The 72,089-nt window shown below is 39.3% G+C and overlaps 2 protein-coding genes across 3 annotated transcripts; one reads left to right on the top strand and one right to left on the bottom strand.

Annotated features, from left to right (window-relative positions):
• Positions 1 to 20,520: 20,520 nt before the first annotated feature.
• Positions 20,521 to 47,962, top strand: ptpn2b (protein tyrosine phosphatase non-receptor type 2b). 2 transcript variants are annotated; one of them, XM_056254596.1, is made up of 10 exons: positions 20,521 to 20,692; positions 21,789 to 21,879; positions 21,995 to 22,095; positions 39,399 to 39,497; positions 40,731 to 40,868; positions 41,031 to 41,240; positions 41,760 to 41,921; positions 42,023 to 42,219; positions 43,506 to 43,607; positions 47,295 to 47,962. In XM_056254596.1, the coding sequence occupies exons 1-10, from the start codon at positions 20,636 to 20,638 to the stop codon at positions 47,317 to 47,319; spliced, it is 1,182 nt and encodes a 393-aa protein (XP_056110571.1). In that variant the 5' UTR covers positions 20,521 to 20,635; the 3' UTR covers positions 47,320 to 47,962. The 2 variants fall into 2 exon arrangements, with proteins under 2 accessions (XP_056110571.1, XP_056110572.1); XM_056254597.1 differs by lacking the exon at positions 47,295 to 47,962 and adding an exon at positions 44,735 to 44,874.
• A 3,899-nt stretch (positions 47,963 to 51,861) lies between these two features.
• psmg2 (proteasome (prosome, macropain) assembly chaperone 2) lies at positions 51,862 to 59,801 on the bottom strand. The gene is made up of 7 exons (XM_056254598.1): positions 59,608 to 59,801; positions 59,308 to 59,479; positions 59,150 to 59,208; positions 55,634 to 55,752; positions 54,031 to 54,204; positions 53,834 to 53,954; positions 51,862 to 52,030 (listed from the first exon to the last, which is right to left on the bottom strand). Exons 1-7 carry the CDS (start codon positions 59,662 to 59,664, stop codon positions 51,950 to 51,952), a joined length of 783 nt encoding a protein of 260 aa, XP_056110573.1. The 5' UTR covers positions 59,665 to 59,801; the 3' UTR covers positions 51,862 to 51,949.
• Between the last annotated feature and the right edge of the window lie 12,288 nt (positions 59,802 to 72,089).

Raw genomic sequence — 72,089 nt, 5'->3', positions numbered from 1 at the left:
TTTACTATCTGACAATAACTATCCTGTTTGATTATAGTCCTATAGTTCTGTTTGATTGGATCAAACAGAACTAATTCTCTTCCAAATGTATAAATATTGTGTGGACATGAGGACAGGGGTTGAGTGTTTTTCAGGGTAAAAGGACCCCGAGTGCTATTAAGTGAGCAAGAAATTATCCGGAGATAATGTTTCAGGTTGTTGATTCCACAGGTCACACCAAAGGGGACGAGCTGCTAGACAAGCGGCCACTAACAAAATACTTAAGGTCTCCATTCACAGGTGACAGTTCACTCCAGTGGGGGTGCGGTCGTGATATAAGGGAAAACCTTATAAGGATCAGAAAATGGTTGGAGAGTGTGACACCTGGGTCCAAGCCTCTCACCTACACCAACAGGCCACAACCATCCCATAGTCCATGGGGCGAACGAGATAATCAACACGCCTGGAGGAGGATGTGAACCAACTAATGGTTTAAGAATGTGGTTTTGTGATTATTTTGAGGATTTTATTTGATTAAATCAAAATAGGGCTTAGTATTGATATACAGTAGATCAAAAGATTTGATTGGTTACTTATTCATTAGGAAATATTTAAGGAAAATGTTTTTGGGAAGAGAAGATCTATTAATTAATGTAAATTATAGGGATAATTGTTGAAGCTTATTAAGTAGAACCACAGCATGTTTGAATTAAAAGTTAAAGGTAAAAGAACACGGAACGTCCGTGGGGCGAACGAGATGATCAACACAACTGATGGTTTAAGTTTAACAGAAGAATCTGTTTTTGTGATGATTTTGTTTGATTGAATCAAACTAGGTAAATGTAGAAAATATATTGATTGTGTCCGTAATGGAAATATTAGAGTTAATATTGAACAACTGCATTGGTTAGAAGAATGGATAAAATTATAAGACTTCTCTGGTTAGATTTTGTTAAATATGGCATTAAATAGAGCTTACTAAATTGAATTAGAAGTGAACAAAATATGGTTAGGAAAACCGAGGTGAAATATGGAGATGGGCGTAGATTAATGGAAAAGGCTTAATGATAGGAGTTAGGATTGTTATTCTAATAATTTTGTTATTCATGGGTGAATATGATTATAGTGACAGGTGAAACATGCTGTCTGTTCAATTGGTGAAAATGACAGTCTATCCCAAGGATGAACAAAATTATGTGACGATACAGATAGCGGGAGCTACAGTGAGATATGTGTTAAATGTATGTTCTGTTTGTTTTTCTTCTATTTGTTTATTTTCTGAGAAAGATTAAGGGCAAAAGATTTAAAGAAGGTTACAAGCAGCGGTCATCCGTGTTACGAGATGGCGTACGAGGACAGGGGTTGAAACTGAGGGATTTTTTATTATACTTTTTCTGTTGGTTTCCTTATTGTGTTATAACTATTTACTCCTTACTGGTGTGACTGAGGGTCTGTTTACAGGAGCGCAGGAACAGGGATTTCTCGTTTAGCCCCGGGCCCAGTAAAAATGTTTACTTGCTTGCTAAAATATTACGGGGCCTTTTCCACACAAAAACAGCCTTATGCTTCTTCATTCTAAACTTTTCTTCACAGGTTCAAGGAGAGTGATCAGTTATGTGGAAACCAGAGATGAAGAGTAGTGTGATGATATGACTTAAAATTTGTCTTTTTGTGTATTATTGTGATTATGGGTAATCAGAATGATAAAAAGTGAGGAGTTGTGGTGTCAATTTTAATGATATTCATTGATCTTTAGTTAAATATAGATGATTCAAAGAATGTCACATGTGTGTCTCTCACTTGTAGTGAGAGAAGATTCTGTTTATGTACCTGGGGAGGCAGAAGAGGGAGACACTCCAGAGAACAGACGAACAAGGACCTCTGACCTAGATGTCAGAAGGCCATTTGGTGCAGGGGAGCTTAGTGGGCCAACTAGTGACGTCTATGGAAAACTACTGGGAGGAAGGCTCTGGGGGGAAGAAGGCCTTGAAACTAAGATAAAAGCTAGTTCAGTCTGTCTGGGGGTGTGTCACTCTTCTGCACAGGGTAACAACTGTGTATTAGACTGCTCCTATTCTTGCAAGAATAAATACTTCTATTTTATATAATTTGAATCTGAGTGTCTCTTACGCAGTGATGTTTGTTTGAGATGAATTTTTGCCACAACAGTCTCAAAGTAGGCTTTCAGGGGAGCCCAGGTCCTTTTCAGGGGAGCCGAGCTCCCCTTAGCTCCCCCGTAATTCGAACACTGCACATGAACATACCTCCAGTTTCAGACAGAGAGAGGAATGAACATAATTCACAGCTACCGCGTTCTCTTCTTCAGCGTTCTCTTCGGGGCTCTGACAGAGAGAGATGCACACACACATGGACGTACCTCCAGTTTCAGACAGAGAGAGGAATGAACAATTCACAGCTTCCGCGTTCTCTTCTTCAGCGTTCTCTTTGGGCTCAGACAGAGAGAGATGCACACACACATGGACGTACCTCCAGTTTCAGACAGAGAGAGGAATGAACATAATTCACAGCTTCCGCGTTCTCTTCTTCAGCGTTCTCTTCGGGGCTCAGACAGAGAGAGATGCACACACACATGAACATACCTCCCCAGTTTCAGACAGAGAGAGGAATGAACATAATTCACAGCTACCGCGTTCTCTTCTTCAGCGTTCTCTTCGGGGCTCTGACAGAGAGAGATGCACACACACATGGACGTACCTCCAGTTTCAGACAGAGAGAGGAATGAACATAATTCACAGCTACCGCGTTCTCTTCTTCAGCGTTCTCTTCGGGGCTCAGACAGAGAGAGATGCACACACACACATGGACGTACCTCCAGTTTCAGACAGAGAGAGGAATGAACATAATTCACAGCTTCCGCGTTCTCTTCTTCAGCGTTCTCTTCGGGGCTCAGACAGAGAGAGATGTAAACATGCTGGGACTGCGAGGAACAGCAGCAACACCATTCCCACACTCGCATATTCACCAATACACTGCAAGACAGGGACGTGCACAGGGGGGTTGCTTAGGTTGCCCGGGCAACTGCCCATATGCCCTTCTCGACTCACGTTGCCCTTCCGAGAAAAAAAAAAAAATCGCAAGGCCTCATTCACTTCCATTCGGGCACCGAAAGTGAAAGTCAGTAGGGGAAGGGCAAACTCTGTTTACGTGGCTGCGCGTTGCACGCGACCGATCCATACTACAAATCATGCGTAGTTGCCCAGTTACCATACGTACCATCAGAACGATCAGAACTGACCGACGAGCAAGAAGCACAACTGAATGTACGGGAAGCCAAAAGGTTAAAAAAGGATTGTATTTTTTCCCGAAATCTAAGCGTTGTTTTTTTTAGAAGCGAGTTTTCCCCATCTGTCAATTCAATCCAGATTATTTCTTTTCAAATTAAAATAAAAAAATAAATGATAATAAAAAATAAAAAACAATAATAATGAGGAACTCTTTTTCTCATGTGTATTTAGGTGACATTTAACATTACATTTTGTAGCCTATAGCCTACTGTTTACAAAGTTGTATATCATAAACCTGTCATCTCTGACGTTTTGCGATCTTTATAAATAATAAGACCATAATATGAGGCATTGAGTTTGGACATAAACACGGTCAGATAAGGCAATTTGTATGGGCAAAATTCAACTGAATATTCACACATAATACAAAAACTATGAACAAGTGCAAGATTAATTCAATTCACAGAAATATTACTGGAGTGTGAGAACCATTTTATTATGCTGCAGGGATTTTCATGACTCAAGTCATGTTTTTCTGTGTCATTATTAGTAGAAGTTAAGGTGATTGAGTGCTGTATTTCAGTTTTTACTTCTTTGTGTATATATATTTTAATAAAGACCCTGTTATTCTCAGTCCTTCATATAGCCCGTGAGGGTTTTTTTTGGGGGGTGGCCTTTTTTCAGGTCAGAGCAATTGCCCCTAAAAATTCCTGTGCACGTCCCTGCTGCAAGATTTTGACTCGTGCTCACGTAGAACTGCAATTCAACAGACTCACTGTAATCAGGGCTTACACCCGCAATCCAGCCGAAATCTCCTCTCTCTCGTTCTCTCTCACTCTCTCTCGTTCCCGCAGCCTCCCTCCGCTGTTTCGGCCGCGGCTGCGGCCTCAGCCTCTCGCCCACTGCGGGCACCCTCTAATCGGTGCACACTGTTCCTCCCCCTGTTTAATAACTTTTCTGGGCCGGCAAGTTTCAATCCCTTAGATGGAGGAGTGATCCAGCTCTCAGATTTAATCAAAAATATCTTAATTTGTGTTCCGAAGATGAACGAAAATCTTACGGGGCTGGAACAACATGAGGGTGAGTAATTACTGACAGAATTTTCATTTTGGGGTGAACTATCCCTTTAACATTTAAATAGCCTACAGTAGTTTTTATTTAACTTTTAAGTAGGCTACAATACATTTTCATTTAATCTTTGTTTAAGTACATTTTTTATTTCACTTTTAGGTGATATTTTATCAGAAATTAAACTGCCTCGTTTTTGAGCTGTACTAGCTATAGCTGAATAGTTAGGCCTATACACACCTGTATTTTAATATTGGTTGGTCATTATGGTGGTACTTGGAGAGCGATTTTCGAAATATACTTGGTGTAAAAAGTTTGAGAACCACTGCTCTACACAAAATTAATCCACCTCGTCTTAATATCATTGTTTTTAGGAGATTTAAAGAAGGAGAGCGAGCTGTTTTGTAAATTATCGCAACCAGGAAATATGCATTTACGTGATTTACGTTATGCATTTTACACTTCTTTAAAATGTTGACATGGAAGATTTGCAAGGCTTGGATCCTGGATGGGATCTCTATGTCACAGGACCCACCTTCCGCTTTATTTTATAGGGGCCCTGCCACCTAGCCAACAGTTTATGCTTACTTGTTAGTAACAACAAGACCTTCTCATCTGGTTTAAAAGTATGGGATCTGGCTGTTCGGTCATACCACTCTTTTTGGCGTGCTTGAGACTGCAGGAGGTTTACTCGTGCAAAGGCTGTTGTCTTCTGCAGATGCTCTTTCATCTTTAGCACATAGGAGATAATGTGTTTGTTGCCTGGTTTATCAGTGGCCTCACCAACTCTCCCTCAGTACATCCAGTACATGGAGAGCAGAGCATACAGCAGTTCAAATGGCAAGAACCTTGTAGCTACCTGAGGCCCCTCTCTATATGCAAACAGGAGGAATGGAAGCCACTTATCACAGTCCTTGGCTGGGTAACATACTTCCTCATCATGGTTTTCAAGGTCTGGTTGATGTGTGTGGATGCTGTTACTGGGAGGTGGAGAATGTAGATATTTCAGTGTCATATGAGAGCATTAGTAAGGGACGGGATAATGAGTGTAGATTTGGATATAATACTGAATCCTGGAGCTTGGACTGCTCTTCCTCCGGTTACTTATTCTGTCACAATAACAAACAGACTCAACTCCTTGTAGAGCATAGCTCCTCTAGAATAGGTGTGTATGTGGATCAAAGTATAGGAATTCTGTCCTCTTCATGTTTCTGACACAATAACCCTCCTCCACAGAGTACAGACTCAATCAGCCTCTCTGTCCAGGTGTTTAGGATTGGCTTTCCATTTATCTGTTCAGTCTACTTTGTAACAAGTTCAACAGTGAAACTGTTGAATAGATTATTCAGACATTCTGCAGGAAATAGCACAAGTGCAAGGTCCATGATAAATTCTTCATTTTTGAATTTCTTAAATACTATGGCTAATTTTGGTTGTTCAGCTTTTTCTGTAAGAGCAGTGAATAACTGGAATAATATGCCAACCACTATCAGACGGTGTCCTACTTTTGCACATTTTAAGTTACATTTGAAAATATGGTTAAAGATGAGTCAAACATGTAATCATTGAACATCTTATGTTTTAGTAATTGGTTATATAGAAGTATTGGTTTTTCTTTTTTTATCATTTATTTATTATATATAGGGTAATGTTTTTGAAAGTGTTTTTGTACTATATTATTTGGAATGTATTTTCATTTGTTAGGTGAGAATTTTGTTGTATATGTTATTGCTGATGATGAATGTTTTAGTTATGTCCTGCCCAGGGACTGCAGATGAAATTTAGCTCTGTAGCTAATTCTGGGGCTGTCATTGACTGTCCATTTGTCCCTGTTAAAGGGTTAGTTCACCCAAAAATGAAAATTATGTCATTAATGACTCTCATGTCGTCCCAAGCCCGTAAGACCTCCGTTCATCTTCGGAACACAGTTTAAGATATTTTAGATTTAGTCCGAGAGTTTTCTGTCCCTCCATTGAAAATGTATGTACGGTATACTGTCCTTGTCCAGAAAGGAAATAAAGACATCATCAAAGTAGTCCATGTGACATCAGTGGGTTAGTTAGAATTTTTTTAAGCATCGAAAATACATTTTGGTCCAAAAATAACAAAAACTACGACTTTATTCAGCATTGTATTCTCTTCCGGTTCTGTTGTCAATCCGCGTTCACGAGTCCGCAGTGACACTGATGACGTAAGACGCTGCTGACGTGTTCTGGTGCGCCCGAGCTTCGTTTACAGTCTGAGGGAGACGCACGCTGTAAACAAAACAATCTTCGCAAACATGTCTAAGGATTTCGACACAGAGGAAGACTTGCATTTTTTTGCCCAGCCATATTTATTTGAACCCGAATACACGGACGCACCAGATAACACGTCAGCAGCGTCTTACATCATCAGCGTCACTGCGGACTCGTGAACACGGCTTGACAACAGAAACGGAAGAGAATACAATGCTGAATAAAGTCGTAGTTTTTGTTATTTTTGGACCAAAATGTATTTTCGATGCTTCAAAAAATTCTAACTAACCCACTGATGTCACATGGACTACTTTGATGATGTCTTTAGGCAATCAGGGGGACGTGGAGGCATAAAGTCAAGAGAGAAGCCCATAGAGAGTCATAAAGTTGCTCCTGCTGTTACCTCATGGACAGCTCCTACTCACGCTCTCCGTCTCTGCAAGATTCGAAAGGGAATGATTCAGATTTCTCTTGGCACAGCTACTAGAAGACTTACAACTGTCAGATAGGTTTCACACGTCACATCTATGTCATCAAGCTCAGTTTGAGGCTGCGCAGTACGCTCAGCCATAAGTAAGTAAATGTGCTTCTAATTGACTTCACTTTTCTCCGTTGAAGTCTATGGGGTCGCTGTGTCCATTTCTTTTACTGTCTATGGAGAAAACCCAAGAATATACAGCAAACCCAGACGTAGTACTGAAGGAAAATGAAAATTGAGCGGAAGTACGTAGGAGGGTGGACCCAGGCTAGTGACTGACAGCCGCACATTCTCCTCAAAACATTGGATTCATCCACACTGTGCCGTGCAGAGGCACAACCAAGGGACTAATCCATCCGCCGGAAACTGAAGCTACCCTGGGGGCCGCCATTGGCTACCAAGCCTTCACCTGCTGTTAGCATTCCATTGACTCCCATTCATTTTGGCGTCACTTTGACAGCGAATAATTTTACATCTGAGGCGTTTAAGGACTCCATTTGTCCATTGTTTATTTCTAAAGAAACACGATAATGTAAAAAAGGCTCCATTACCTTGTGAGTGCTTCTAATTGACTGGAGTGCTGCTGTCCTGCAGAATTTAGCTCCAACCCTAATCAAACACACCTGAGCAAGCTAATCAATGTCTTCAGGATTACTAATGCTAAAGGCAGGCAAGTTTATATCAGGGTTGGAGCTAAACTCTGCAGGACAGCGGCACTCAAGGATCGACGTTGCCTATCCCTGGTCTATGGGCACAACCCACGTGAAATTGATAATTCCGCAGATTGCAGATTTCGAACAGAGATGGCGACAAAGAGGGAAAACTATAGACTGCAGCTTTAAATTGGGAATATCCGGGTAAACTTTTATAAAAGAAACACACACAAAAACAAATGCATGTCTCTTTGTAGTCTCGACGAAGCTGTTTTATCAGCAGCATCCACAACAACAACAAAAATTTTGAACTTGAAAAATGTTTTTGGCTCAAGTGCACTTGGTAAATGAAGGCGGATTGTATGAAATGGACCTATCAAAAAATGTTGTTTATTAACGAGCTGTAGTCACGCACTGACAGAAACGCAGTTCAAGTTAACGCCATGGGTCAATAAGGTGTAGCATACTACCTCATAGTATTGAGTATAAGATTATTGGTTGCACACCACTCTACCAGGTGCCGAACCTCTTCTCTGTAAGCATCTTCATTATTACCGCTGACCATGCCTACCACAGTGATATCATCTGCAAACTTTATTATGGAGTTTGAGACACTTTTTCAGATGGGAGAGAACCAGCCTCTCAAAACACTTAGCGATAATCGGCGTGAGGGCAACAGGACGAAAGTCATTAAGGGCCAATCCAGCTCCATGTTTTGGAACTGGCACAATAGTGGTTGTTTTGAAACAGGTCGGAACAATGGCCTGGGCCAGAGAGAGGTTAAAAATATTGGTGAAGACATCTGCCAGCTGTTCAGCGCATACCCTAAGCACTCGGCCTGGAATGCCATCAGGGCCAGACGCTTTATGTGCATTCACCCTGCCCAGGGCAGAGCACACATCATCGGTGGTAAGTGTGAGCGGCAGATGATCAGGTGGGAGCTCAGCTTTGATAGGAGATTCTGTGTTTTTCAAATCGAAGCGAGCATAAAAAACGTTCAGATCGTCTAGAAGAGTATAGGGGTGGGGGAAAAAATCGATTCTTAGATGCATCGCGATGCGGATGTGGACGATTCTGAATCAATTCACAATTGTCAAAAATCGAATTTCAAAAAAAAAAAAAAAAACTTAGATATATATTTATAATAACGTAATATAGACGGAACGCGAAAGATGGAACTCTGAAGCGCGGAAGTGCAGTGGCCGGACCGTCTGTGGCGTGCACATAACAGACGCGGACGCGATGGCTGAGCGCCAAATCCAAACACCCTCCTCGTTAAAAGCTGACGTGTGGAAATATTTTGGCTTCTGAAGTTGAAGGGGGAAAGGAGCTGGACAAGAGCCACACTAGTTGTAAGCTTTGTAGAGTAAAACTAAAATATTTCGGAAACAAGACACATATGAGAAGCCATATGACACGTTTCCAGCCAGAGGAGGAAAAACACTCGGCTGTAACGTTACCGGTCGTTGTTATATTATTAATTTACTACAAATATGCTGCTGCTAGTTCAGACACACATGTATTTTCCTGTTGGTTCTTTGCAATGTTAATAAAATATATTGTACGTTAATTCTTTATGGGTCATTACTTTGTACTTTTAAAGCAAAGTATTTATAGTCACACACACACAAAAAAAAGATTCTGATAATCGATTTAGCATCGAATCGCAGCCCTCTGAATCGTAATCGAATCGAATCGTGAGGTGCCTAGAGATTCCCACCCCTAGAAGAGTAGGCTTGCTGGTTGAATAGGTGCTGTTAGATGGTTTATAATCAGTGATAGCATGAATGCCTCTCCACATTCGACGAGGATCGTTGTTGTTAAACTTATCCTCGATCCGAAGTTTGTGATTATGTTTAGCTGCTTTGATACCCCTTTTCAGATTGGCTCTGGATACACTGTAGGCATCCCTGTCGCCAGTTTTAAAGGCAGCATCACGTGCCTTTAGCAGGAGTCGAACTTCCTTGTTCATCCAGGGTTTCTGATTTGGGAATACTTTAATAATTTTTTGGGTGGATACTTTGTCAACGCACCTGTTGATGTAATGCAGAACGGAACTTGTGTAGATATTAATGTCTGTGTGAGAGACCAGAGTAGCTTGACGAGCAAATATATTCCAGTCTGTATTCTGAAATTCTTGCTGTAATAAAGAGTCGGCTTCCTCTAGCCACACTTTTACAGTCTTCTCAGTAGGTTTCACACGTTTAATAACGGGGGTATATTTGGGCAGTAAGAGCAGAGATAAATGATCAGATTGTCCAACATGGGGCTGGGGGATAGCTTTGTAGGCATCAGAGATGTTTGTATAAACATTATCAAGAGCACCTCTTGAAGGGCATGAGACATTTTGATAAAATTTGGGCAGTACTGACCTCAAATTGGCATGATTAAAATCACCAGCAATGATAAAAGCACCATCTGGATGCACTGTCTGCAGCTTATTAACAGCAGAACAGAGATCTTTCATAGCTAGTTTAGCATTGGCATCCGGGGGTACATAAACTGCAGTAATTATGATAGATGAAAACTCACGGGGCAGGTAGAACGGTCTACACTTGATGAACATATATTCAATATCAGCCGAACAGTGGGATTTGGTAATAACAGCATCGGTGCACCACGCTCTGTTTACATAAATGCAAACACCCCCACCTTTGCTTTTACCGGAGTCTGCGACTGTTCTGTCAGCTCTGTAGATGTTACGTCCTTGTAGCTCAATCGCGCTGGCTGGGATGGTGTTATTGAGCCAAGTTTCCGTGAAAACCATAACATTGCAAAACCTTTTTTGCTGAGTGATCCGGAGCCGTAGTTCGTCTACCTTATTTGCCAAAGACCGTACGTTAGCAAGAAAGTGTCACAATCAAAAGGCGGAAGCAAAGATGCAAGTAACACTTTGTTTATTTTGAGGACAGACGACAGTTCAGAGATACGGGTGGGCTGGTGGCGCAGGGACTAGATGGTCAGGATGCGTGAAGTGGTGCGGTGAAGAGACGATGGTGAGACAAACGTAGAACTCGAATCCAGACGAAGAACAGGAACACAAGGCAGGAACTGGACACCGGAACACCAACACGAACCACATGAAACAACGATCTGACAAAGATGAGAGAATGACGGTGAGTATAAATAGTGTGGTGATGATCAACTGCAGCTGGTGATGTGATGATGAGCAGCTGGAGCGGATCAAGTGATGTCATACAGACACACCCCTCACACACGTGCATTCATACAACAACATAAACACGAGACTAGAAGGAAACAGAGAAAACGTCTACCGTGACAGTACCCCTCCTCCTCCTCCTGGCATTCTCAGACTCCCTTACCTGTCGATTGTAATCATCGATAAGAGAGTGATCCAGAATGTCTCTAGCAGGAACCCAACTTCTCTCCTCCGGACCGTAACCTTCCCAATCCACCAAGTACTGAAATCCGCGTCCCCTCCGTCTAGAATCCAGAATACGATTGACCGAATAGGACAGTTCCCCATCTACGAGTCGCGGCGGTGGGGGAACCGGGACTGGCGGATTAATGCGAGCATAAAACACGGGCTTGACTTTGGATACATGGAACACGGGATGAATTCTCCTGTACGCAGGAGGAAGTTTGAGGCGGACTGCCACCGGACTAACGATCTTGGTGACAGCAAATGGGCCAATAAATTTGGGAGCAAGTTTATTCGAGACGGATCGGAGAGGAATGTTCTTGGTAGAAAGCCACACTTTAGAACCGACGACGTATACGGGAGGTCTCCGCCGGTGGCGATCGGCTTTGACCTTGGTGCGTGCTCCCACTTGGAGTAGAGTCTCGCGGGCTCTAGTCCAAGTGCGATGACACATCTGGATGAAGGCGTGGGCGGAGGGGACCGCGACTTCGGACTCCAGACTAGGAAAAATTGGTGGTTGGTAACCTACACTACACTCAAACGGAGATAGGCCCGTAGATGACACTGGTAACGAATTGTGGGCGTACTCCACCATTGACAGTTGCTGACTCCATGAGGAAGGATTCTTGGAAACCAAACATCGCAACGTTCTTTCCAAATCCTGGTTGGCTCTCTCAGTTTGACCATTGCTCTGGGGATGAAACCCAGAGGACAGACTAACAGTCGCCCCCAGTAATCTACAAAATTCTCGCCAAAATTTGGACACAAATTGGGGACCCCTGTCGGAAACCACGTCTATCGGGAGGCCATGTAACCGAAAGACGTGATCTACGATCGTTGCCGCTGTCTCCTTAGCTGAAGGTAATTTGGGTAAGGGAATGAAATGTGCTGCCTTCGAGAATCGGTCCACCACAGTTAAAACCACTGTGTTACCCTGAGAGGGTGGGAGGGCGGTAATGAAATCTAGAGCGATATGGGACCAGGGTCTTGAAGGCACCGGCAGCGGCTGAAGTAACCCATCTGGAAGTTGATTGGAAGACTTACCAATGGCACAAACTGAGCAAGCCAAAACAAAATCGTGAATGTCGCGAGCCATACGTGGCCACCAAAATCGTTGCTTGACTGAAAACCCAGTGCGATTAACTCCTGGATGACAAGCTACGTTGGAACTGTGACCCCACTGGATGACGTCTGACCGTAATCCCTCCGGTACAAACAAACGGTTCGGTGGGCACCCGGGCGGAGGCGTTACCCCTTCTAAGGCTCTCTTGACCTTCGCTTCGATCTCCCATGTGAGTGTTGAAACAAATATGGTTTCAGGTAAAATACACTCGGGAGTAGACAGGCGTTCGGAAAAATCAAATATGCGAGATAATGAGTCGGGTTTGATGTTCTTGGAACCCGGACGGTAAGAGAGAGTAAAATCAAAACGACCGAAAAAAAGTGCCCACCGAGCCTGCCTGGAGTTCAATCTTTTAGCAGTTCTGATGTATTCGAGATTCTTATGATCAGTCCAGACAATAAAAGGTACCCCCGACCCTTCTAACCAGTGACGCCACTCCTCCAACGCCAACTTGACTGCCAACAACTCTCTGTTACCAATGTCATAATTACGTTCGGCTGGGGATAATCGATGTGAAAAAAACGCGCAAGGGTGCACCCTGTCGTCCACAGGTGAACGCTGGGATAACACTGCTCCTACTCCCACCTCTGACGCGTCGACCTCCACCACGAACTGACGTGATGAATCAGGGGCTATGAGAATCGGAGCTGAAACAAAGCGGCTTTTCAGTTTAGAGAACACAGCCTCGGCTGAGTCAGACCACCTGAACGCAGTTCGGGGGGAGGTCAAGGCAGTCAGAGGCGCGACTAGCTGGCTGAAATTGCGAATGAACCGCCGGTAAAAATTGGCGAACCCCAGAAACCTCAACAGGGCCTTGCGTGAATCTGGACTTGGCCAATCAACCACAGCCTTGATCTTCTCAGGGTCCATCCGCATTCCCTCGGACGACACGATGTACCCTAGAAAAGGAACAGACTGTGCATGAAAATTGCATTTCTCCGCCTTGACAAAAAGCCCATTCTCTAGCAACCTCTGAAGCACTCGTCGGACGTGTTGCACATGTTCCTGGAGAGATGAGGAAAAAATCAATATGTCATCCAGGTAAACATATATGAACTGATCGATCATATCTCGCAACACGTCATTGATCAGTGCCTGGAAAACTGCTGGGGAGTTGGACAGCCCGAACGGCATAACCAAATATTCAAAGTGCCCCCTAGGGGTGTTAAAAGCAGTTTTCCACTCATCACCCTCCCTAATGCGAACCAAATGATAAGCGTTACGTAAGTCCAATTTTGTGAAGATAGATGCTCCCTGCAACCTCTCGAAGGCTGAAGACATCAACGGCAAAGGATAAGTATTCTTCACCGTGATGTTATTCAACTCTCGGTAATCAATGCAAGGTCGCAACGATCCATCCTTCTTCCCCACTAAAAAGAACCCCGCCCCCGCTGGAGAAGAGGAAGGGCGAATGAACTTGGTTGCCAGAGAATCAGAAATATATTTCTCCATAGCCTCTCTTTCAGGAATCGAAAGTGAATATAACTTGCCCTTAGGCGGAGACTTACCTGGCAGTAAATCTATAGCACAGTCATAGGGACGATGCGGAGGGAGAGAAGCAGCGCGAGACTTACTGAACACTTCCTTCAGGTCCAGATACTCCACGGGCACGTTAGACAAATCCCCTGCTTCCTCCTGAAACACAGAAACAGGTACAGACGAACAAGCAGACACAAGACAAGACTTATGACATTCCTTGTTCCACTCCAGCACAGCTTTATTAATCCAGTCCACACGAGGGTTGTGTTTGATCAGCCAGGGATGTCCGAGAACAACGGGTGCCAGAGGTGAGTCCAAAATAAGAAAAGAAATAGTCTCGGTGTGGTTGCCAGAGGTAATAAGTGTGATGTCTTCAGTGGTGTGAGAAATGATGGGAAGCTCTTGACCATTTAATGCGTGAACTGAAATCTGGTGAGTGAGGGGTCGGAGGGGAATCTGGGATGAAAGTGCGAAATTATAGTCCATAAAATTACCTTCCGCCACGGAGTCCAACAGTGCAAGACAATCGTGCTGGTGGACTGACCATCTTAGTCTTACCGGGAGGAGCGTGGAGGTAGATGTAGTCGATGAGGTCTTCCTGGCGGAGATCCCACCCGATAGTAGCCTCAAGTTTACTATCGGGCTTGGCCTTTTACCGGGCAGTTGTAAGCATAATGTCCCGCTCCACCACAGTACAGGCAAAGGCCCTGGGATCTCCGCCTCTCCCTCTCCTCCCGGGAAAGCCGAGCTCGCCCGACCTGCATGGGCTCGTGATCGTAGACGGGGCTGACCGCGTCCCCGCCGCTGGCTCGCAGAGTCTCCACCGCTCCAGACACCCAAGCGGGTAATCTCCGACGCTCGACTCGGGAGAGTCGAGAATCCACACGGAGCGCCAATTCGATCAGTCCATTGAGAGTAGTAGGTAAGTCCATGGCGTAAATCTCTCGCTGGACGCGGTCAGCCAGCCCATGCAGGAACATGTCCCACTGCGCCTCCTCGTTCCACTGACACTCTGCCGCCAAGGTCCGGAACTCGATAGAGTAATCAGATACAGATCTTTCGTCTTGCTTGAGGTCTGCGAGAATCCGTGCCGCTTCTCTTCCCGCGACTGCGCGGTCAAACACTCTTCTCATCTCGGCGGAGAGTGTCAGGAACGAGGCACAGCATGGATCCTGGTTCTCCCACACCGCCGTCCCCCATAACGCTGCCCTCCCAGTCAGTAGCGTGAGCACGAACGCGACCTTGCTACGTTCGTTCGCAAAGGTCCTGGGCTGCAGAGAAAAGTGCATCGAACAACGTGTTAGGAATGCCCTGCAAAAGTTCGGCTCACCGTTGTAGCTCTCAGGCACTGGTAGGCGGGGCTCTGACTGGGAGACGTTCTTTGATGGTACCGGGGGAACAGGCGGCGTGGGTGGCGCAGTGGGAGCTCGCATAAGTTGGAATTGCTGGGTGAGCTCGGACACCTGCGCCACAAGAGCTTGAATAGCCCGACCCGACTCGTTCATGTTCCTCTCCTGGGAATCCATCCGTGAGATACTGGACTTGATGAAATCCTCCAGGGATGAGGCGGTTTCGCTTGCTGCTTCCATATCGGGTCAGATCGTTCTGTCACAATCAAAAGGCGGAAGCAAAGATGCAAGTAACACTTTGTTTATTTTGAGGACAGACGACAGTTCAGAGATACGGGTGGGCTGGTGGCGCAGGGACTAGATGGTCAGGATGCGTGAAGTGGTGCGGTGAAGAGACGATGGTGAGACAAACGTAGAACTCGAATCCAGACGAAGAACAGGAACACAAGGCAGGAACTGGACACCGGAACACCAACACGAACCACATGAAACAACGATCTGACAAAGATGAGAGAATGACGGTGAGTATAAATAGTGTGGTGATGATCAACTGCAGCTGGTGATGTGATGATGAGCAGCTGGAGCCGATCAAGTGATGTCATACAGACACACCCCTCACACACGTGCATTCATACAACAACATAAACACGAGACTAGAAGGAAACAGAGAAAACGTCTACCGTGACAGAAAGATGCTAGGTAGACTTTGGCGATGTGGGTTGAGCTTTAGCCTAGCCCGCAGGCCACTCCGCTTACCCCTTCGTTGTTTACGCTCACAGCGCCGGCGACGTGCACTTCCTGTCAGTCTGGCTGACTCACTCGAGTCCAGGGACCGGAATAGCTCCGGGGGTAACAGTTGGAGGTATGTTTCTGTATCCACTGCGATGTTTGTACAGCGAAGTTTGATGTCCAAAAGTGTATGACGGCTATATGAAGTTAATGCAGTTACGAATAACTGAGCTAAAAATAACTAGATATATAATACACAGTTTGCAAAAGCTGGAGAGACGCTGAGCCTCGCGGTTTGCACGCGCCGCCATCTCCAAGTGATGCTGCATGTCGAGCGCGAGGGAGAGACGCAGCAGTGCACAGATCGCTACCCTCGTCTCTCTATTGAGTCACGTGCCTATTTGGTTTGATTTGGGCGGGGTCTGAGCAGGTCGGCCATGATGGTAGGAGACGATATCGGTTGCCAGGGGCCACGCCTTCAGAACTTCACAGAGGCGCAACTAAACATTCCAGAAATAGCGAAAGAGAGACACCGCAGCTTAGTATTTGTTTACATTTTAGCAATACGCCACAGTTTCTTTGGAAGATATGGAGAAGGAAGAGAAATAAAAGGGGTCCTATCGGGAGAGACTAAATAACAATGCTAGCCAGCTTTATTTAGAGAAACTGCTTGTCAATAAACTGACAGCAGCAACAGCGAGCAAAGCATGATTTCAAAAGCAACACATTTCAGCACAGTTCGCCTTTTATTTAACACAAACGAATGAAATTAATACTCTGTTATTCAACTAGAGTTGTTTAATTTTTTGTTATAGATATATCAGTACTGCGAATGTTTTAAAAAGACACTTTTTTTAGTGACGTACGACTCGCATTGACAGGGGAATGTCCGATCTGTCTGCTTGACATTCCACGGCAGGTGCAAATGCACGTATCTGATTCCTGAAACATCAAGTATGACTGAACTCTCACAGTTTAACGTTACAGGTTTGGGGGTTTCTAAGTCTTGCACCCAGCCGCAGCAGAATTGTTCATAAGCTTCTAATGACTTAAAGCTTCTGAACTCTTGCATTGTGTAGGCAGTCACGTTAGGCACTGATACCATAAACCAGGTAATTGACTATGTCAGGGTATGTGAAAGGTGGTAGTGCTTTGGGTCTTTCGTCCATTCTGTAGCAGGTCATCCGTGTCCATGTTGTTGATGTCAAGTAGTTTCTCTAAATAACGCTGCTTGGTGTTGTTATTTAGTCTCTCACGATAGAGCCTTTTGCTTCCCCCTTCTTCATTTATTTCCAAGAAACTGTGCCTTATCGCAAAAATGCAAACAAATACCAAGCTGCTCTCTCTCTGTCGCTATTTCTCTAGGTCTCATGGTCGAAGTAACCATGATAATGGATAGCATTTCCTTCCAAGATGGCGACGCCTTCCCACAATGCAACGCGGAGTGAACCTTTTGCTTTCCCCTTCTTCATTTATTTCCAAGAAACTGTGCCTTATCGCAAAAATGCGAACAAATATCAAGCTACTCTCTCTCTCTGTCGCTATTTCTCTCGGTCTCACGGTCGAAGTAACCATGACAACGGATAGCATTTCCTTCCAAGATGGCGACGCCTTCCCACAATGCAACGCGGAGTGAACCGTGTGACGTCACATTCTCATTCTCAATAGGCTTGTTTCAGATGCGCTTTGCCTCGCCTGAAATGTATGCTAGAGTAGGCGGCTGCAGTGAAAGGAGGAGTGAAAAAAAGTGCAGGCAAGCCGGACAGATCTCTCTTCTCGCAGAGGATCAGACACCTGTGAGATCAAAGACTGATATCATGGGATTGGGATTCATGCTCGTGCATGGTGTTGCTAATTAACTGGATCATGGTGCGTTCACACCAAACGAGAATAGAGCGTCTGGCGCGAGTGATTTCATTGTTAAGTCAATGCAAAGACGCGTTACGCGCGTAAAAAATTCCTGCGGCGCGAATGAGGTGTAGAGCGCGCCGTGGTAGATGCGAATACGCCTCATTCGCGCGGCAAGTTCGAGCGTCTGACGCGTTCCGCGTGCATGATTTTATTGAGTGCTTTTGTGCATTCACGCGTTTGACGCGAACTCGCGTCTGCCGCCCGTGTTGAAAAATCTGAACTTTAGCGTCAATTCGCGCCGCGTTAACCAATCAGGAGCCTAGCTGCTGTCACGTGGTGAAGTATCTGGATGCTTCAATAAATTATTTTGTACTAAATGCCTGATGTGGTTCTAATGCACAACAAAGCAAATATTTTATCACATAAAACTTGATTTCAATATATGAGACATATTCAATTTGTATTGAATGCTATTTATTCCATTTCATATGATTATATTAAATATTATTCTAATGTAAAGGCAACCAACATACTATAGCTCATAAATCCGTGTCTGGAGAGTGTTGTGTAAGAGAGAAAAAAATCACAGGACAGGTAATTACTTTTGGAGGCTGGCTCAAATTATCATCAAAACAAAAATAAATGACAGATTAGGTGGATGAGGCCGAGGGTGAGAGAAAGAGAAAATGTCAGTATTTCATTGAGACTTGAGATTAAATGAACTGCTTAAAGGAGCTGTATGTAAGATTGTGGCCAAAACTAGCACTGCAATCACTGTCAAATTACTGTAGAGTGTAGGGTTGCCACCCGTCCCTTAAAATACGGAATCGTCCCGTATTTGTGAAATAAACAGCGCGTCCCGTTTTGAATCAATACGGGACGCGGTTTGTCCCGTATTTCCGAGTTGTCTTAAATGCATCATCACATGCAAATCATAACACCCGCATTCTGTGAAGACTCGTCCTATTCTACCCTTGATTGGGTAATACTCGCTGCCATTGTTGGTTTGATTGGTTTGTTTAATAACATCAGGTTCAGGGCCAATCAGAGTCAGAGGAGGGCGGGTCTTTTGGCAGAGAGTTGATAGCAATGCTAGCTTAGAGAAATCAAAGCACCGTCTCACAGTTCTTCATACGTTAAGGATCTCCCGAAGCAGATAGTCATAGTGTAATGACAGTTTTTTAATCAGCTCAATAATGTTCTGATTGATTACGTTTTCATATGCTCCATACCCTATGCCCATTTGCTAAGAAATAATGTTTCAATGTAAATGAATTATATCCATACATTATGGTATGATTTGTTTATTATAGTTAAGGTAGTCAGACACATGCATTTTTTAAATAAGAGAGAGATATTTAATAGGCCTACATATTTAATAATAAAAATGTGCATGTGTGAAGAAAATGACTTATGCTTAACAAATCTAGAGAATAGGTCAATAGGTCTGAATACATAAATAAATAAATACATAAATAGATTTTCTTACCAATAATAAAAATAGTGTTATAATTAAATTTAGAAATGTTTGTAGATTATAGGTTATTTATGTGTGGTATCACTGTTTGGATGGTGTTACATGTTTGAAAGAAACAGCTACTCAGTGCTGCATGGAGTGACAAGTACACTTAACGCCTATAGTCCAATACTGCACAGTACTACTGGTCTACTGATGTTTTTGATGTTCAAGATCCTTTGCTAAAGTCATAGTTTTTTCCAATCAAATTTAGTATTTGTTTGAGTATCAACACATTTGTTTAATTTATAGTGAATAATTTATGGATCTGTTAATTTAATAAGTTAATAAGTTAACATCTCACATACAACTCCGACGAAAGGCCATTTTTTTTGTAATCTCATTGTCACACTTTGTTAACGTTGTTTGTGATAGAGAGTGATTTATTCACAATGATTTCAATAGCAGATAGCTTATTATAATGTCCATTGGTATGATCTTATTACTTTCCTGAAAAATATGTTTTGAGTTATGATACCATTGGCATACCGTCGGGCCTGTGGTCATTGTGGCCCTGAGGGCTTTGGCCCCCGCTGCGGCCGCCGGCAGGCGTCCCTTATTTTTTTGTATTGAAGGTGGCAACCCTAGTAGAGTGGTTTATCCCCTCCCCCTCCTCCCTGATTCGAGGTTGCCAGATCGGCTGCAGGATCCAGCAGGAGCGTGACGAGCTGCAGCTGTGGTAACTAGAGCAGAGCTGGCAACCCGGATGCCGCAACACTACTGACTTCGTGATTGGTAGATGGGTGGAGGGTGGAGCATCAGACCAAAACACAACATGACATCATCAACATCAGTTGAGGGCTGCAACTGCACTTTTTAAATGACAATATCCTGGCCAGACTACTGTTGTCAGTGATATAAGTATTTGAAATGTACATGATTTCTCAATGTCTAGTGACATTTCAGGGCCATTTTATGATTAATTGAAATACATTTCTTACATACAGCTCCTTTAAGTATTCTTGTAGTATTAATTTTCACATGCAGTTACACATTGTCGGTTAAAAACAAGAAAGTGGCTGGTAAAAACATTGAGTGGCTGGTAGATTTTGAAATCCACCAGCCACAGTGGCCGGTGGACAAAAAAGTTAATTTCCATCCCTGAAAAGTACGCTACTACATCACTTAAAATGTAGCCTAAGTTAACGTTACTCAAGTAAAAGTAAAATTACACATTTTTTAAACTACTCAAAAAAGTACAATTTCAACAAAAAAACTACTACTTAATTACAGTAATGTGAGTATTTGTAATTCGTTACTTAGTTACTTCACACCCGTGAACAAATTTAAAAATGTTCGCCATGCTCTGAAATCTTGGAAGCTGTCTTTCAATGCGCATGAGCAGACCAGCGCCGCTCTCCTTGCCGCGCATGCGCGGAGAACTGGGCTTCTCGTCGCAAATGTCAGCGACACGGACAAACCCTGGGACAAACACTGACTGACTCTCTGACGGTTCAGTGTGAGGACGAGAAATGAGTGATTTCTACAGTAGTGACGCTCATTCTTAATAAAAAACAAGCTTAAAGCGGAAGGAATTGAAGGAGATATGGAGCAGGAGTTTGAGGACATAGATTCAGAGGGCCGCTGGCAGAACCTTTATTTAGTAAGTGAAGCTAAGTCAGCTAGCATGCTAATGAGCCACGCAATCTGCAGTTAACGTTAGCCGTTAGAGAAATGTCATTTTATATCCTTTATCTGTCTGTTTTTTTTTTTTTTACTTCAATTCAGTGTGCTCTCACTGTTCCTCGTTTTTACTGTTGTTGAAATGGGGATAAAATGAAAGTGAAGCTGCAAAACCAGGATGTTATGGTGGTTGTCCTGATGTAAACTGAAGTGTTATGAGTGAAACTGTGTAACGTTAACTGTATCTCAGAATCTAGTAAACTGCCTATCTAGAGTTCTAGACAACATGTTTGGGAACTAAGTCTGTTTGTTTAACTATTAACTGTTACTTTAAAAAAAATGATTATACTTTGTTGTTTTGTCATGACAACAGAAAAACAGTGTATGCTGAGATTGAAATCAAAACATTTTAACGTGTCTTTAACGACAAAAATGCTGTCTTGGTAGGGAACACAAACGGTTTTGGGACAGACATCTAATGACAACAATGTTACATTCCCACCGTAAATGTTATACTAATAACAGCTGTTAGCTATTTCTGACCTAAACACGTTTATTTACTGTAAACAGCAACTGTTACGTTTTCCTAATATCATTGACTAACTGGCATCCATAAACATAAAAAAAAACGTACAGTCTGTTAAATCCAACTGCCCTGTATTATTCTTCACATACATTAGTATCATATACACTCTTGAACAAAGAAGTATTAAAACATCTTTAACTGGATTTCTAAACTTTCACTCATGTAGTGCTAAATAAACAAGCATATTTTTATAGGCCTCATAAATGTATGTGGTATTTGAGGGAGTTTGCCTTAACTAAACAAACATGTTGCTTCCTTGATTAACGTTTCCAGTAATATTATGTAAGTATTTCTGGAAGCATGCAGTCACAATCGACATGATCAGCTAATTTCTTTTAAATGTGCTTTTCCTGTCGTCTGTTTCCCGACATGGGCAGTTGACTTGGGAAATTAACTGAAATGAAACTTGATGAATCTAATTCGTAATTACTTAGTAATGATGACCTAATTTAACAGTTGTTTTAAAGCTTTGCATTTATTTCTTTTTCAGGAAATACGCAACCAGTCACACGAGTGTGCTTTCAAAGTGGCCAAGTATCCAGAGAATCGCAATAGAAACAGATACAGAGACGTGAGCCCATGTAAGTAATGTCAGGTTCGCCTAGGTTCTAGGCATGATGCTTCTCATCATGTAATGTAACGACTTTAATATTGCATTCGACATCGTTTCCCTTTTTTTTTTTACAAACATATCAGTTGACCACAGTCGGGTGAAATTAGAAAACACAGAAAATGACTACATCAATGCCAGCCTGGTGGTTATGGAAGAAGCCCAGAGAAGATACATACTTACCCAGGTAAGTAAACTCCACCCAGACCATTCAATTTACTCTTGGAGCTCCAAACATGCGGAGCTGACGAGGTTCCCGTGGGTCCTTAAAAAGTCTTCAGTTCAGTTTTATCAAATTTAAGGCTGTCAATGTATTAAATATCATAAATGGTGTAACAAAAGACCTGTTTTAAAGAGTTTTTAAATTTAGGGACAGAACAGAAAAGCATGAATCATGAAATGGCCTAATGTTATTACATTTCATGAAGCTGTTACTGAAGAAAGTTTAAGCGCTGCATGTTCAAAGTCAAAACATGGCGCTGTTGCATGCTCTACAGGTTTGCAATTTCATATCAGTTCACAATCAAGCAATAAGGCACATTTAGGCCAATATTACTTATGATCTATATTCTTGATGTATTGTGACAATGTTTAACTGATATTGTAATATGTTTTAGATGTTTATAAGTGGGCAGATTTTACCTTTCTCATCTTTTTGAATGAGCAGCTGGAAGTAGTAAAGCATAGACATTTCAAAACAAGAGTCCCAGTGTATATCAGGCTTGTATTTAATTAAAAGTTCCAGGTTATCAGGGTTTTTCAGGATCATTTGGCATACAGTACAGGGGCGCAACTACCCAGTGTCAAATAAGTGTGCCATGTAATAAGTGAGTAGGAACGAGTGAGAGCTAACAGATAAAATAAGTGCAAAATTGTCATTTATTAATACAATTAAACTATAGCTACTCCACCGTGATGAACCCCCCTAAAAAAAACTATAAGCTCCATTGTCTAGGGGGGTTCGGGGGCATGCCCCCCGTAAGATAATTTTTTCTTTAATGTTAAATTCATCAGTCTGGTGCACTTTGAGAGTTCAAAATTAAAAGCTCCAACCCATATTCAGGGTGCAAATTAAACAAAGAAAAATTCAAACCTCTTTTACTCTGCCTACATTACACTACTACATAATAATAGTTATAATATTAATCCCATGATAGTAATAGCCATATATTGTAAAACAAATGCACTGAAAAATAAAGGAAACTTTCATAATTAGTTTTGTACTAATTTCTATACTTGAAAGATATAAGCACATGATGACATGTTTCATGGGCCGGTGTGTCCGAAAATAAAACTAACGCTGACTTTTTTGACCAATGTATTACACCGGCACTAACCCAGCGCCGCCAATTAAATGCCAATTAAGCAAAAACACGTACGAGTTGAATGGGCCGTTAAGAAAAAAAAAAAAAAAAAAGTATGAGATGTATCGGCCGAAAAAGCACGTCGGCCCACCGGGAATCTCCCGGTAGTCCCGATGGCCACAGAGCCTACATGCCTGGATGTCACACTTTAAATCCTACCTGTGTTGGCTTTCACCATGCACTTATTTAGCTGCTGTCGCATCAGTTGACATGCCATCTCCTTTTCCCTCTTTCTTTTTCAATTTTTAGCCCCACAGCATTTTGTTTTATCCATCTTTTTCGACGACAACTCACTACTCGTACCTGGGGGCTGTTCCATAAACCAAGATTAGAGTATAAGCCAGGCTTATTTCGGTTAGTCAGGCTTATTTTTGGTAGATTCGGTTTCATAAATCAAACTTTAAAAAGTTCAAACTCAGTTACCCTGGCAGCTTATGCTGGGAAACTAGCCTGGTCCAGGGCAGGCTAACTGCCAGGCTAAGCCTCAGTTGTTACACAGATCCTCAACACTGACCGACAAGAACACAATGATATTACCACTGACAGTCTCTAATACCATTATTGGACTTTATAAATACACAGTATACAGAAAATCAACTTAAATACGGCTACAATATAGACACTAGGGATGGGCATTATTAATCGACGATCGATAATTGATCATTAAGAATTTCGTCGATCATGTTAATTTGTTATCGATAAAACTAAAACTAAAAAAAAAAAAAAAAAAAAAACTAAAAAAAAAATTCCTTTCCTCTAAATCCTCGCTTGCCTGGCTTATGCTACTCCGAGCTATGTCTGAACTTTGTATTTTGAGCACTTCTTGCGTTGCTTTTGCCTCTTCACGATGACTCGCTTGGTTTAGTCCTCAGTTGTAAGTCGCTTTGGATAAAAGCGTCTGCTAAATGACTAAATGTAAATGTAAATGTAATATGGTTGCGTTGCGTAATGTGAGCCTTGAAGCAATGAACCGCTGGATTGCACCACTGCAGACGGGTGGAAAGTGAACGGAATAAGTTGTTTCCCGGGCTGGTCAAGTTAGCGCAGAGGTACCTGTGCATCCCGGCAACGTCAGTCCCCTCAGAGCGGGTGTTTTCGGCGGCTGGACTGAAGAGTTTGTTTACACTCGACCTCGACGCGTCCGCACAAGCACGAGCAAAGGTGCGCGAGGCAAAAATGACGTCATTGCGGTATTCGGCGTTTTACAGGCGAGCGCGTGGAGTATAAACGCCTCGTCCGTTTGCGGAGAATCGCGCTGCAGAGCCAGGCAAAAGTATAAACGAGGCTTGACGGTCACCATGTTGCGGTCGCGTCTGACCCCAGGCCCAGTCCATGTCATCAACATGCTTATCTTTCTCAACAAAAATCAGTAGACTGGTGCAGAAGTTTTATGTGAGTTAATAGATATTTTTTTTGAGGCTTTGTTAAGTAGCCTAATTTGTTGCTAGGTAGGCTATCTCACACTCTTTCTCGACTTCGTACCTTGGATAGTTTTGAGTTACATTGAGTATTATTATGTTTTTGGTTAAGTTATTGTTTAACATGATTTTTTTTATTATTATTTTGGAACAAACGATCGGGTCTCTGTTTGAGGACGCCAACTCGCAGCTGCAGGTTTTGTTGCTTTTTAGAGCACCGCAGCGCATATTTCAAGTTTAGCCGAATGTCCAGTTTAACTGCCGCAAGTTGATTATCTTGTAATAAAGATCTCATCGAGGAAAAACACGCTGTATTTTTGTATTTTCATTGCATTTTTAATTTATAAAAAGTTAAATAAATAATTAATTTTAATATATAAAAAATATTAATGATTAATCGATAGTCGATCGTTAATTCTCCCGACGATCGACTAAGAAAATTTAATCGAATGCCCATCCCTAATAGACACATATATAAGCCGTTTTAAAGTTGTCCGTTTAGGACGTTTTTGTAATAAAGACATTTTAATTAAGGAATGCCTCGGTTATCAGAGAATTCTTTCTCTACACTGTCTCTTTTATATATATATATATATATATCAATTCAAACACATTTAACACAATTATACAAATGGACAGTTCCTTTAAAGACATCATATTTTCCCCCAATAAATATTCCTTATTTTTCCTTCTACTTTTTTTTTCTTTTGTGATAATACCAACACATACATATAAATAAAACAATAAATAAATATTAATAAAAATATAACATTCACATATATCAAACTCTTATAATGAATGACACATAATTCCTAATAGTTATTCAAGTAATATTATTTAAATATCAAATATTCAATATTAAATAAGTAAATAAATAAAATAACAAATAACTAGAAATTAAAGGGAAGGTTACATAAAAATGTAGTTAATGTAGGCCAATAAATATTCCTTTATTTTATGGAATATTCTTTGATTTTAGAGTTGCACATATCTTTTCAAAATGTATACATTTGTTCTTAATGTAATGTTATTAGGGGCCAAGCACCGAAGGTGCAGAGGCACCTATTGTATCTGTAAGTTTTCTTATTATTATTATTATTATTCCGTAAATGGAAGTCTATGGCAGCCCTATGAACCGTAAGTAGGAAAATGATGAAATTTGGCACACTTATAGATAAGGTCATGAAAAGTAATTGAGCCAAATTTTGAGTCTCTAGAACCAACTCTATAGCGCAACCACCAGTTCAAAAATTCAACATTGAAATGGTTATAACTTTTGAACCCTTAGATCTAGAAAAATTAAACTTAATACACCTGAATCCACTCATTATGATGATTGCAATCAATATCGTACATTAAGACTCCGCCCATTACAGTAGTGGCCATTTTGAAAAGTACAGTAATCAGTTTTTTTCCTACTCCTCCTTCAAGTTTTGTCCAATTTTGTCCAAACATTTGATAAAATGATATTTGAACTTAGCTGCTCAGAAATGACTGAACAGATTTTTTTTATTCATCTTTGTTAAAAAGTTATGATGTCGCAAACTTAACGAGGTCGACCCAAAATTGGTTCAGAAGCTATACTGCCCTACAAAGCAAAAAGGCAGTAACTACGCAGAGTGCAGAACTGAGAAAAATGACTTTAAAGTTATCCTGTTATCCTGTTATCCTGTTGTTACTGATTGATATGTACAAAGAATAAGCTAATATAAAGTAACAAAACAGCCACATGTCCAAAAATCTATGACAGGATAACTTTAAAGTCATTTTTCTCAGTTCTGCACTCTGCGTAGTTACTGCCTTTTTGCTTTGTAGGGCAGTATAGCTCGGCCAAAGTTTGATCAATCGAAACGAAAATTGGTACGCTTCATCGGAAGCATGGTCTGAGGGTCCATGCCAAAGTTGGGAACAGCGCCACCTATGGGTCATGATATATGAAAAATAGCTATTTTGGCAAATAACTTTTGAACAGTTTGTCAGAAAATCATAAATGTGGTATCTATGGATTCCACGTGTCATGTCGATTCTGTGGATACCGATTTTGCCAGGATTGGATGTTCCACGTGTCAGCCATTTTGAATGTTGTAATAATTTGCAATATCTTTTAAACTATTTGACATATCAGCACAAAGTTTGGTAGGGATGATCGACACCATGTCCTGAAGGGACATGAGAAGATTGAACACAGCGCCACCTACTGTTCCAGAGATATAAGTTTTTTTGCAAAAATGCCTATAACTTTTGAAAACATTGTTCAAATTTTGATTGCTTTATGTCATTATGTTCCTTGGTTTATGCCGATTCAGACGATATCTCATTTGTCATTTTCCAACAATGTGACTGTCCACCATATTGGAGCAAATGATAAACAGTTTTCTTGCTACTCCTCCTTCAAATTTTGTCCAATTTTGTCCAAACATTTGCTCAAATGATCTTCGGACTGAGTCGCATAGAAATGACTGAACAGATTTTTTTGCTATACTGGAAAAAAAAAAAGTTATGATGTCGCAAACTTAACGAGGTCGACCCAACATTGGTTCAGAGGCTGTAACTTGTGAACAGTTTGTCACAAAATCATAAAATTGGTGTCTATCGATTCCTTGCGTCATGCCGAATCCGAGGATATCTATTTTGCCAAGATTGGATGTACCACGTCATAAGCTACATTAGCATTGAGCTAGCTTAGCATGCTAATCTGGTTAACCTGCTTTTGTGTGCTGATTCTTACACTGAAGGATCTCCTCTGCAGCTTGTGATTGTATGTCCTCTGAGTGGCGCAGTCTGCTAAACAATGTGTTACTAATCCCGAGCCGTTCCGGTTGTGGTTTCAAGCCCCATGTTATACAACTTCAAATCATTGTGTAATGTTATGTAATTTGGAGCCAATTGCTGCAGTTTTACCTTTAACAACTCAAGTCTTCGTAAAATTTGAACAAACCACTGTTTATGACTACCATGCTGTGTAAAAAAAAAAAAGGTTATAGCTTTGAAGAAATTCTAATAATTTAATATGTAGCAACTGTTTAACAATGGGAATTTTGATTTGAACAATTGGTAAGTTGAATAAGTTTTCAAATTAAATCCAAATATGTCAAACATGGTCAAAAGGTGCTTGGCCCCGCAATCACTGCTTGCAGTTATATTTCTCTCCATAATTATTGCGCTCATATTTGGCGCGCAGCAGCGCTCGTTCAATATGAAGATTAGCAGCAAAATGGATACATTTGCACGACTTTCTAACATTTACAGATGGAGAATATAACTGTAAAATGTCATTTTTGCACTGAGGGGGGGAAAAACATGTCAGAAACGCATAAAACAGCACAATATATACGCTGTTTGATGGTGGATCGATTTGATCCACGATCGACCTCTAGGGCTGCTTCAGAAACGCGTGCACACGCAATTATCTAGACTAGATAAACCTGGATCAAATTAGTGAGATTGCGTGAACTTCAATTACCTTTTATGGAACCACTTTAGCCCCAACTTATTTGTTAGGCTCATTCAAGTCCGGTTTTGGAGTTTAATCCCCGCTTTTCTAAGCTTCATTTATGGAACAGCCCCCAGCTCGCTCAGCTCACGGCGCCCCCGCCCGCTCGCGATATTACCCCCTTCTCCATGAGGGCGCCTACTCTAGCCTGTTCCTCTAAAATTTTATATAACATTGAAGAAATGCAGAAATGATTTAGAAACGCACAACAGCAGCTACATATAGAAAATACAAAATATATATATTTTTTTAATTCAATTTTAATAAAAAAAAAAAAATTTACCATCGATTTGGCGCCCCCCATGCGCCGCATATAGCGCATACCCACTTTTTGCGCCACTGATACAGTATCAGACTGTTTTGTTCCATTTAGTGCTATGGTTTTTAACTGTCAGTCTGTATTTAAATACAGTTGTTTCCAGAAACTTTGCTATGTGTAGTTAGCAGCATGAAAAATATATACAGAAAGCGAGCAAAGATCACTGAAGCTGTCATTTACAATGCAAGGTACACACAGCTAGGGGTGTCGCAATATACCAGTATTGACGATAATCGTGATATTCAAAGCTTGAAATATCGACATCGTGTTAATTTAGAGTGTGGCAATATACCGGTATTGGCGATAACCACGATGTTTAAAATGAATAGGACTTTTATGATAACATGACACGTATACTCCAGCGCCAGTTGAGGTGGCAGTATTGCACCCGCTGACATCTATCAAATGAGAAGACGCAGCGTGCGCCCGCCCAGCCACTCTGGTATGGGAGTTCTTCGGCTTCAAAGAACAGCACAATAAAGGGGGTCGCACACCGGATGAGAAGCGCAGAGAATTCTTTAAAATTCGAACACATTATTTTCTAGGAGTTTACACACACCACCGGCACCATTCGGCGTCTGTCCGCGATGCCCAGCAATGGCTCGGATTTTCAGGTGAGATTCTCAAATCATTCAGTTAAACGGATGTGCTCTGACTGAGGCAAAGTGTTCAGACCGCAGACTTAGCAACGATTGTATTTAATTGTACAGTACAATCATAATATAGTAGCCTACAGACATGATCTTAATTTCATAATGTCCTTAAACATAACAGTATTGCTGGCCATGAACTGAGAAAGCGCGCGTCAGGTGTGCTACACGCGACGCGGCGCGGAGCTGCGCTTCTCGTCCGGTGTGCGACCCCCTTAAGCCCAATCTGCAGAATGTGTAGCCACCAACCTTTTTACCCATCTCCGTGTCCATCACCCTGCGGATTACGCTATTTTACAGAGAGTAAATTGCGATTATTTTACTAGTCATGGAATGGGAAATGTGACATTAACCTGTTAACAGCAGGTTTTTGTTTTCATATGTTTAAATAAAAGGTGATTATTAAGTACCCCGTTTTCTTTACTCGTCTTATTTTTGTATTTTTGTATTTGCACTTGATTTGTTTTGTTCAAATCTGCATGACTTGCACCGGCGCAACAATAGGTTTAAGAGCTTTTCAGTTCTTCAGGAAACATTCAGACAGTGTTTCGCTCCAGTTTGAAACCAGATATACTTCACATGCTTGCCTTCACAAAAATGTGCATTCAAATATAAGAACGCAAGAAGGAAAAATGCAAAAAAGGAAAAATTAAATAAACAAAGTAAAAATTTATTTGACTGATTTGACATTTTTTCCCCCAAGGTTTATAGATATCGCGATATATCGATATCGTGAATTATTTTGGCCACAATAACCGTGGTGTGAAAAATCTTACATCGTGACAGCCCTACACACAGCTGCACTCATGCGAACACTCCTGTTATAATCAATGAAGCAATGCAATGAATCTCTCAAGCCCCTTTCACACAGCCCTTTGAACCCAGCAAATTGCCAGAGTGCCTTCTGTGTGAAAGCAAACACGACCCGGGATTGATGCCGGGATTGATGCCGGGATCGATGCCGGGTTGCGGACCTTGTAACATTCCCGTGTTCAGACCCGGAACGTGCGCTGTGTGAACAAAAGCCAGAACCAATGCCGTATAAGGGGTGTGTCGTAGTGATGAGTCACGAGCCTTTGCAATGACGTAGTTATTGTGCGACTCAGTTACTCTAGAAGAAAGTTTGTGTTCGTCATCGATACAAGAAAGAATGAAAAAATTTCTGCAAACTGGACTGAAGTAGAGACCCGTATGGCAAGCCGTTTTAGCTTTAATTGTACCCAGCCTTACTCGTCGTAATTTCATTTTTACTAGTAAGAATTTAATTAGAGAGCTCTACAATTCAATTATTACTAGTAACAATTACAATTAGAGAGCTCTCTAACTCGATTATTACTAGTAACAATTACAATTAGAGAGCTCTCTAATTAAATTATTACTAGTAACAATTACAATTAGAGAGCTCTCTAATTCAATTCTTACTAGTAACAATTATTATTAGAGAGCTCTCTAATTCAATTATTACTAGTAAGAATTACAATTACAGAGCTCTCTAATTCAATTCTTACTAGTAACAATTGCAATTAGAGAGCTCTACAAATGAATTTTTACTAGTCATATGTCTCCATTGACTTCCATTCATTTTTAATTAGAGAGCTCTCTAATTGAATTGTTACTAGTAAGAATTACAATTAGAGAGCTCTCTAATTCAATTATTACTAGTAAGAATTACAATTAGAGAGCTCTCTAATCCAATTATTACTAGTAACAATTACAATTAGAGAGCTCTCTAATTCAATTCTTACTAGTAAGAATGCAATTACAGAGCTCTCTAATTGAATTTTTACTAGTAAAAAAACGAATTAAAGATATGTATAATTGGAGAGCTCTGTAATTGAATTAGAGAGCTCTGCAATTGCATTCTTACTAGTAACAATTGAAATAGAGAGCTCTCTAATTGAATTAAAGAGCTCTGCAATTGAGTTGTTACTAGTAAGAATTGAATTAGAGAGCTCTCTAATTGTAATTCTTACTAGTAACAATTGCATTAGAGAGCTCTCTAATTGAATTGTTACTAGTAAGAATGCAATTAGAGAGCTCTATAATTAAATTACAGAGCTCTTTAATTGTAATTGTTACTAGTAACAATTCAATTAGAGAGCTCTACAATTAAATTGTTACTAGTAACAATTGAATTAGAGAGCTCTCTAATGGTAATTCTTACTAGTAACAATTCAATTGTAGAGCTCTCTAATTGTAATTCTTACTAGTAACAATTCAATTAAAGAGCTCTGTAATTAAAAATGAATGGAAGTCAATGGAGACATATGACTAGTAAGAATTCATTTGTAGAGCTCTCTAATTGGAATTGTTACTAGTAAGAATTGAATTAGAGAGCTCTGCAATTGTAATTGTTACTAGTAATAACTGAATTAGAGAGCTCTCTAATTGTATTTTCACTAGTAAGAATTGAATTAGAGAGCTCTCTAATTGTAATTGCTACTAGTAAGAATTGAATTGTAGAGCTCTCTAATTGAATTCCTACTAGTAAGAATTGCATTAAAGAGCTCTCTAATTGAATTAAAGAGCTCTGCAATTGCATTCTTACTAGTAATAACTGAATTAGAGAGCTCTCTAAATCAGTTTTTACTAGTAATAATTGCATTAAAGAGCTCTCCTAATGTAATTCTTACTAGTAAAAACTGATTTAGAGAGCTCTCTAATTTAATTCTTACTAGTAAGAATGCAATTGCAGAGCTCTTTAATTCAATTAAAGAGCTCTGCAATTACATTCTTACTAGTAAGAATCGAATTAGAGAGCTCTCTAATCGCAATTGTTACTAGTAAGAATTGAATTAGAGAGCTCTCTAATTGTAATTGCTACTAGTACGAATTGAATTGTAAAGTTCTCTAATTAAATTTTTACTAGTAAAAATGAAATTACTACAAGTAAGGCTGGGTACAATTTAAGCTAAAACGGCTTGCCATAGACCCGTCACATCCAACGCGTCTTTCCGGAACATACACGGGTTTTGTGTGAACGCACTCTCTGATTCCGGCAAATCACTGGCAGTGTGAATGAAGCAAAATCAAACGAACCCGGGTCAAATCCCGGGTCACTTTATCCGTGTATTTTCCAGAATCTCTGTGTGAAAGGGGCTTTATTGACATTGTGTTTATACTTTGTTGGTTGTAATAAAAGGATATGCGAGCACGAGCATACTGAACAAAAAAGCAGCAGTTTTGAGTGGATTCTGACTAAATTAAACAATTGGCCATTGCGTTTATGCACACAACAGATCAGTCTGTGATTGGCTACATTGCTCAACGCTACAAAAACACGATGTAAATAGAAACCTTTAACACTGTTCACATCACATATATTGAGTATATATTGAGTATTGTAAAACCATGTCATGAGTATTTTAAACTTGCATTGAACCTGTTATGCAGCTGAAAGTGTGCCCCAGTTTAATTACGTAAAGAATCTGAATTTGAGATACAGGATTTATTTTGTTAATTGTCTGGCTTTGTTTTCTATGGTATTCATCTTATTTGTGCAGGTCATAAAATAGGTCTTAAAGTCTTTTTATAAACTCTACACAATAATATATTTCATTCTATTTTGTGTACAACAGCTAGATTGATTTGAATGAATGATTCAATGACTCACTCATAAATACTTTACTTGTTTTCTTACTAGATTAATCAGCGTTTTTGAACAAATCTCTTAAATGAATGATTCGATGTCAAACAATACACTTTTTAAGTCACTTGTCGCCACCTAGTGACATAACGATGTGATCAATGCAATCGTTATTATAAGCTCCAAGTTACCTTTAAAATGTTATTTGTTCTATTTTGATCTCTCTCTGGTCGACATTTGTTCTACCATAGACAGCAGTGTTTTTTTGTTTTTTTATCCGAATTATAAACTTTTATTCCAGTACTTCTCTGATCATTTGAATATTTGAAACAGAAATAATGATACTGTGTGGTTGAAAAGACGGTTTGTCAAGCTGTTTCATACCTATACGTGACAACTGCTTTTTCTGGGTCAACAGCAGTGCCAACACAGATCTGGATGTCCTGGTATGATTTTGTTGAAGGTTTAATAGGCATCTTGCTGAATCGTTGTCATTTAGGAATAAGAGTGTTTAAATCAAGATCGCAAACTTTTAATGATTAATCGTGCAGCTCTAGTTTTCAATATTAGAAAGCTTTTGTTTTAAGGTGGTGATTAAGTTGCCTTAAGCAGGCACTTTTTGTCTAAAGTTATTTTCGGTAGATTAATTGCAGGGTCGGTCCCTGGAGAATCCTGTGGTGAAATGGCTTTTCTCAGGCACACAAAATAGCAGTTCTTTAGTAAAAAAAACTTGTGTGTTACTCCTCTAGATTCAACACCATTGGCTATCTTCACTCCGCTGGCAGTTGCTTTACATTGATGTTACTACAGGATGATGTAGGCAGGTGGTAGGTTTTACGCACGTCTATTACCAACCAATTTGTGTGGGTAGCATTTCAAAGGTCACAAGCTCTAAAATACATTAGTCAGCCATTTGAGATTCGGTTTGATATTTTTTAACAAATGTGTAGGTGTGCCAGACTTTTTGGCATTTAATGATTTTGCATCGCTAACAACTAGAGATTAGTGCTGGGCAGTATGACCAAAAATCTGTATCACGGTATTTTTTAAGATTCTGCATGGTTTCACGGTATATCCTTTTTTTGTGTGTGTGTGGCTTATTTTACTGACAGGAGTACAGAGAATATAAAAACATTGTAAGGACAAATACAAATTTACTTTGTAATAGTGGTAATCAAATCAATTTATAATACTAATTCTAACTGATTTTATTATTATTACTTTAAGTACATTTTACTGTGCAATTTCTTTCATAATTTCTTCGAGTTAGACTGAACTTTTATTTTGCCAGGTTGTAATGAAGACCTTTCTGATTCTGTGTGTTTTATTAAACTGTATTATTATTATTACTTGAAGTATACTCTACTGTGCAATAGTAATATGTTGTAATTCCTTCAAGTTATACCCAACTTTTATTTTGACAGGTTGTTGTGAAGACCTTTAAATTTGTGTATATATGATATGACGAATAGTTTTATCAAATGAAATGGTCGTGAAGTGACTCTCAAAGCAGCTCTGCCGATGAAGGTCATGTGTTCATGTCCTCATATAGTGAGATGGCAGACGCTGAAAACCCCCAAGAGTGTCACTCATGCTTCAGTATGTGTGTAGTAGATGAAACTGCTGCGGCATTCACACAGAAATGCAGACTACAGATTTTAATAACAGTTTTAATATTCACAGACACTAGTCCATATCGAGATTTGATTCATTGTACAGCCCTACTTTTGATTTTTTCATCCAAAAATTGCCAAATTCCGTAACATTTTTGCTTTATACATTAAAAGCTCTTTCACACTAAGCGTGATTAAATGGCGCAAATGTACGTCATGATTAGGGGGTGTCACGATTCTCCAAATCTTCGATTCGATTTAATTTTTGATTCTAAGGTCACGATTCGATTCTCGATTAACAACATAAAGTGCTTATAATATAATATTATAACTCATATCTTTAGTCAATTGGAAACTTAAGCAAAATAACCTGCCATAGTTTCTCTTTTGTAACTGCAGTCTTCTTCACAGAAGATGACATTCAAGTTCACAAAACAAACAAACAGTTGTTGGTTTAACAGATAAATCTATGTTTTTGTGGTGCCTGCGGAGATGCCCTGCCATGTCAGTCATGCTGCCAGTGGAAGAATATGGTACACGCACATAGCAGAGCTTGCAAAGCTTATTTGAAGCGCGAACGTGGTCAACATAACTCACTGGAAATCCAAAATACTGAGATGGTGCTCGATGCAGAGCCAAATGGGAGGCGCTAGAGCTCGAGCTCCCCCTTTTCAGGGGGCTCCAGCTCCACTTAGCTAGATTTAGTGGGCGGGGCTTCGCTGCAGCGTCCAATGGGAGGAACTAGAGCTCTAGCTCACCCTCGCTGGATCTAGTGGACAGAACATGACGCTATCAAGCCTGTTAATGTTAGTGCGAGTTCAACCATAATGGAAGGACAAGTTTGTTTTGACGTGCAAGATGCTGGCATACGTAATATTGTATTTTTCTCTAATATTTGTCATGATTATGATTATTTATCATTTCTGTGACAAACGCGTAAACACTTAATAAGAACATTGCTCACACTATGTGTGTGTGTGTTTCTAAAAACTGTTGAAACTTTGTATCTATGTATTATTTTCTCTTTATTACGATGAACAGTTTCGTTGTTTTCCTCACTTTTAAAGCCACTTTGTACAAAAGCGTCTGCTATATGATTATGTAAATTACTAGACTTAAAAGGCAATATGAAAGCTTACTAACTGTGCACCCGTTTATTTTTTGTCCACTGCATTAACGTGTCTGTTATTTGTGAATTAATCTAAATCATCTGATTAATTTATGAAATAAAAAATAAGTCTAATTAAGTCTTACCTAATCTGCCCTTTTTGTACGTACATGTAAAAGCATAGGCTACTTCAACAGGCCAGTTGTAATTTTTTTTGTTATATTGTAAATTTAAATGGAATATTGACTGTAATTTTGGATAGACTCAACCTTCATGTGATAGGCTATGCACTAAGCTATTTTAATTAAATGGAAACAAGCAGTCCAGTACTCTAAAACCAGCCATGTGACTTAGAGGAAAAACAAGATAACAAATGTGCTCTGAGATTAGTGAGCCATCCACTCCAACCACATTTGGGAGATAAATGTAATTTAATAGTCACATAGTGTTGAGTTGGATTTATTTGTTTCTATTAGCCTAAATTAGCAAAATGTTCATCTAACATAAAATTAATCCTAATCTAGATAAAATATTATGAGATAAAAAATAACCCAGTATATCCCAAGAACACAACACTTTTTTCCACACAATATTTTAATGGTATAATACGATAAAATTATACATTTTATGAATATAACATTGAAGTACACACTTCACATAACATTGTAATATTTTACAAAACTCAATCAATATTTACTGATTACCCCTACTGGTAGATTCAAGTTCAAGTTGATTTGATCTATACAGCACATTTTATAACAGCCACTAACACGTGCTTTACAGAACTACAAAATTAAAAGAGAATAATACCTGCATAACAGCACAGCACAGATAAGTGCAGCAAAGCTAAGAGCAGCCTTAAACAGGAGTAGCACAAACATTATCGGACTTAAAATATAAAATAAGAAAACAGAAATGGCAAAACAGTATCAGACTTATCAATAATAAAACAGAAATGGCAGTGTCAGACTCCGGTAAAAAGGAAAAACAGCATCAGAGTCAATGGAGAATAGTAAAACTAACTAAACTTAATTATAGGCCATGGAATACAAGTGCGTTTTTAAAAGTGATCACAGAATCGGTGCCTGCACAATGCAAGAGTTTAGAAACTTTAAGTCATTAGAAGCTTATGAACATTTCTGATGCGGCTGGGTGCAAGACTTACAAACCAACAAACCTGTAAACTACGATAGCTCAGTCATGCTTGAGGTTTCAGGCGTCATTTATATGTGGAAATAAATCTGATATGAATTGGATGTGCATTTTGGACCTGCCGTAAGCGGACAGATCGTACATTCTGTCAATGCGAGTCGTACGTCATTAAAAATGTGTCTTTTTATAACAGTTCGTGGTACAGATATATCTATAACAAATTAAACAACTCTTGTTGACTAACAGAGTATTAATTTTGTTCATTTGTGTTAAATAAAAAGCGATCTGGCACTGAAATATGCTTCTCTAAATAATGCTGCCTAGTATAGTTATTTAGTCTCTCCCGATAGAGCCCGTTTCCTTACGCTTCCTCCTCCTCCATATCTTCCCAAGAAACTGGCATATCGCTAAAATGCAAATGCATATAAAGCTGCTCTTTCTCTCTCTTTTGCTATTTCTCTCGGCCTCACTGTAGAAGTAACCATGGCAATAGATAGCGTTACCACCTAAAATGGCGGCGCCTTCCCGAAATGCAAAGCTGCGTGAAAAGATTGTGACGTAACTCCTTGATAGTGTTTATCGCGGAAGTTAAACTGCGCCTGCGTGGCCCCGCCCACTAAATTCAGCGAGGTGAAGCTGGAGCTCAATCTCCTCCTATTTGGCTCTGCATCGAGTACCACTTGACTGGACGTGGCAGCATCGCCGATTCAATTTTTTAATTCGAAGTTTGAGATTGTGTCTTAATTTCGGTCGATTTCGATTTCGAAAATTGAAATTGTGACACCCTTAGTCATGATGATGCTCTTGAATCGAAACAATAGATCCCTATGGAGTGTGGTAGATTTTTCTTATTTCGCACCTGACCTAAGTCTACCTGGGTCTCGTTTTCAATCGATGTTAGTTTATCTGGGTCTCGCTCTCGTCTACAATCGTCGTCCCTGAACGTCTACAGTCGACGTTAATATCTATATCTAACTGTGGCATCTCTAATTGCCACAGTTAAGCGTCTACAGTCGACACTTAATAATCTTTATACCCTAGCTCTGCGTCTACAGTCAACAACTGGTGGACAAATTTTAGAGAGAATCCCACCCGCAAAAGGAATACAACAGTTTTTACAGAATAGTAGCATGGCGAAAAGAACATGATACATTACATAATTTCCCTACGATTTGATTGGTTCTTCATATGCAAACCCTTCTGTTACTAGGTAGAAGGAACTTAGAGCTCAGATGATTAAAAAAAATAGAAAAGGGTTAGAAGTTCATATGATTCCTCAATATTACTCAGATTTTTGATATTGTCTAGCCAGCATCTCAGAATTTTCCACTGGTTTCGACACAATCTTCAGAGTACATTTTGTCCAAGTGTTCGAATGTTAGGCCTAAAGGAGAAGTAAGGTTCGATGTTAGAGTTATGATTAGTTTGATATATAGTTTACTATTTTATCATTAAAAAATCCATCACAGGAGCTTATTCACACAAGGCGCGATAAAAGTAAGATTTTCTTTTCGACCAGTGTGCCGATTTTTGTTTTTCCCCATCGCCCCATAATGAAACGTTGAAATGAGAAATGCTAAGTAGGTGTAGTGTTCACTTTATTATAAAACACTACACATAATGCACATATTCCCATTTTTTTAATCAAAATCCACTTTAGATCGCAGTCGCAAGTTATTACACGCACTCCATGATGGTTTCTGTGTAGTACCAAATTTTATTTATTTTAATTTACTGTTGTGTGTAGTGCAGCGGACAAGGTTAAAACCAAATGGGAAAACATACGAGATACATACATGAGGAAAAATATATTTTTTCAGCCCCACCTACTGTGCAGGCGTGAATTAGCTGAAGGCAATCAATCATGTCCTGTTCACTGTGAAAGCTCCGTTCGTCTGCGATTCGCTTAGCTTTATCGCATCGCGCTCAGTGTGAAAGGACCTTAAGTTCCATTTGTAACTGGATTCCATGATTCCATCCGCATTGCGGAAATCATTGGTCTTTACATGGTATTTGCAATATTAAAGATAGTTTTCTATGTTATTTATTGTTGTGTTATAAAAGTTATTAGTAAGAAGGGTATGCAGTTATAGAGGTCCACTCTCAATACACTCTATATATCGCTCTTCGTGGCCATTGAATAGATACAACAATTGTTTCAGCTACACACCAGTATGACGGTATTTGAAAAATACATATCGTTCGTGAATTTGAAACCAGTATACTGGATGAGCTGATTTACCGCCTGGCACTACTAGAGATGTGCAAGATTACATGTTTTGAAAATCAACTAGGCTTTACTCAATGACTTGTCAACTCATCTGTCATCTTAAGAAAGCCCTGAAAAAATATAAAGTTGGGTTCATATTGCTTAAAGGGATAGTTCACCAAAAAGTGAAAATTTGGTCATTCTTTCCTCACCCTCAAGTTGTTCCAAACCTGTATGAATTTCTTTATGTGGATCATAAAAAAGATATTTTGAAAAATGTCTAAAACCAAACAGTTTATGGGCGCAATTGACTTTCCTCATTGTATTTTTTCCCCCATACTATGGAAGTCACTGGGGCCCATAAACTGTTTGGTTACCGAAGTTCTTTAAAATATCTTCTTTTGTGTTTAGCAGAAGAAAGAAATTCATACAGGTTTGAAACAACTTGAGGGTGAGTAAATGATGACGTAATCTTCATTTTTGGGTGAACTATCCCTTTAAGGAGCTATTGCATAAACCATATTATTGTGACCATTGTGGCCCATCCCTTCTTATTGTGTGTGTTCCTCTATTTTCAGGGTCCTCTGAGAAACACCTGTGGTCACTTTTGGCTGATGATCTGGGAGCAGAAGACCAAAGCAGTTATCATGCTCAACAGAGTAATAGAAAAAGGCTCGGTAAACATCATTGATCTAAACTTTTTCTCTTTGCTGAAAGCACCACACTTTCAGCCTCCACACTCATTCATACAACAATAAAATGTTATGGCTTTCTCTTAATTCATATTAGAAAGCTCAGCAGTCTTAGTAAGTCTAAGTAAGTAGTATCCTAAAGAACTAATAGATGTGCAGAAGATACAGCGCTGTTAAGACTATTAAAACTAGTTTTCCATAATTGAAATAAAATATAAATATTAGATGAAAAAAATGTAACAAAAAATAAGAAACGTTGCCTTGACAACCAACAATCAAATAATGCTACAGGTGAATTGCCATCCTGTTTATTTTTGAATGACATTGAGGTATTTTATATAACACTTTATTAGAAATGAGTCTATGTGCAGTTTGAGTGGGTTGGTGGCATTTTAAACATGTAGTGGTTTCCTTTTATACTATTAATATGTATATATCACAATAGGATAATATGACAGATATTTTGGAAAGGCCTAACTTTAAGTATCTTTGGGGGGGGGGGGGGCTACATTACTTTTTGAATGCAAAGACTCATCTATTATCACATACATTTTAACTAGATTTTTTATCTTCGTCTCATATCATTTTTATTTGTCATTGCCCTAATAATCACTGTATATTCTGTGATTAATGCTGTTAATGGGTGTGTAATTGTAGCCTGGCTCTGCCCTCCTACGTGCTTCCGCTCAATTTTCATTTTCCTTCATTACTACATCTGGGATTGCTGTATATTTTTGTGTTTTCTCCGATCAATTTTTTACCGGTCCAATCAGCGAACAGAGGGAGTGGCTGAGAACGATGACGTTGAGGTGCGCTAGTTTGAGTTGTAGACATACATCACGACCAAACTTTAGCGATTGGTTATGGCAGATCCAGAGTGACTCTGGGCAGATCCAATAGTTTTAAACTTCAGAGTACCCGCCTTCAAGGAAGTTAACGCTTGTCAATGGAGCGTGGCCACGCCAGACTCTCTGTACAAATGAAATGTGAACGAGAGTCTGGTAGGACCAGGCTAGTGTAGCTGAAACTCTTTATGGCAAATCCTAATTTTGGCCAGTTAACTCAAATAACTATCACATGTTCATTTGTTTTGGACATTGTAGAACCTCTTTTAGGTTTAAAAAAATATATATATCAGGAAGTTTTTACCACTTCATTTAAATAAATGTTCTAAATCTGCTTCTACATTTCATTATTTCCACACATACCTTAATGCAGGAAAAGTGTGCACAATATTGGCCCACACAAGAAGAACGAGAGATGTCCTTTCGTGACACACGCTTTGTGGTAACACTAGTGTCAGAGGACGTCAAGTCATATTACACCACCAGAGTGCTGGAACTCCAGAATGCAAATGTAAGTTTCTCACATTGACCACTGAAACTCACATTCATGCTTACAGAATGCTCTTTCTATCAGATTTTTTGGCAGATTTTAATTGCAATTCTATGCTTTTAGCAATTTTAATATCTTATACTTTTCTTGTCTGTTTTTTTATTATTAATTGTATTCACTTAGACGGGGGAGAGAAGAGAGATTTATCACTTTCATTATACCACATGGCCTGATTTTGGCGTCCCAGAATCCCCAGCCAGCTTTCTGAATTTCCTGCTTAAAGTGAGAGAGTCTGGTTCACTCGGGATGGACCATGGTCCAGCAGTGGTTCACTGCAGTGCAGGAATTGGGCGATCTGGAACGTTCTCTCTGGTCGACACTTGTCTTGTCTTGGTGAGTTGGATCTCTAAAACTAGGAGCTTACAGGATTTCAACTATCACCTTTTTATGGTGATTTCATAATGGCAAATTCTGTAAATTTTTCTACCATCAAAGCAATTTTAAGTTTTGCTGTGGACTGTCGGTCACTGAATGGCTGATTTCCAGTTATATGGCTACAAAACAGACAATACATTTATTTATGCTGTCTGATTTTAAGCATTTTAGCCTTTAATAGGTATTTTAAGTCATGAGAAACAAATCCAGTCAAGTGACTGATAATATTGAGTTTTTACAAAAGTAATTGAAAGTAAAACTGCTGTTACAAAAACCTTTGAATTAGACAGTGACTTTACTAGAGTCTCATGATTAGACAACATATACGCGATGGTGGTGCCACATCATAAGTTATACTCAGTGGTATTATATTCTCATGAGGCTTGTAGTGGATATATTCTTCTTTTTTCCAATTTTCTCCCACTCAGGCATAGAGTTAATTAACCACGGCTTTTCTTCTATCACTGATGTGTTCAGATGGACAAGAGAAAAGACCCATTGGAGGTGGACATCAAAAAGATTCTTTTAGACATGAGGAAGTATCGGATGGGTTTGATTCAGACCCCCGACCAGCTGCGTTTCTCATACATGGCCGTGCTGGAAGGTGCCAAGTACATTATGGGAGACTCCTCTGTGCAGGCATGTCATCACCAGAGTATTTTAAACAGAATCACCAGTAACTGGACTCTGGACTAGACTTACTGTGTTTGTGTTTATGAGTTTTTTATGGCTGTGTGCAGAAACAGTGGCGAGAACTCTCTAGAGAGGACCAGGAGCCCCTATCTGAGTCTCCCCCGCCGCCTCAGCCTCCTAAATGCACAGAACGCTACAATGGGAGCAAGCTGTCTCGTCTGGAGGATGGGATGGACTCAAAAACAAGCAAGAAAACAGGCCTAGAGACCCCCAATAAAGAACCAGACAGAGATGCTCGAACAATGTATGTAAACAAGTGTTTTTCCAAAACTGCATGTGGCCAAAAAGGAATCGGCAAGCATGATTTCAGATTCTGGATTTGGTTGTCAAATGAATCCCAGGATTATTGTACCATTTAAATGTTTTAGAATGGTTGGATTACTGATTTCCTTGTATAATTGGATAAATCTTACAAAATCTGTCAAGAACATGTCGAGGTCATATTTCACCTCAAAAAATGACTAAGAAATATAATTAAGTTTTAAGAAAACAAGGCATATTAGACCATTTACTTGTTTGCGTTGTTCGTGGTTTTTTCAAGATAAGCACATTTCCCACCAAACTTTCTTTACTATAATTTGAAAAATATTTATTTTATTAAAACCATTTATACATTGTGGTATTACTTAAAAATAATACCACGTTATTACTTTAAATCAATGTATTACGAATGTTTAGTGTAAAACTTTCATACTAAAAACTATAAATTACAGTATCTGGAGGCATTTGCAAATTGTGCTTATTCAAACAGATTTGGCACACCATGTCAAAAAAATGCCTGGGCCAGTGCAGATACTTTGGATGGGTGTATTATAAGCGAGATGCTCGCGTTCGCTCTAGACAGTGTTATTAGCATACTTTGCTTACTCATGACACATGGCAATAGAGCTAAAAGTATTCCTAATATGTTGGAAATTTTATTGAAAGTAGTCTATACCTGTTGAGAGATGCCTTCACAACCACTCGTAAAGAGCTGTATTTGTGATGTTTGAGTTGGGGAGGCGCAAAAGCGGTTCGCAAAATTAGCTGTATTTCTGTAATTTCGCAAGGTGCCACTGGTGTCGCAGAAACTACATATTCACCTTTCATTTTCCTAATGCTAAATATTTTTCTTATTTATTTTTTCCTTTTGATTTTGGGGTCAATTGTGAACTGGACTAGATTTCCGTGAGAGTCTCCAAATTTGTGTCCTAAATTAATAGATTGAAACTTGTCAAGGCGAACACCATGAAGTCTTATCTCTTTCATATCCATATTTACGTTTTGTCCAAACAACATGCAGCCACAGGCAACATGTGTTTTGTTTTACTTTTTCATTTCTGTTGTCGTGCTGGGCAGCCCTGCCTATTGGGGAATGCCATTAGTCTAAAATCTCACTCCACATAGTTCTATTTTAAACGTCTATTAAATTCTGATAGGCGGTGAACAGAAAAAATACTTTTTACTGGAAATGAGACTTGCCTAGTACCTTGTTAGAACGCTGTTAAAATACCACATTGTCATGTTATATTCACTCTTTTCTCTCTTCAGTGGTCACAAAAGACCAAGAGATGATAAAATGTCCAACCCCATCCAGAAGACTCAGAAACAGACAAAACCCAGGATCAACGACCCTGATAAGAAAAGAAAAAGGTGAAACTGTCTGTCTGGAAGGAATGTGATTTTTATTGTGCTCTACCTTTCACTGACTCCCTGAATCATTTCAACATGTCTGATCATGTGTATGTAATGTCATATAATCCCACAGATCCTTCAACCCACTCAGTTCTCATAATGTCATTTGGTATTTAGTGTCTCAGATGCAGGTGGCCTTACTAGACTTTTAAGTTACTATTTAGTCTTTTGGGACATTCAGAGACCAAGCCTTTTGCAGACTCATGTCACAAAATACCTCTGTTGTATTGTGATTTAACAACACCTGCAGAAGCAGCGCAGTTACACCAGTGCGGATCAGTGTACAGCTGTTCTTTACTCTGTTTGATATGTGGCATCTGCCCAGGAGAGATTTGAGTGGTGATTTCATGTGCCTTTGTAATGTCTGTGTGTGCCAGAACTTACTGTAATATGCGAGTCCAACTGGCATCACTGATAATACTATTATATTTATAATATCTTCATATAATATAGTAATAAATTGTATAGACGGGTTGGCCAATATGATAGCAGATAATCATTTTGGATTATTTATTTTGTACAAGTTTACAATATCCACCATCATAAATTGGTGAGTATGGCAGATCTCTTGACTGAAAAGGGCAAGATTTCAGGTTTGAGTAGGCTAGTGGGATGCTGATGGAATCAGACTGAGCTAGTCTGATGGCCTATTTAAAAAAACTAAGATTTTTTTGCATTGTGACATTTTCATGACAAGCAGATTCTCCCTTAAATGCTCAGTATTGTAATACACTGTAATACAATGTTTTCGTGTAATAAAATTAATTTCAGTATAACAAATACTACTATGATCTTTACTTACAACTGTACTTTACAAATGTATTATTGCGTTTAAAATACACCATTAGTTTGCATGTTAAAGTTAGATGTTTTTACATTACACTAATGATAATTTGGGGGTAAATGTAAAAATACAAGAAACTGGTTTTAAAAATAGTCTTAATTTTCTTTAGTTAACATGTCATTTCTTATTTTTAGATTCAGCCTTCAGCAATTTTGTAAGTGTAAAGAGGTCATATGTTACATATGTTGGGTCAGGTCAGCGTTGTGTTGAGGCTTGTTTGTGTCTTATATTATGGTTTCAGTCTGGGCTGTATTTGCTGTACGTGACACAGCGAGTGCTGCCCTGTTGGGAAACCTCCCCAATGAGGCAGCAACGGCACATCTGCAGGATTTTAGTAAAAAAAACAAGCTTGACCGGGCTCCTCAAAATCCTCAGGCTGTACGTGAGAGCCAGACACGAGCCTTGTGTGCTGTGACATGCTGGTTTGGAGCTTGCTGCTGTTCTTATGGCCGTGGCTGTTGGCGTTTTAAGACTGAGCTTCAGCATGGTGTGATGTTTTTGCTTTTTCCTCAGATTTAGACATTTGCCTTTACTACTTGAATGAGATTTAAACCAAATGTAAACAAAAACGTAAGTCTTTTGAGGGCCATAGATTTGTGTTGAGCTTAAACGTGATGGTTCTTCTATATTGAAATGTGGCAGAGTTCTTTAGTTCTTCGCACAGCCTCAGTGCAATATTTCTCACATTTTGTGGGTGTGTGGTTTGCGTGCAGCACTGGTATGTTTCTGCAGACTGAGCTGAGAGTGTGTTATGCTTGGTTAATTGTGTCACTAAAGTAGATTTTATTTCTTTATTTTTCATGTATATTTTTGTTTAATTCTGCCATTCTGAGTCTGACCAAAAAAGATGCATGTATAACAATAATAAAACTTCCCTCACTCACACCTTCATACCCCCCTTTATCACACTCAGGTTTGCAATATTTTGTTCATCACATCATTGGAATTGCAACAACTGAAATGAGCCCACTAATTATTTGTCATTGGATGGATAAATATTTGTATCAGACAGATGGCTAAAGATGGACAAAATAGTCCTAACCAGTGATTCTCAACCAGGGGACAACTTTCCTTGAAAAATTATATTATATTATATTGTTATATTAATATAATATTTATTAAAATGCTTAAAAACGGTAAAAATAAAGTTGAACAATAACATAATTTTGAGTTATTTTTTAGCAAAAGGGGTGAAGGAGCAGGGAACAATATACCAATATTGAATGTAATTTTGTCACAGTAATAAGAGCTTGGTCCTTATTGGTTGTTAATGCCCCTGCTGCATGTTGGGATATTAACTACCATTTATTTCCTAATAGAGATGTTGCATATATAGTATATTGAATGTGCTATTTAAAGGGATCACCCGAAAAATGAAAATTCTGTCATTTACTCTTGCAGCAGAAATGTATTGCCACAAGAATTTCTATCATGGAACACATTTGAAGGTTAGCCACGGAATGCATGCAAATATGATGTCAGTCTGATGTCGTATTTCATTTACACATGATAAAAGCCGCATAGTCACCTTTAAGGTTGCGTTTACGCTGCAAGTCTTAATGCACAGATTCGATCTTTTGACCATATCCAAATTTATTTATTTTGATCCCGCCTGTTTATATTCACTTTAGACACGACTGGTATCCGATATCTGTGTTTACATTAATCCCCGTCAAAAATGATTCTGAGATTCAAACTTTGTCGGCTGAAGATCCAAGTTTGGTTTGAAGACGAAAAACGTAGCAAGCACAATGTTCTCTGACCATTCCTGATTTCTAACACACACTCACAGCATTCAGCGTGGTCTTGTGGCTATCAGAGCAGTCCTAGTATGTATCATCTCCTTCGTGTTCATGTGTTACTTAGGTGAGTTTATTATATCGATCCATTCGATCGAAATAAGCTTAGCCCATACATTTAACCGCCCATAGACCTACCCTTGAAGAAATCTGGACAGAAGTGGTCGAAAGTGGACAAAAGAGATGGATTAAGACACCATGTGTAAACAACGGGAATGTCTCTCCCTCGTCTACTCGTGATCCGATCGACCAAAACGCATCTTAATACCAGGTGTAAACAGGGCGTATGTAATAGAGAAACTGAGTTTAATTACAAAAACAGTGAAGTTATCATCGTGTTGCTGAGAAATATAATGTAGCTTTCAGTAGCAAAAGTGCTTTATTTATAAAATTCACAGCTCAGTTTCTATGCTCCTAAATATTTCTGTGTGTGTGTAATTTCTTAACTATATATAAACTTTCCACCTCAATAAAAAAGCAGTTTAGTGCAAGTGCATAGAGGCACATCTGCTTCATATTATGAGATTTAAAAGCTATTGTTGTGGGCAAATGTGTCGCCTTCGCCTTGGAATTCTGGGGAGAATCGGATATACATGTTTAGACGTAGGTCATATGTCCAGATATCGGATGCGAAAAAAGCAGATCTCGTGCGGATTTATGTGTTTATACGTGTCTGATCTGTGTCAGATTTCAGTAAAGAAAAATCTGAATAGTTTTTTTTTTTTTTTGTGCCAGTGTAATCGCAGCCTAATACTGGGTTTTTATTCAGATAGTTCTCATGTCGTTTGACCGCCAGGTATTTTTGGAACTTCCCATTAGGGAACTACAAGAACTCTGCTAAAGTTCTTCTTTGTGTTCCATAGAAGAAAGTCATGCAGGTTTAGAACAAAATGAGGGAGAGTAAATGTTTCATTTTCATTTTTGGGTGAAGAAACCCTTTTTAACATTGTGATTTGAAATATAACACATTTGACTTTTGCATTCTGTGATTTGTATTGACAGAGCGAGAACAACCAGTGACATCTAACTCCATGGCAACCTCAGCAAGAGATCTCCATCCCATAATCCTCCCCCATCCAGCCCTATGTTTTTAAAAGCCGTTTACAGCATGAACTCCTCAAGAAGGTTTCTCCACTCCGAACAACAGCACACACCAGCACTATATCAGTGGATGAAGCTCAATAATATCAAGAGGACAGCGCATCGCCATGGTTTGGATTTGGTTTTAATTTCATTGGACCCATTTTGTGTCTTTTTTATTTTTATTTAGCTTTTTGTTTTGTTGGAAAAAGCAGCAGGATCTGAAATTGTACTATGCATTTCTAATGCTGTTCACACATTGTATTTTTAGACAACTTTTTTTCAGAGGCAAAATGAAATGCTCTATTTTTTTATACGAAATTACTTGAAATTTCCTATCATATCTACAGGGCTGAATGCTCAAATCCAGTTTGTGAGATTGTTAGATGACGTATTATGCTGAAGAGTGCTTACATTGTGTACATAGTGTACCTTATGAGATGTAAAAAAAACAACAATTTGATTGTACAAAATGAGGAGACATTGCATTTGGTTAAAACAAACAGACCAAACCAGCATTGTCTGATGTTGTAGAGTCTTACTTTTCTTTATCCAAGAGTAGCATCCATGAATAAAACTGCTATCATTTAGTTTCTGTAACGATGTGTTGCTTCATTCACTTTTCCCAGGCTGTCAACCACTGAGCTAATATTATTGCTCATCTCTCTATAGACTAAGCTGGCCATATTTTACAATAATATTGTTTTCCCTTTTACTGTTAGATCACTTTGTGTTTAGTGTGAAGGTAGATCTCATGAAGAAAGTCCAGTTCATAATTCACCCTGAAATAAAAAATGTAGCCTTTTTAAGACCATTAACTTTTTCACATGGTGACATTTTCGTGACAATTAAGCACGTTTCCCCCCAAATCCTTAATACTGTAATGTAGGAAAATGTTATTGTTATTACTGTAAAATATTTGTTTTGTTTTTTACTTAAACCAACAAATTCAGTATATTCCTGTGAATATTCTTGAAAATCCCCGTTTTCCACTTTTTCACATTACAATGCTTAATTATGAAAATCTTACAATGAGAGAAATCTTAATTGTAATTAAATAAACTTTAACATGATAAACATTTCTTGTTTAGGAGTGAAATACACTCTTTTAATGTCTTTGAAAGAAGTCTCTAATGCTCACCAAGTCTGCATTTATTTGATCAAAAAAAGTAATATTGTGAATTATTACAATTTAAAATAACTTTATTTGAATGTATTTTAAAACATAATTTTCTCATTCAGCCATTACTCCAGTCACACCATGATCCTTCAGAAATCATTTTAATATACAGGTCCTTCTCAGAAAATTAGCATATTGTGATAAAGTTCATTATTTTCCATAATGTAATGATAAAAATTAAACTTTCATATATTTTAGATTCATTGCACACCAACTGAAATATTTCAGGTCTTTTATTGTTTTAATACTGATGATTTTGGCATACAGCTCATGAAAACCCAAAATTCCTGTCTCAAAAAATTAGCATATTTCATCCGACCAATAAAAGTGTTTTTAATACAAAAAAAAAAAAGTCAACCTTCAAATAATTATGTTCAGTTATGCACTCAATAGTCAATACTTGGTCGGGAATCCTTTTGCAGAAATGACTGCTTCAATGTGGCGTGGCATGGAGGCAATCAGCCTGTGGCACTGCTGAGGTGTTATGGAGGCCCAGGATGCTTCGATAGCGGCCTTAAGCTCATCCAGAGTGTTGGGTCTTGCGTCTCTCAACTTTCTCTTCACAATATCCCACAGATTCTCTATGGGGTTCAGGTCAGGAGAGCTGGCAGGCCAATTGAGCACAGTAATACCATGGTCAGTAAACCATTTACCAGTGGTTTTGGCACTGTGAGCAGGTGCCAGGTCGTGCTGAAAAATGAAATCTTCATCTCCATAAAGCTTTTCAGCAGATGGAAGCATGAAGTGCTCCAAAATCTCCTGATAGCTAGCTGCATTGACCCTGCCCTTGATAAAACACAGTGCACCAACACCAGCAGCTGATATGGCACCCCAGACCATCACTGACTGTGGGTACTTGACACTGGACTTCAGGCATTTTGGCATTTCCTTCTCCCCAGTCTTCCTCCAGACTCTGGCACCTTGATTTCCGAATGACATGCAAAACTGAGCAACAGTCCAGTGCTGCTTCTCTGTAGCCCAGGTCAGGCGCTTCTGCCGCTGTTTCTGGTTCAAAAGTGGCTTGACTTGGGGAATGCGGCACCTGTAGCCCATTTGCTGCACACGCCTGTGCACGGTGGCTCTGGATGTTTCTACTCCAGACTCAGTCCACTGCTTCCGCAGGTCCCCCAAGGTCTGGAATCGGTCCTTCTCCACAATCTTCCTCAGGGTCCGGTCACCTCTTCTCGTTGTGCAGCGTTTTTTGCCACACTTTTTCCTTCCCACAGACTTCCCACTGAGGTGCCTTGATACAGCACTCTGGGAACAGCCTAGCCTGGCTGCCAGCCCGAACCCCGCCCACAACAATTTTTGGTCGGGAAGTTCGGTCTGGACTTGATCCATTGAGGAGTAATTATGATCAGTCAAAAAATGGTCGGACCAATCAAATTGCCAGGGCGGGCTTTATACGATGATTGACAGATGAGGTGCAGTTACGTAATCCTCACGTCACCAAAGAGCGCTTGGGTTGAATTCGTTTACAACAAAGTTCTGCCGCTGGAGAATTGAGATTTCACGAGTTCACACTTACAAATAAGCCAGATAGAATAAATGCGTATATGACGTGCTGTCCGAAGAGAGGGCTCCGTGATCGGTATTCGGCCCGAACCCAGAGTACTCCCCGTATTCCTGGCTGTGAAAGAACAAGCCAAGAGTGAGGATTCAGGGTGGTGGAGGGATGCTGAAAAACTGTCGAGGAGTGTTAGGTGAGTTAGAGTGAATATGCTGATAGGGTAACGTTAGACATGTTATTGTTTGATGACAAGTTAATTGGATTGATTATTTGAATGTGCTCCTCCCGAACTTTGTTTATGAAATAACAATAATCATGTGTATATTCCGCCATCGCATCTGTTATAGAAGATATCGACCGCACATTGCTTTTAAAAGAGGGACAGAGAACCGCGATCAAGGCATTTGTCGGTCGGAAAGATGAATGAAGAACATGCGTCATTTACTCCGTTGCTCTGATTGGTTGTAGGTCTATCCAATTTAGTGCAGAGGCATTTTCTTTTCTGGTTCGGTTGAAACACGCCCCATAATCACAGCCCAATGGATCAGTTTCAGACTCACATTCTTTCTAGAATATGAGTATGATGAAGTCAGGCTAGGAACAGCCTATTTGATCAGAAATTTCTTTCTGTCTTACCCTCTTGCTTGAGAGTGTCAATGATGGCCTTCTGGACAGCAGTCAGGTCGGCAGTCTTACCCATGATTGCGGTTTTGAGTAATGAAACAGGCTGGGAGTTTTTAAAAGCCTCAGGAATCTTTTGCAGGTGTTTAGAGTTAATTAGTGGATTCAGATGATTAGGTTAATAGTTCGTTTAGAGACCCTTTTCATGATATGCTAATTTTTTGAGACAGGAACTTTGGGTTTTCATGAGCTGTATGCCAAAATCATCAGTATTAAAACAAAAGACCTGAAATATTTCAGTTGGTGTGCAATGAATCTAAAATATATGAAAGTTTAATTTTTATCATTACATTATGGAAAATAATGAACTTTATCACAATATGCAAATTTTTTGAGAAGGACCTGTATGTGATTTGCTGCTCAAGAAACATTTATTATCAACGTTGAAAACCGTTGTGCTGCTTCATAATTTTGTGTAAACCGTGATACATTTTTTCAGGATTAGTTGATGAATAGAAAGTACAAAAGAACAGCATTTATTTTAAATATAAATCTTTTATAACCATGTCTTTCCTGTCACTTTTGATCAATTTCATAAAAGTATATATATATATATATATATATATATATATATATATATATTTTTTTTTTTTATAAAGTAAAAATCTTACTGCCCCCAAACTGGATATTTCTTGACCATTTTTGTTAGATTAAACCCATAATATTTACCGTAATTTCCATCACTGTGTTCTATGAAGGTTTAAGACAGCAATGATGGGACATGACTTGACACTTTAAGCATGGTAATTCTTGGTGCACCAACAATGAAAGCATTGTCAAACTATGTAGAAGGGGCTTTTAAATGTTTTCACTTTCTTCCCAGAAGAACAGTGTCACACACAACTGGTCACAGCAGGTTTAGAGCTGCGTCACATTACAAGAACTGCTACACTGCTGGGAAACTCAAGTGGAAGAGAGCCAGACCTATACTGTCATCAACTGATGGGTGGAGAGATGAAAACAAAGTATCAGCATGACTAGCAATATAAGAAAAAAACGACACGGGACACAACATTTGGCAAAAATAATGTTACGGGTTATTATTTATGTTCTATTTCACTTATTTACAAGCAAAATGTGTATTGAACGCTTTGTGCAGTTTGACAGTTCAACATCAGTGATTCTCTGATTCATGTTATAAACACCTGCATTTCAGCAGAGTTGAACAAGCATGTCCAGACGCAAGCGTGATGTTTCAGCCACGCTTCAGAAGAGAAGAGGTGGGATCCCGCTACCGAACAGCAGCTTCCATGAGGGAGGAACCCGCCACTGCACTGAGCCCTGCATCTGAGAGAAAACAGCACATTAACAAAACAGCAACACTATCTTTCACTTCTGAAATTATGTAACCACATCCTTCTAAGGTAATGTTCCATGCTCAACAAGTTTTGAAATTTATTCCAATGGTCCTTCTGCATGATTTTCTTTTATAATAACCAGATCCCATTTCCTCAAAGGTCCTTAAAGTCTTAAACTAAGTTTCGTCAAATTAAAGGCCATAAAAAGTCATAAATATGTTAAATGGTATAAGAAAAGTCTTACTTATAATTTCAAGAGGTCTATATTTGGGGACAGAGAAAACAGGAATCGCGATATGGCTTAATGCGAGTTCTGCAAATTTCAAAGTAAAAACACGGCACAGTTGCAGTTTACAGCCTTGCGGTTCGTGACCAATGAATAACCCACATTTATGCCAAGCGACTGTTTATGGTTTACTGTTGATTAATTATGACGAGGTGTACTTTTATGGTGTTTATATCATACCTGCAAACTTTTCACCTTACTGGCAGAGAATACATTTTCATTCTGCTGTTTTTGTTCAGATCAATGCAAAAATCGAACCATATTTTTATGCAGCATACACGCACTGTTATAAATGTTAACTGGTTGATCGACGAGAATCTAATATGGATTCTAAAAATCAGGATAATAAGGTGTGTGTTTGTGAGTGTAACATTCCTGTTCCTTAAGGGTTAGTTCACCCAAAAATGTTAATTATCCCATCTATCTTCTTTCAGACGAACACAATTGGAGTTACATTAAAAAATATCATTGCTCTTCCAAGCTTCATAATGGTAGTGAATGGCAGTCCTGATTTTGAAGTCCAAAATAACATCCATCATAAAAGTAATCCATACGACTCCAAGGGGTTAATAAAGGCCTTCTGAAGCAATGCGATGAGTTTTTGTAAAAAGAAATATCCATTTTTAAAACTATATAAACTAAAATAACTAGCAAGTCAACTTACGCCAAAAGAGTAACTCCTGACGCGATGTATGACGTAGGATGTAAGAGTAGCGTGAGCTTTGCCGCCTTTCGCGGTTCAAACAAACAGGGCTGGGCAACAAACTCAAGCTCCTCTTCTCTTATATCAAAAATCCTCAGACATTTCTCTTTAAAAATTCTCCTTTTAGACTTCTAATTATTGACCGGTGTTTTGTTTTGCTCTATCCTCTGCGCTTCTGCGTTTATCAATACGTCATGCGTCAGGTCAGGTACTCTTTCGCCGTAAATCGACGCGAACGGCCGTCTGTCGGAAGCTAGTTATTTTAGTTTAAAGTTATAAATATGGATATTTTTCTAACACAAATGCATTGCTTTGCTTCAGAAGGCTTTTATTAACCCTCTTGGAGTCGTATGGATTACTTTTATGATGGATGGATGCACTTTTTTGGACATCAAAATCAAAACAACCATTCACTACCATTATAAAGCTTGGAAGAGCAATGATATTTTTTAATACCTCCGACTGTGTTCGTCTGAAAGGAGATAGTCATATAGGATGGCTTAAGGGTGAGTAAATCATGGGATAACTTTCATTTTTTGGTCTAGGTTTGATTTAGATTTATTATGTTATAAAATTTTGTTTTTGTCAAAACATATTTGAGCTGTAAAGTTGTTTGAATGCTGTTTTTTTTACAGTCATTTAGGGTTTCATATTTTACCGTAGACATTGCCCTACTCCACTCATACAGTATTTTTTTTTTTTTTTTGCAGGTCTTAATAAGCCTTAAATTTACCTGATTTACCAGATTTCCTGTTTGTTTCATCAGCATTATTCAGGTTCACTATATTTTCTCCCACACTTACAGGTTTTTCCAGCAGATGGAGCCAGTCATTGAGATGGTTGATGAGAGCAAAAGCATCAGGGATGTTGTCCCCTTCTGAGCAGAAGATCAGCACTACTGCCATAGGGATGTCCTCTGTGCAGCTGAAAGACAACAAACTCCATTGGCCGAATTCACGATTGTAGATTTGATCATTTTACGATTTATGACAGTTTTTACCAGTCTGTGTACAGGGCTTTGGTCACTCCTCCTCCAGGAATGTAGAGCCGCTGCTCTGAGTCGGAGATCTCAGGGAACACGCTGATTCTCTCCATCTCCCTCCAGCCCAGCTCCTCCACCCGCTGGCCCTCCTCCTTCTGCAGAGACGGGCTCAGCAGGTACCGCAGAGGAGTGCTGCTCAAGACCACACAAGCATTTAAATAATACCGATACAAAAATATTTGAATCATCTGGGGTTTTGGTGACTTTTAGTGGATGTCTGAAGTCAGTTCTCCTTAAGTTCACACATGTGTAAAGAATCATCTTCTAAAGTCTGAAGCACAATACATTTGTATATTTTTTCATCATTTAAAGGTGCAATGTGTAATATTTCTGAGGATCTATTGACAGAAATGCAATATAAGATCCATAACTATGTGTTCAGTGGTGTATAAAGACCTTACTCAATGAACCGTTATGTTTTTATTACCTTAGAATGAGACATTTATATCTACATAACCGCGGGCACTCCCTTTTATGAAGGTCGACATATTGTGACGTCATGTTTCTACCGTAGCCGACAGCGAACAAACAACGCTACAGAGCGCGTTTCGTTCATACCTTGAAAGAAAAGCAGCAGAAAGCTAGAAGCTAGCCATAGACACCGTGAGTAGTGACTTTTCCCTTGTCAGTGGTGTAAAATATGTAGTTGGATTTTTTTCATGTAACTTAGTTCTTCTCCCTCGCTGTGTTATGGCTTTGACAATCAGCTGATTAGTACGATTGACCGTAAAACAGCAAGTTACAGGAGTCACCAAGTCGATCAATATTTTTATTCATTATTATTTATTAATGTGTGTGTAGTAAATGGTGTCTAGGGGATGCGGAGGCGCGCGCGCTGTTACAATCACGTAATTTTTGCCGCGCGCACCTTTGCGCTCATGCGGACGCGTCGAGTATAAACAATGCTTTACGCTTTAACCAGCTCAGCCACAGCCCCACAGCATTACAGCTCATATTAGCCAGCTAAACGTTTACTACCCATTAGAAAAAATATATGTAGTTGGATAGTTTCATGTGGTTCTTCTCCCTCGCTGTATTATGGGTTTGCTATGTGGGGAGAAATGTGCTGGTTATGTTCGTGAGACAATCAGCTGATTACTATTATTATATTATATATTAAGACCCTTGATCCTCACCTGACTATAGCTTTGTAAACTTTATCCATGATGTGGTTTATAATGGACTGTGGTACAGAAACAGTGACAATGTTACACACTCTTGGCTTACTCTGGCTATTCTCTGCTGTCTCAGACGACGATATGTTTGTCCCGTTTTAGCAACTGTAGCTTCTTCGAAAGGGAGGGGTGAGCAGTGGGCTGAGCCATTAGTGCAACTCACAACCGAACCGCAAGATGCCGCTAAAATCTACACACTGCACCTTTAAAACATGTTTTAATTGAAAAATAAAAAAGTGTGTGTGTGTGTGCTACCTTAAAATGCATGGCGTGAGGTTTGAAAATTGTTATCTAATATAATATCAAAGATAAGAAAATGAACTTAATAATGCAATGACATTTATACAATTTTGTGTACATTCTATCTGTCCTCACTGTTTCATTACCCATGAAGCTGTTGGTCGTCTCTCTGATAAGCGTAACTGCTGGACAGCAGCACACTTCTGAGGAATCCACTACTCTTGATCCAGGAAACAATCAGCTTTCGGAATGATCTGACCTTTGTCTAAAATGAACAGTAAACAGCAAAGAGTCATGTGCAAGTGAAATAAAAAAAAAATGTATCTGTGATATATCGGCCGATATTTGGCATTTTATAATTAGCGACGTCAGCTAAAAAAATGTCTTTTTGGCCAATAAGTGTTAGAATCGGGAATTTTATTTTGACAGCATTAGGACTTTTTTTGGCAGCACTGAGATGGCAGAGGAGCTATGGTTCTCCGTCTGCATAAGTTTAATGTCTTTGTTTAACAGTTCAGTCAGATCAATTATTAAACAGAAATAATGTATTAGAATGTTAAAGTAAACAGTATATGAAAAACTGTTACAGTGTTTTTATCAAGTACAAATTATTTTCATGTTGCTTTATTTTCAAATTATTTCTAATTACCGGTATATACATGATTAAACTGAATAAACAGTTGACAGTATATATATATATATATATATATATATATATATATGTATAAGCAGTTACGCTTTATATATTTATATATACACTCACCGGCCACTTTATTAGGTACACCTGTCCAACTGCTCGTTAACACTTAATTTCTAAGCAGCCAATCACATGGCGGCAACTCAGTGCATTTAGGCATGTAGACATGGTCAAGACAATCTCCTGCAGTTCAAACCGAGCATCAGTGTGGGGAAGAAAGTTGATTTGAGTGACTTTGAACGTGGCATGATTGTTGGTGCCAGAAGGGCTGGTCTGAGTATTTCAGAAACTGCTAATCTACTGGGATTTTCACGCACAACCATCTCTAGGGTTTACAGAGAATGGTCCGAAAAAGAAAAAACATCCAGTGAGCGGCAGTTCTGTGGGCGGAAATGCCTTGTTGATGCCAGAGGTCAGAGGAGAATGGCCAGACTGGTTCGAGCTGATAGAAGGGCAACAGTGACTGAAATAACCACTCGTTACAACCGAGGTATGCAGCAAAGCATTTGTGAAGCCACAACACGCACAACCTTGAGGCGGATGGGCTACAACAGCAGAAGACTCCACCGGGTACCACTCATCTCCACTACAAATAGGAAAAAGAGGCTACAATTTGCAAGAGCTCACCAAAATTGAACAGTTGAAGACTGGAAAAATGTTGCCTGGTCTGATGAGTCTCGATTTCTGTTGAGACATTCAGATGTTAGAGTCAGAATTTGGCGTAAACAGAATGAGAACATGGAACCATCATGCCTTGTTACCACTGTGCAGGCTGGTGGTGGTGGTGTAATGGTGTGGGGGATGTTTTCCTGGCACACTTTAGGCCCCTTAGTGCCAATTGGGCATCGTTTAAATGCCACGGCCTACCTGAGCATTGTTTCTGACCATGTCCATCCCTTTATGGCCACCATGTACCCATCCTCTGATGGCTACTTCCACCATGTCACAAAGCTCTAATCATTTCAAATTGGTTTCTTGAACATGACAATGAGTTCACTGTACTAAAATGGCCTCCACAGTCACCAGATCTCAACCCAATAGAGCATCTTTGGGATGTGGTGGAACGGGAGATTCGCATCATGGATGTGCAGCCGACAAATCTGCGGCAACTGTGTGATGCCATCATGTCAATATGGACCAAACTCCCTGAGGAATGCTTCCAGCACCTTGTTGAATCTATGCCACGAAGAATTGAGGCAGTTCTGAAGGCAAAAGGGGGTCCAATCCGTTACTAGCATGGGGTACCTAATAAAGTGGCCGGTGAGTGTATATATAAGCACATACACTCACCGGTCACTTTATTAGGTGTAATACGCCAAATTCTGACTCTAACATCTGAATGTCTCAACAGAAATCGAGACTCATCAGACCAGGCAACATTTTTCCAGTCTTCAACTGTTCAATTTTGGTGAGCTCTTGCAAATTGTAGCCTCTTTTTCCTATTTGTAGTGGAGATGAGTGGTACCCGGTGGAGTCTTCTGCTGTTGTAGCCCATCCGCCTCAAGGTTGTGCGTGTTGTGGCTTCACAAATGCTTTGCTGCATACCTCGGTTGTAACGAGTGGTTATTTCAGTCACTGTTGCCCTTCTATCAGCTCGAACCAGTCTGGCCATTCTCCTCTGACCTCTGGCATCAACAAGGCATTTCCGCCCACAGAACTGCCGCTCACTGGATGTTTTTTCTTTTTCGGACCATTCTCTGTAAACCCTAGAGATGGTTGTGCGTGAAAATCCCAGTAGATTAGCAGTTTCTGAAATACTCAGACCAGCCCTTCTGGCACCAACAATCATGCCACGTTCAAAGTCACTCAAATCAACTTTCTTCCCCATACTGATGCTCGGTTTGAACTGCAGGAGATTGTCTTGACCATGTCTACATGCCTAAATGCACTGAGTTGCCGCCATGTGATTGGCTGCTTAGAAATTAAGTGTTAACGAGCAGTTGGACAGGTGTACCTAATAAAGTGGCCGGTGAGTGTACATACACCATAGCTTATATATTTCTAATTTTCTAAATGGACCTATTTCTAAATTTCTAATAATCTCTCATTTCTACTAGCCTGGGTTTCCCCATACTGCCTTTGCGCAGCGCGATTTTATTCACGCTGCTAGGCAGTCTGGATACCATGGACCAAACTTTCGCCTCAGCGAGGGGACCAATCACAGAACGGGAAGGGAGCAGCAAGACGATGATGACGTCTATGCGACACACCGAAGCAGTTTGTTTATACCTATGGATCAAACATGGCAGCAGACGCGAAGTTACCTTTCGATGCAGCCTTAGATCTTGTTCTAAGTAGTTTAGAACGCAAATAAATCTCTGACCCATCGTCTTCTTTCTCGTCTAATTTCTATCGCTCTACATACGTCATCTGGTATAATTCAAACGATTGGCTATGAGCTACGTACAGGCGCATTTGATAGACATTCGTAGCACCCAATAAACGGCTCTGGGCATTCGTAAACCACGCCTCAAATACGAGAAAATGAACATGTGGTTCCCAGACCACGTCTCAATGTCAATGAGACGTGGTCTGATGTTAGCTAGGCTACATTTCTACATATATTTCTAATAAATTATTTATATATATATATAATTTTGCTATATATTCAATTGATTTAAATAAATGTATTAAAATAAATTAATATAGTACTATAATACTATAGTGAGTTAAAGATGTAATGATAACATAATAGAAACTGAACATTTTCCAAATGATACTTTACATAGTTATAATGTAAATTTTTCACAGTATTAATGGGGTCTTTATACATGAAAATATATAGCTGCGTTTTAAATTTTAGGATTGGGTCCCTCGCACAAAGATACTAAGTATTACAGGCTCCGTGGCATCTGAAACTCTGCTCTATGATACTGGCATCAGCCATCAAAAACTCCATATCGGCCGACCACTAAATTGTAAACCTCCAACAAAGTGTTAACTTGTATAAATGCACACCACTAACCTGGATGATGGGTGTTCTTATCTGCAGGACAGCCAGCTTTAAGTCACTGTGGGAGTAAACTGCACCAACACATTCACAACATAAGACACTGTACATGCAAGAGTTGTTGGTGTAAGAAAATATGATTCTCATGAATTAAAGCTATGGTATCCCATTACCCTCTGCGCTGATGCTGAGCTGGGCAGCATCCTCAGTGGATGTGGCATACGGGTTGTTTCCAACCATGGGAATCAGACAGTCCGTGTGGAAGTATCCCACTCTGGGCATATTTAATGTTGAGATGAGGAGATCCACGGCGAGCTGTCCCACGTTTCCAACAGATACTGCAGGCTATGCACAAGAGAAACAATTATAAGTAGCTCAATGTTTGATAAGTGCAGCATACAGAGGATCACATGTGTTTGTTTGTGTGATGATGATGAAGCTGAAATACTAATGAAGGCAAATACTTTACTTACCATTATCAACGTAAAGCCTTTAAAAGATGGAACTACATCCCCCACCGAAATGAACATTTTTAAAACGGTTTAGATTTAATTTAGAAGATAAATTCAGATGAATTGCAGTGGATCTGTAGTGATTTTTACTTTCAATTTCTTGCGCTGTGAAAAAGGACCTGACATTACTGCGTCATGCCTCACCGGGACACCCTGATGCCTGAACAAAAACAATCAAAACTATTCATTTGGGCGACGTGTATTTTTGACCAGTTTTAAGGACGTAAAAAATGTTTAACATACATAATGATATTACATTTTTTATCAGACCTTAAGAGACATGAATTTGTCCGTTACAATCATTTATTGTGACAGAAACATGTCAAAATAAAAGTCAATAAAAGTCTTTAGCCAACCAATTTACCAGCTAAACAATATTTTTTATCTTATTATTATTATTATTATTGTTGTTGTTGTTGTTAATTAGCATATTATTATTATTATTATTATTATAAACATTGACGTAAACTTTACGCTTTGTAATAGAGGTCCTGCAACTGCTGTTTATTTACACTGCTCATTTGAAAGATGTAATTTTATTTTCAAATATATTAATACAATTAGGCTAAATACTATACTAAAATAATGCAAAATTAAGAATAAAAAAAAAAAAAAAATAGGCAATTTTGTTAATCTTTCCGGAAGGAAAACCATTATAAGAAAATGTAGTTTTATTAGAAACTCACTGCAGAAGCGCAGTTCAACATGAATGACCAGAAGATGACGCTAGACTCTTATAGAAATTAAAGGAGAACAAATCATTTGTCATGTCCTGTGTTACTAGTCGTATGAGTATAATGCTGGATCATGAGACTCAAATAAAATTCAGAAGAAGGGCACTTTAAGTCGTTGGCACTATAAATTAAAAACAACAGAGATTAAATAGCGGAGAAGAAAATAACTGATAATTGATAGTTGCAACTATTAGTAAATCTCTCAAACTCTCAAATATTTCAGTAAACTCAATATAATATCAGGCTCAAGATGGTACTCGTGATAATGCAATATCCCATGAGCCAAGGGCTATGAAACTTACAAAACACAATAAAATAACAGTGACTTCTCTGCAGGGATATTCAGAAATATGGTGTTTCACAAATGACAATGCAAGAAATCAATACAGTCATAAGCCTCAGCCAAAGGCTTTCATAGAATAAAGCTTTCAGTCCAGCAGAGAAATATAATATCTACAAGCTAAACAATAAAAACAATTCTTTGAATGTAGGCTACTTTTATAACCAGCAAGGGCACGCCTGTGAATTACAGACATGGAGACTCAAATATGTCATCTTCAACTAATTTTTGAATATTTATGTGTCTGCACTTGCTTACACAAATTAGTCTTGTAACAAACCTTTTTCTTTCGTCTTTGGTCACTTAATTACATGGACTGAATTGGAGACATCATTTCCTATATTTTTCTTTTTCTTTTTTTTAATGAAAGAAAGCCATTCTTCTGTGCTTTCATTGGTTTTCATTATATTCTCTTTTTATACAACAAGTTTCTACAAAAGTGACTGATGGCGAATTTGAACAGATATTTATATAAGATCTATTTTTTACTGTAGAAATGACTTTAGAGAAGTATAGAGCACAATTTGTGAACACCTTAAAGAACCATTTAATTCATATTTATTTTAATCTATCAATTATTTTATTATGAAGTTTAACTTTTAGTATTTTGCAGTGTTATTTAGTATCATTGCAATATGCCTACTGTTTCTTATATATATTTTGAAGTAGTTTTAATTTTTGTATTTTCTTGTATTATTCTAATTAGTTAAAGTTTTAGTAATTGTGTTGTGTTTTTGTCATTTTTATTGCTTTTTAGAAAAAAAATATGTCTATATAGTTTTTATAACTTTTTTACTTGAGTTTTAGTTTTAGTTATTTTAGTACATCAAGTTAAGCTAAATGAAAATGAGAAATGTTGCTTTGGCAAATACCTGAAATAAAAAATATATATATTTTATTTTATTTAAGTTAACATTTCTATTATTTTAAGCCACAATAATATTTTAACCCTGGTATTTTTTGACAAAATATTTTAGTTTTTTTTTTTACCATTTCCCATAGATGGAGAATAGATTTCACTGAAGCTACTTCAGTATATTTTGTAATTTACCACAACTGGAATGCTGTATTGATAAATGAGCTTTCACTGAAAGCCATTCAGGATCAGAACTATCAGTTTCACAAAGATTAGTCTTAATGCAAATTCTTGCTTAAACTAAGCAGCAGCTTTTTCAGGTGTACTGTACATCACCAAGGGTCACGAGCATTAGAGCTGATTATCTGCATGATGAAAATAGTGCACCTGCCAGTTAACCTCATAGGGTCACCAGCACCAGCACCAGCACCAGCACCAGCACCAGCACCAGCACCAGCACCAGCACCAGCACCAGCACCAGCACCAGCACCAGCACCAGCACCAGCACGGTCGAACTCCAGTTCTGGATCAGAGGCATTCTAACAAATGCTCAGTTTAATGATTTTATATATATATATTCTCTGCTTGTGTGTGTGTGTGTGTGTGTGTGTGCGTGCGTGCGTGCGTGCGTGCGTGCGTGCGTGTGTGTGTGTGTGTGTGTGTGTGTGTGTGTGTGTGTGTGTGTGTGTGTGTGTGTGTGTGTGTGTGTGTGCTTCACCTGTGAGCTATATATAGATCATTAGATAATGACCAGACTTAAAACAAAACCCCTCTGTTCACATGCACTGCAGTCGTAACACAGCATTTCATTATTTCATTATATCAAAGTCACGATGTCCAGCACAATAATTAAATCAGTGTTCAGAGACCACAAACACACACATTCAAATCATTTTTGCTGTAACCTGTCAGAAATGTAAGTGCAAGGTTTAATTCGACTGATTTAACCAAATGTGCACAATGAGTTAAGTTTGAAATTATGATTTGAGAATTGTGAATGGCTGTGTAAAACTTTTCCCAAAATGCATTGTTGATCCCTTCTTTTTCTTTGCATCTTCCTTCAAACAAAAGCTAGTAAAAAGTATAATGGCACTACTTTTTGGGTCTTTAAATGTCTAACTAACTAAACTAACATTTACATTAATCATCTGATACTTATTGTGACACTTAATGCATACACACATGTTTTACACTGTACTTATATTTAAAGGAGCTGTATGTAAGAAATTTATTTCAATTAATCATAAAATGGCCCTGAAATGTCACTAGACATTAAGAAATCGTGTACATTTCAAATACTTATATCACTGACAACAGTAGTCTGGCCAGGATATTGTCATTTAAAAAGTGCAGTTGCAGCCCTCAACTGATGTTGATGTTGTCATGTGTTTTGGTCTGATGCTCCACCCTCCACCTATCTACCAATCACAAAGTCAGTAGTGTTGCGGCATCCGGGTTGCCAGCTCTGCTCTAGTTACCACAGCTGCAGCTCGTCACGTTCCTGCTGGATCCTGCAGCCTATCTGGCAACCTCGAGTCAGGGGGGAGGGGGAGGGGATACACCACTCTACAGTAATTTGACAGTGATTGCAGTACTAGTTTTGGCCACAATCTTACATACAGCTCCTTTAAGAAATCCCTGTAATTACACTGCTGACCCTTCCCTTACCCCTTCCCACCCTTAAACCAACACATACCACCTGTCCCTAACTTAACCTTAATAGCGGAAAAAGTATTTTGCAATACAACATGAACACAGTTAGTACCTAACAATGAATTTTTTTTTTATGAGTGTGTATGTATGTATGTGTGTATGTTCGTTTGTCCATTCATTCATTCATTTATTAATTTAATCACTTATTCTTTTATTCATTCATCCAATGATTCATTCTTTATTTAACCAGGTTAAAAACTCATTGAGATTAAAATCCCTTTTACAAGAGTGACCTGGTCAAGAAAGCAGCAACAATAATATAAACATACAAATACACATCAAAACAGAAAAACACAATCAAAGATCACAGCAGCAATTTAGCAAAGGATTAAACACATAGGGCCGTATTTTAACGATCTAAGCGCATAGTCTAAAGCGCAGGGCGCAAGTGCACTTAGGGCGTGTCCGAATCCACTTTTGCTAATTTAACGACGGGAAAAATGGGCGACGCACGGTCTAAAAGGGTTGTCCCTGTTCTTTTAATGAATAATGTGTAGTGGTGGAACGGATCACAAAATTCACGGTTCGGATCATTTACGCTTTTTGAGCCACGGATCGGATCATTTTCGGATCAGCAAAAAAAAAAAGTTTATGGGGGGGGGGCTAACTTTGCTTTTCATTTATTACTTATAGCTCACAGAGTTTGGCTAGTTAGCTTTAGCAGTTAGCCCCTGCTTATGGTAAAAAAAAAACATTTCTTCGTTTCTTCATTAAAGGTCCTTCAAAAGTAGGCTACCCTTTTTTTCCACAGACACATTGTATTTATGGGGCGATTGGCTCAAGAAAACCAGTATGTGGAACTGAGTGCCCATGAGCAAAGATAGCACGTGCAAGTGTAGGCCTACTGGGGGATACTTCCACTGAAATGAATAGGAAAGATATTTCTAAGTATTACAGACCAGTGGATCTCTGGACCCGGTTTTTACATCGGACAATTGGTGACCCAACACAAAATTGTGAATTTTATGAAGGTAAATACAATGTCTTAAATATATAGGCCTACATGAAGTTCCAAGTGCCCACTTATCACCAGTCTATGGTTCAAACTAAAACATTTTAGGAAAATCGACATCAATTTATGAAGTCAGCTTATGTGATGTTCTCTCAAATTTTTAATTTGTATTGACAATTCAACATTCAAGATAACTTGAGTGAAATGAGTGAATGCAAACTAGAGAAAGACAACTGCAAAAGTGGAGGAAATGGTTGAAAAGTATATTAAGCCCCGCCTCTTTGAAACAACATTTTGAACCTGGCTTAATCCAGAGTTTAGATTTCTGTTGGAGATGTATACAAATTAGTGCATATTTAATTAGATCATTTACACATATAACATTTCAGAAAACATTTTACTAATACAACAAATGTTTGCAATTCTATGTAATCAATCAACTGGGCAAGTATATGGTGACATCTAGTAAAAAAAAATTTTACCCTGTTCACCTGGGGTGCTTGCCTTAAAGGGATAGTTCACTTTGAAATTAATTTTTTGGTATGTTTTAGCTTACCTCAAGGGCATCCAAGATGTAGGTGTCTTTGTTTCCGCAGTAGTTTCAATTTTGATATTTTTAGGTCAAACCGTTCTTGTCTGTCAGTCATATAATGCAGGTCTATGGTAACTTCCTCAAAGAGCATGCACAGAGAAGTCCAAATTAAACATGATTTAATGACTGTAAATGTAAGTACACATTGATGGCCTAAGACACGAAACGAGAGGTTTGTGTGAGAAAACGAACAGTATTTATATCGTTTTTACCTCTTGTAAGCACAGCCACGTCCAAGTGATCTGAGGGCGCGGGCGCTTCGGTCTGCGCAAGCGCCGGAAAGCGCCGGAAGTAATCTCTCGCGCGCGTACGTCACTCATTGTTTACACAGAGATTTCGGAAGTGTTACCTTTCACTGTGAAGATCTAAACAGATTTAGATATACAGGAAATCGCAATGGAAGACGATTTCGACTTCCGAAATCTCTGTGTAAACAATGAGTGACGTACGCGCGCTAGAGATCACTTCCGGCGCTTTCCGGCGCTTGCGCAGACCGAAGCGCCCGCGCCCTCAGATCACTTGGACGTGGCTGTGCTTACAAGAGGTAAAAACGATATAAATACTGTTCGTTTTCTCACACAAACCGCTTGTTTCGTGTCTTAGGCCATCAATGTGTACTTACATTTACGAGTCATTAAATCATGTTTAATTTGGACTTTTCTGTGCATGCTCTTTGAGGTGGTGACCATAGACCTGCATTATATGACTGACAGACAAGAACGGTTTGACCTAAAAATATCAACATTGAAACTACAGCGGAAACAAAGACACCTACATCTTGGATGCCCTTGGGGTAAGCTAAAACATACCAAAAATTAATTTCAACGTGAACTATCCCTTTAAGCACACTTCTTTTTAACAAGAGGAGCCTAGATCTGTTTCTGAATAGCTCCACCTGTCTGCTTACACACAACCTGCAAGCATCACTTAGGTCACACAACCTAATCCTGCACAATTGTGTGCCTTTTTTTGGCAGCTATAGCTCTCTCTGGCTATCGGCCCGGAGCTCAGCATGCAGTAGCAGTGACCTTCGACTACAATGCATTGTTCTTTTTATTGATTCATCTTATTTTTGCATCTGTCTCAAAAGTGTGATCATGATCAAAACTACATTTTTAAGAATTACATTTTGCAGTGTTACAGATGTGATTACAGATGTAGATATATACAGTATATATATATATATAATGTGCATAAAGTTGGTGGGCGCAAAAGTGTTCTTTTGGTACTATTTGCTTGTTTTGATTCTCTGTTGGACATTTCTTTGCAGAATCATGGGGCATGTAGTTTTATTTCGAGAACCCAATTGTTGCACTCTAATGGCCCAGGTCGAAAAAGCCTACCTGCATGTTTCTATGACATTCTGGTCTCTGGATAAGGCTCAGGTCCCTCTTTCAGTGTAAGCCTATGTGACTTTTTATCCATTTTATCCATTGCTTAGAAAAATAATAGCACAAATCTCCTCATGATTTGAGGTATCATTCATGTTTCTAGAACGTTCCTCTTTGGTACTTTAATAGAGTACTGCAGTGATGATGACTTTTAGGCGAACCTGTAAATTCGTATCACCCCAGTTCCCTTGACAAAACCCAATAGGATTTTCCTTTGGCTTTTAGATTATTGCAGAAAATAAGCTCTGTGACCAATTCAAGTTTATGGTTATTACACGTTTTGTTCATCATGATAATCTTCACAAATGAACACAACATTTATGAATTTTGAAGACTAAATACAATCACCAGAAGTAAAAACCTACTAAACAAAGGCTATAAACAATGTACATCACGGTCGGTTGACTTCAACATCCTCATTAAGCTTTTAAATTTCCATTAATCACCATTAAACTCTTTCCGTTTTTATTTAAAAACATTTTCCCTGAAAGTTTGAGTTAGAATAGTTTGCAAGAGTGTGATTATAAACACGAAGAGACTGTGGAAGTGGACTAGCAAATAAATGAGTTTATTTGTTCGTCATGTTGACGTTTAATGTCCCAGACAGCCTCTGTAGTCTCATTTAGACACTTTTTAGCAACTGCATTTATAAGTAAAAGCTTTAAAAACATATATCATACGAGGGGTATTATGATGTATTTTATGTTGTAGAATAAAACGTGAAAATATCTTGAGCTTGAGTTAGCCACAAACCTTATTGCAGGGCTTTAACCAAAAACCCATTCAAAAAACCCATTGACTTCAGGGCGATGGAAATAGATGTGCTAAAAAGTAATATCTGGGTTTTAGCCTATAAAAATATGCCATCCCTGCAGAACCATTTACTTTGGTGCTTAGGGTTTGTTCAGTAACTAAGCCAGTGGTAAATTGTTTTTCCATCCTGTAAAATGCACTTAGAAACTATAAATGCTCTATTTGTAGCCTAATGTAACATTTAGTGCCGCTTAGTTGATGTCATCAACACCATCTATAAATGAGAACCACATTCTGAGTTCATTGTGAATCATCTCTGTGGCACCATCACCTTTTTGCTGACATTGCAAGACCCACATGAACTGATGTATACCAATGTCTTCACAGGATAAACCCTCTAAAGCCTTGTCTTTGGAACAAAGTGAGTAAAGGACAAACCTGCACACACACACACAGCATTGGATAGCTGGAGAGCGTTGGATAGCTACTCTTCACCTTCTGACTGAAATAGCAGCTCCTCACGCCTGTGGGGTGTAAGCGGGTGGTTAGGTAACAGATAATCATTGAGAGCTCTGCCTCCCATACAGCTCTCATTATCCACGCTAAAGCTGACGTTATCTAAAGATAAGAGCCCGTGGCAGTGCATGGACTGGCTGATAGAGCTGCCGGCTCAGAGCCAACTGGTGCCCGAACACTGGGAGAACATTACAGGATAGATAAGGCCAATTTTTATCCAACGAACATCATCCTATTAGCTGGAGAATTATCTGCTCACATGAAAGAAAACTCTCAAATGAGATCTCTTAATATAATATATCCATTGTGTTGACAGCAGTGAGATTAAATACAGGAGGCTCCTGCTTTTGTCCTGATTAAAAAGGTTTTCTCACATGTGTTTCCTCTAGAGATTCATTGTCTTAAATGAGATGCAATGGAGATCAAATGGAGATTTGGCATCAGTCACCTGCTTCTGTTTTTGTTTTTTTTCAGAGAAACTCTCGATATGAACTTAAACAGTTCTCATCAATTTCTTTGAAGAGCAGAAATGTAACCTTTTTAATACCTCAGTTGGTTATCCTAGACACCAATGTGATGTAATGGAGGTCAATGGCGGTCATGTGGCAACAATTGCACATGTATTCTGCTTCTCTGTTTTTACTCCTGAAAAAAAGATAACGTTTTAATTCGAGATCTCAACAATGTCTCAAATGGGGCTCAGATTTGTCAAGACACCAATGTCTGCAATGATGTGGAATATAGATATTTTGAAGAAAGTTGCTAACCAAACAGTTAACGGACCCCAAAACATACTATGATACTAATACTAATACTATGTAAGTCAATGGGGTCCATCAACTGCTTGGTTACTGACATTCTTCAAAATATCTTCTTTTGTGTTCAGCAAAAAAACAAACAATTCATACAGGTTTGGAAAAAACTTGAGGGTAAATGGTAAATGGACTGCATTTATATAGCGCTTTCACAGACCCAATGGCCACCAAAGCGCTTTACAATTTGCCTCACATTCACCCATTCACTCACTCATTCATACACCGACGGGCGACGGCAGCCATGCAAGGCGCCATCCAGCTCGTCGGGAGCAGCCGGGGTTAGGTGTCTTGCTCATGGACACCTCGACACTTGGTCAGGTGGAACCGAGGATTGAACCACCAACCTTCCGGTTTGTAGTCAACCAACATGAACCACTGAACCACTGCCGCCCGAGGGTAAGTAAATGATGACAGAATTTTCATTTTTGGGTGAACTATACCTTTAAATATGTCTCGTTAAATTATTTCAAGACCAAAAGAGACGTTAAAACCGTAGAAAAGTTAATGGGCTCAATTCAAGATGGCACCTGTGTGTGTGTGGCTAGCTGTCTGTCCTCTCTGTTGTTGTCGACTACATTAATGTTATTTTTAATTAATACCAGTTCTACCTTATTATCTTATGACCATCAAACACTGTTAGAAATTGGAAACTTAGTCTCTTTTTCGACTGACGTCGTATTGAGTGGATCCCGTACCTCCCCACCACCATTCTCCTTGAATATTCCTGACTTTCTGTGTCGACTGCCTTTCGATTTTTCCTCGGAGGAGGTGCTGCGGGAGATGAGGGAAGCGGGCAGGAGTTGCCATCAGAGTAAAGTCCAGTCTGCTCTCTGTCCTTTGGATTTCTCTTCACCGGCATTTGGTACTGTGTCTGGTCGTCATGTGGCATGGTGCTCATTGGAGCTGCCTTTTCGGTGGATTCGACCGATTGTTCCTAGCTTCCTGGATGGGCCTGTGCGTCCCTTTTCTCCCCGGATTTGCGGTGGTGGAGTGAACCATGGAGTTCTCTGTCTGATAAATCGAGGTCATCATCTGCTGCTCAGGATGGCATTAATTAATGTTCGCTCTCTGGTCAATAAGACTTTGACTTTCTGCACAATTTCTTCACTTCAAATAACTTGGATTAAAGAGGGAGACTGTAGTTCCTTTTCTCTGAAGAAGTCCTAGGGCCCTATTTTAACGATCTGAAACGCAAGTGTCAAATCGCAAAGCGCAAGTAACTTTGTGGGCGGATCCCGGCGCTGTTGCTATTTTCCCGGCGGGATAAATGCCTCTTGCGCCTGGCGCAAATCTAAAAGGGGTTGGTCCGAAGTAGCTTCATTATTCATAGGTGTGGTTTGGGCGTAACGTGAAATAAACCAATCAGAGCGTCATCTCACATTCCCTTTAAGAGCAGGCGCGCTTGTTCTAAAGCGGATTCCTATTATAACGGCGGATTTGCCAGGCGCGCGCCAGGAGCGGTTCACAGCCGAGGAGAGCAACGTTCTCGTCAGGGCCGTAAAACACAGAGAAGTGACATTGGGGATGGAGAAACCCACCCAAATTAACTTCTGTTAAACAGGCGTATGATAATTTGCGTAAATGTGTAAGCTTCATGTATGCTTTTACAATAAATTATCCATCTATCTATCTATCTATCTATCTATCTATCTATCTATCTATCTATCTATCTATCTATCTATCTATCTATCGTAGCCTAATAATGTATGATTTGCTAAAATGAAAACGGCTACTTAGATGAGAGAATCAAAGTGTATGCGCGTTGTGCACACGCTACATTGATTATGGCCAAGCATGCACCCTTAAAATAGCTTGATGAACAACGCGCAACGCGCCACTGACTTTAGACTACTTTTTTTCTGGTCAGTGGCGCAATTGTTTTATAGAACAGCAAAATAGCATGAGGGAAAGTTTGCGCCGGAACACGCCTCCTCTTTGCGCTGAACCGCCCCGGGGAGCGCAAGTGTATTTCTTAGTTAACCGACGTGCGTCTGTGGAGGGAAAAGTCCGCTTTGCGCGGGTGCAAAATAGGAATGATACATGCGTCAGTGTACAAAGTCATTTGCGCCGAGTGCAAGATAGGGCCCCTAGTCTCTCATGACAGCACTTTTTACTATTTCCTTCGGATAACAGACGTGGAAGAGGAATAGCGGCTGTCTTCAAGTGCAGGTACATTACATGCATCATCCCAGCTGATGTTAATTCTAGCTTTGAGGTACAGTTGGCTCTGTCCAGTTCTATGTGTTAGGCTACTGTTTATTGTCCCCCATGTATTAAGGAATTTTGTTGATCTGTTAGGAGGACTAGTTCCATTCTTTGATAATATTTTAGTGCTGGGTGATTTTAATATTCATTTTTGTTGCCCCACTAAACCTCTGGTAAATGACTTTAAAATTGTTTCATTGGATTTTGTTCAGTGGGTGCAAGGGCCAACACATGATGGTCATTTGTTGGATTTGGTTCTTTCACATGGATTTCAAATTTCGGACATTGAAATCAATGACACATGTATTTCTCCACTGCCCTTTACTCTATGGTTGACAGGCCATTAACACCTGAAAGCATCTCCTCACATTCCTGATGCGAATGAACTTCTCAAAAGCTTTAATCACAAGGGTATAAAACCTAAACCGCAGCCTTGGATCAATGATTCAACTCGGTCGCTCAGAAAGGCCTGCAGAAGAGCGGAGCGTAAATGGTGTAAAGACAAGCAACAGGTCTCATATGAAATGTTGAGAGAGACTTTAAGTGTTTATAAGAAAGCTGTTAAGGCAGCTAAGTCTAAAAATCTCTCTGAGATTATTGGTGAAAATCAACTTCGACCTAATATGCTTTTTTCTGTCTTTGACTCTGTGCTCAATCCATCTGTTAACATCTTTCCTGAAGACAATTGTTAATTTAAGATCACAGTTTTCCCTGGTATACTGTACTCAACCTGAGACCATAAGCTGTTCTGTGGTGTGAATTTGAGCCATTTTATTTCAAACCTGTAAAGGTATTATTGAACATCTGAGACCAACCTCTTGTCCTCAATATATTGTTCCATCTAGATTTCTAAAACAAATCTTTGACACTGTTGGGCCTGATCTTTTATCTATTATAAATACTAGTCTTAGTACTGGAATAGTCCCTGTCTAAAGCCTGCTACGGTAACTCCACTGCTAAAGAGGCCCAATCTTGATTCTACTAACTGTACTAATTTTAGACTCATATCTAACCTGTCATTTCTTTCTTAAATTCTGATAATTTTCTTTCTAAGAATTGTGCTAACCAAACTGCAATCTCATCTAAGGTCGAACATTATTATTATTTTTTTTCAATCAGGTTTTAAATCTCACCACAGTACTGAATCTGCTCTTTTAAAAGTCTCAAATGACATTTTATTGGAAACCGGTGAAGGGAATGCTGTTGCTTTGGTGCTTTTAGATTTAAGCTCTGCTTTTGACATGGTCAACCACAATATTTTTATTTCCAGGTTGGAGAGTTGTGTTTGACTGCGGGGTACTGTTTTAAATTGGTTTTGTTCTTTTTTTAATCAAACAGAAGATTCAATGTTTCTATTGGTCAGTATATCGTTTCCCATTGTCCTCTTGCATGTGGTGTACTCCAGGGATCAATTCTTGCTCCAATTCTATTTTCATTATATATATTGCCTATGGGTGCTATTTTTAATAAACATGGAGTGTCATTTAATCTTTATGATGATGACACTCTCAGTTACATCTTCATTTGCAACATAAAAACAAAGAATCAGGGCCACTGCAATAGCCTGCTTAAATGA

This window comes from Rhinichthys klamathensis, unplaced genomic scaffold, assembly GCF_029890125.1.
Source record: "Rhinichthys klamathensis goyatoka isolate OS25496 unplaced genomic scaffold, OSU_Roscu_1.1 h1tg000111l_1, whole genome shotgun sequence".
Lineage (NCBI taxonomy): Eukaryota > Metazoa > Chordata > Actinopteri > Cypriniformes > Leuciscidae > Rhinichthys > Rhinichthys klamathensis.
The sequence above is the reverse complement of the archived record's forward strand: the minus strand, read 5'-3'. Positions and strand labels throughout refer to the sequence as shown.

Excerpts from the sequence above, each read along its gene's own strand:
- ptpn2b (XM_056254596.1), top strand. The coding sequence starts at position 20,636 with ATGGAGCAGGAGTTTGAGGACATAGATTCAGAGGGCCGCTGGCAGAAC. Across the intron at positions 40,869-41,030 it reads TGGAACTCCAGAATGCAAAT|ACGGGGGAGAGAAGAGAGAT; the intron begins GTAAGTTTCTCA and ends GTATTCACTTAG. Across the intron at positions 42,220-43,505 it reads GACAGAGATGCTCGAACAAT|TGGTCACAAAAGACCAAGAG; the intron begins GTATGTAAACAA and ends TTCTCTCTTCAG.
- psmg2 (XM_056254598.1), bottom strand. The coding sequence starts at position 59,664 with ATGTTCATTTCGGTGGGGGATGTAGTTCCATCTTTTAAAGGCTTTACG. Across the intron at positions 54,205-55,633 it reads GACGACCAACAGCTTCATGG|CACTCCTCTGCGGTACCTGC; the intron begins GTAATGAAACAG and ends GGTCTTGAGCAG. Across the intron at positions 53,955-54,030 it reads AAAGCCCTGTACACAGACTG|CTGCACAGAGGACATCCCTA; the intron begins GTAAAAACTGTC and ends GTTGTCTTTCAG.